The 72,089-nt window shown below is 41.8% G+C and overlaps 2 protein-coding genes and 1 pseudogene across 5 annotated transcripts in view; all 3 read left to right on the top strand.

The window, feature by feature from the left end:
* Window positions 1–12,694, top strand: part of LOC308242637 (histidine-rich glycoprotein-like) — a 20,902-nt pseudogene extending 8,208 nt beyond the window's left edge. Inside the window, exons 3-9 of the transcript in view lie at window positions 590–670; window positions 772–845; window positions 1,439–1,566; window positions 6,110–6,276; window positions 9,418–9,498; window positions 11,460–11,561; window positions 12,677–12,694. The product of the transcript in view is annotated as a histidine-rich glycoprotein-like (transcript). The remainder of the gene's footprint in view (window positions 1–589; window positions 671–771; window positions 846–1,438; window positions 1,567–6,109; window positions 6,277–9,417; window positions 9,499–11,459; window positions 11,562–12,676) is intronic.
* Window positions 12,695–16,473: 3,779 nt separating this feature from the next.
* On the top strand, window positions 16,474–42,839 carry LOC308241720 (kininogen-1-like). 3 transcript variants are annotated; one of them, XM_080655256.1, is made up of 11 exons: window positions 16,518–16,936; window positions 22,240–22,350; window positions 23,859–23,943; window positions 27,514–27,686; window positions 28,777–28,884; window positions 30,751–30,835; window positions 31,701–31,861; window positions 38,082–38,189; window positions 38,307–38,393; window positions 38,802–38,873; window positions 39,546–41,672. In XM_080655256.1, the coding sequence occupies exons 1-10, from the start codon at window positions 16,742–16,744 to the stop codon at window positions 38,835–38,837; spliced, it is 1,149 nt and encodes a 382-aa protein (XP_080511382.1). In that variant the 5' UTR covers window positions 16,518–16,741; the 3' UTR covers window positions 38,838–38,873; window positions 39,546–41,672. The 3 variants fall into 3 exon arrangements, with proteins under 3 accessions (XP_080511381.1, XP_080511382.1, XP_080511380.1); XM_080655254.1 differs by lacking the exons at window positions 38,802–38,873; window positions 39,546–41,672 and adding exons at window positions 25,826–25,906; window positions 41,759–42,834 and having other exon boundaries at window positions 16,554–16,936; XM_080655255.1 differs by lacking the exons at window positions 38,802–38,873; window positions 39,546–41,672 and adding an exon at window positions 41,759–42,839 and having other exon boundaries at window positions 16,474–16,936.
* On the top strand, window positions 39,171–41,666 carry LOC308242636 (kininogen-2-like; the record flags this gene model as incomplete). Its single annotated transcript, XM_080657069.1, has 2 exons — window positions 39,171–39,228; window positions 39,843–41,666. 2 exons carry the CDS (start codon window positions 39,171–39,173, stop codon window positions 40,349–40,351), a joined length of 567 nt encoding a protein of 188 aa, XP_080513195.1. The 3' UTR covers window positions 40,352–41,666.
* Window positions 42,840–72,089: the final 29,250 nt, after the last annotated feature.

The following is a 72,089-nucleotide window of genomic DNA, read 5'->3' as shown; positions in this document are numbered from 1 at the left end:
GACATTTCAAAGAAAGACCATTCAAGGCCAGGTGATTACATAGCAAAAGCAAAGAAAAAAATCAAAGTTGATGTCAGATTTTTTAAAGCCAAAGACTAAGGCAAGAAACAATTAATGGTGTCATTGAAAAAACTCAAGATAAATTGAGAGAGGTAGCTGGTTTGTAAGAGAAGAGCTGATTTTAGGTTTGGGCAAGTTGAAATTAAGGCAAGAAGTCTAAGTTCAGGAAAGAGCTGGGTAAGAGGAAACAATTGTGCATACAGATTGGAGCTTGTGATGTGGCTGTCATCACTTATAATTTCTAGGTTTATACCTTCAACATCTCTGCCCAAAAAAATGGTGCTATTAAATGATTGTTTTTTAAAGCTCATGAACAGAAGCAACATCATGACCAGTTAAGAAGAACATTTAGAAGTAACTTTTTCAAGCAATTTATTCAAATAATTAGATCAAATGACACAAAAGTAAACATCTGCAATGATTTGGAAAGAAACAGAAATTCTGTTCAAGAAATCAAGAGATTGTTTCTAATGAAAACATACTGGGCTCCCACATGTTACTCACCTGTTGTTTTCTTGGAATTTTTCAGGAATCCACAGAGGTATATTATTTAGTCTTAGATGTGAAAGAATCTAACTGTCCAGTCCAATCCAGGAAACTGGGGATGACTGTGAGCCAAATATTTTTAGATATCTATCTGATATAGTAAGTAAACACAGTACCATTCCCTCTTTTTATTATTCTTGACTTCTGTCCACTCTGTTTTCTCAGGGTAGCTGTATGCCACAGCAAAAGAGGAAGTTCAGTTTCTGTCTTTTGACTCATCAAGATTATGTCAACCTTGAGTAATATTCTCTTGAGAGCCATACCTAGGAACCCAGTTCAAGTGCAAATCGCCTAATGTCGCTAGATTTCCATCCCCTCAGCTATAAAATAAGAGGAGGAGGTTGGAGTAGATAAACTCTAAGATCCTATCTGGCCCTGACAGTCTATGGGTCTAGAACCTATGAATTTGTAATTGTGTCCTATGAAGACTGGTCCCAGGAGCAGGAGTGGCCAAAGGGGATTAATTGCAGTTATCATGAGGAATGGGATCTTGTGCTGCTTTGCACATGGGTAATCAGATCCCAGGCTGTCTGCCACAGGAGAACACAAAGATGAAAAAGCACAGATCTAAGCTTTTAATTCCAGAAAATAAGACACTTACAAACCTAGAAATGTTAGCATTTTTTTCTTCTTGAAAATGTTTGAGATATGGCCATGATCTGTTTAAACAGTTTATCTGTGGTTCTCATGAGGGTTTTGGGTGCCTACGGCATCTAACTCACAGAAACTGATTAATAAAAAATACAGGATTTGTTGAGAAACCATAAATAAAGTTTAAAGGATAATAAGGTATGTTGCATCACTTTTTTGTGTCTTCATATTCAACCCAAAGAAAGCAGTACACAATGATAAACTCCTCTTTCTTAGAGGTGATTGGACAGTGTAAGGTTATAGCTACAACACGTTTGAGTGAATTTCAGGATCTTAGAGTGAATGACTTTAACTGCACCACAAGCTCTGGCATAATAATCTGTTAAAATATTACTTAATCCTAGATTGATATAGAATTCAATCATAGAGTGGTATTTAACATATAACACTATGATGTACATATCAAAAATTGTCTCACCCTATGCTCATGAACTTGATTATTACTCTCTGTCCTGAAAAGAGTTGCAAGAGGGTTTCCCCTGCTATTGATACACTTCTCAAAAAATTAAACATATAAAAATAGAAAGCTACATAAGGCAGTAGAGCAGCCGTGGGCAAACTACGGCCCACGGGCCGGATCCGGCCCGTTCGGTTGTTCTATCCGGCCTGCGGAGCCGAAAGAGCGGAGGGTCCTCTTGCTCTCCCCTCCGCTCCTTTACTTTGAATTTATATTAGTTCACACAAACACTCCATCCATGCTTTTGTTCCGGCCCTCCGGTCCAGTTTAAGAACCCATTGTGGCCCTCGAGTCAAAAAGTTTGCCCACCCCTGCAGTAGAGCATCATTATAGAGAACATGGGCTCTGTCTGGGGTCAGATTTGCTTGATTTTGAATTCCAGTCTCATAATTTACTAGTTACATGGTCTTGAGGGTAAGTTACTTAACCTCTTTAAGGATTCCTCATGTGTAAAATAAAACTAATAATAGTATTAGCTCTTTGGGTCTTCATTAGAATTAAATAAGATGCTCTGTGTAGTACACTTCCAAACTACTTAGCAATATATTGACTTCAACATCTAAAACGTATGTATTCACTTCTAGGAATATATCCCAGGAAGCTAGAAACATCAGTCAGAAAGGATATATGCACCCCTATGTTCAGACCCTGTTTCCCCGAAAATAAAACAGTGTCTTATATTAATTTTTGCTCCCAAAGACTTGCTAGGTCTTATTTTCAGGGATGTCTTATTTTTCCATGAAGAAGAATACGGTACACATTTATTGTTAAATGAAAATAAAGGAAATTTATTACCAGTATACGGTACGGCAGTACGGTAGTTGTCAACACAAACCAGACAAACTGTAAATCCTACAGTATCAAGAATTTACTCATTTATTCAATGACAATCATGTCATCATCTTCTGGAACATCATCATAACAATCCAATTCCTGAATTTCCTGGTGAATTTCTTGTGACTCCATTTCTTTCAGAATCAGTGGACCAAATCTCTCATGTTTAGCAATAGCACTGTCTTTAAATGAGTACTTCTTGTCAAGGTAGCCTGCTCACAGTGCATTTGCAATGCAACTGTCAGTGATTTTCTCCCATGAATTCTTCACCCAAGTCACAACTTCTTGCAGTTTAGGTTTCACAAAGTTTCCACGCTGATTTCTCTCCATTCTATTTTCAATGTAGTCATTAATTTCCATGCGCAAATTGTCTTTGAATGGCTTGTTTATTGCAATATCAAGAGTCTGGAGATAGGTCGTCATTCCTGTGGGAATCATTATCTGATCTATTTTTCTTTCATGAAGAAATGTCTTCATGTCTTTAGCGTGGTAAGTGCTGGCTGCATCCCAGAATAGCAGACCTCTTTGGCTCCCTCGCATAACAAGCGGCAGCATTAAATAGACCCACTTCCTTATAACTGCTTGTGTGGCCCAGGCTTTTTCAGTTTCAAGAATAAAAACGCCCAAAACACATTCAATCTTTTCCTTCTTGCCCTTAGAAATGATTAAAGGTGGGATTTTAGTGCCATCCAGACGAATTGCCAAAATACAGGAAACACGTGCACTTTCGTAAGCAGTGGAGGGAATGTATGCTAAGGAGGCACCCCACTGTTCAATTGTTGTTTGAGATGATTGGCCCATAAACACTTCAGTTTCATCCATAGCAATCATGTTGGAAAGATTGTATTTAGAGAAGTCAGCATCATCAATAAAGGACTTGAATGCAAGTGCTCGCTTAATAACTTGAGTATCTTCCAACCTAAACAATGTTGTAGATCTTCTTAAAGACAGTTCACTTTGCTGAAGGAAATTATCCAGCCAGTGTTGTGATGCTTTGAAGTCTTTGGGGGCTATGTCAAACTGTGGTGCCATTGCAAGGGCAATTTCTTGAATCTGAGCCCTATTCACAACCAAAGCCTTTGCTCTCCAACCCATTCATAGATCAGGTCTTCCAGCTCGGAAAATAATGGTTGCCGACCTGATCCACACTTGCGCTTTTTAGCATTTTCCTTGTCCACTTGTTCAATGAGGTTACCATACTCTGCTCGCCATTTTTGGACCAATCGGATACTCAGCACCTTCTTTTTGCAGAAAGCAGTAAGATTTTGGCCCCAAGAGTCTTCCACGATTCCTTTCTTCTACTCCATGGAGTAGCTTTTTCTTTTTGCGCTCATTTCTAGGGGTAAAAAAAAAGGAATTGGGGTATCAAGGTGAGGAGAGGGGGATCACTCAAAATGACACAGGGGGGATCAGAGGGGGGAATCAAAATGGCACAGGAGAATCAGAGGGGGGATTACCATTTTAGTAACCCCTTTTGATCCTCCTGTGTCATTTTGATTGTCCCCTCTGACCCTCCTGTGTCATTTTGATTGTCCCCTCTGATCCTCCTGTGTCATTTTGATTGCCCCCTCTGATCCTCCTGTGTCATTTTAAGTGATCCCCCTCCCCCCACCCCTGTGCCACTGAACACCTTCACCAGACATCCCCCTTACCCCTTTATCAGACATTTACCCCCTGGGGCCTGCCTGGGGACTGTCACTGGGCTTGCTGGGGCCTGGATCTGGGCTGGAGCAGGGTCTGCCACTGACTGAGAACCTTCAGTCATCATGAAGGCGGCCACAAACATCAGGTAGTGTCACCAGAGACAGACCAGCACTCACCATCTTCGCAGTGTCCTGTCCGCTCTAATCCTCCTGTTCTTCTACACGCATCTGCGAAAGTCTCCTCCTCTCTCCCGCCCTGCGCTCACTGCTCACTCCGACCTCCGCTCTGCCTCCACACAGCAGTGACGTCAGGACTCCGCATAACGTCACTGGTTGCTAGACGCCAGACGGGGCGGCCCTAGCGACCAGTTTACGGTAAATTAATTTTCATTCTGAGACAGAGCCTGGGGGCTTTATTTTCGGGGGGAATGCTTTATATTTCACTCAGAAAGAAACCTGTAAGTAGGTCTTATTTTCGGAGGATGTTTTATTTTCGGGAAAACACGGTAGCAGCACAATTCACCATAGCTAAGATTTGGAAATAGCCTAAGTGCCCATCAGCAGATGAGTGGATTAAAAAACTGTGGTACATCTACACAATGGAATACTACACTGCACTAAAAAAGAAGGAATTCCTACCATTTGCAACAACATGGATGGAACTGGGAAGCATTATGTTAAGTGAAATAAGCCAGTCAGAGAAAGATAAGTATCACATGATCTCACTCATTTGTGGAATATAATGAACAACATAAACTGATGAACAAAAACAGTTCTAGAGACAGAAACATCAATCAGACCATCAAAACTGGGAGGGAAGGTAGGGGAGGGTGGGGGTAAGGGGGAGAGATCAACCAAAGGACTTGTATGCATGCATATGGGCCTAACCAATGGACACAGACAACAGGGGGGTGAAGGCATGAGTGGGGGGGGAGATGGGAGGGTAATGGGGGAATAAGGATACATATGTAACACCTTAATCAATAAAGAAATAAAAAAAATAAAACATATGTATTGCCCTAACCGGTTTGGCTCAGTGGATAGAGCGTCGGCCTGCGGACTTAAGGGTCCCAGGTTCGATTCCGGTCAAGGGCATGTACCTTGGTTGCAGGCACATCCCCAGTAGGGGGTGTGCAGGAGGCAGCTGATCGATGTCTCTCTCTCATCGATGTTTCTAACTCTCTATCCCTCTCCCTTCCTCTCTGTAAAAAATCAATAAAAATATATTTAAAAAAAAAAAAAGAAAAAAAAAAAACATATGTATTAATACTACAGTTTACACAGCAGTCTCATTTAATCTCATAACAAGACTATGAAGATTATGAAACTTTCTATTTTAGAGTTAAAAGAGGTTCAAAGAGATTAATTTACTTGGCCTCATAAAATAGCCAAAATGTGGTGAACCTAAACCTACCCCACCAGTCTTGACTCTAAAGTCCATGTTCTTTTTATTTACTTTTTCTAAGAGAATTATCACAGAATTCCTTTAAAAAATCACAAATTTCAACATAATTCAATATACAAAAATTCAGCAGCCAAGCAACTCCTTCAGGAGTTTGCCTTAAAGAAGATTAAGCTGTATCTTCTCTCTCTGGACAAAACTTCATTTTAATGATGCTCTCCCTCCTTGGCAGAGATAGCAAGAGTTCATTAAAATATTCACACTTTATGAATGATGGGTTTGGGGCATCTGAATAGGGTAACAACCGAGACTTGAGCATCAGAAGGATCTGGATTTAAGTTTAGCTCTGCTGCTGATTAGCTGATTTGCTCAAACAAGTTTCTTAGCCTCTCCAACCCTCAATTCACATGTCTGTAATGCAGGAGCTATTGTTTTTGTTTCCACCATGCATAAATGTATTAAGTCACAGCATTGACAGTGCTGTTTAGCCACAAAACTACCATATTCTTTCTCCAGTCTTTTCTGCATTGGCCAATACTAAAGATAGCCCTGTACTCTTGGATTTCTTTGAGGAGACTTAGGTCTACAGAAAACAAGCAGAGAAAGTCCTTGAGATGTACAAAGAGGAAAATGGTGACTTTGCCTCTTTCAGAGTGGACCAAGTGGAGAGAGTAGGCAGAGGCGTGAGTTTCCACTAATGTCCAGCTGGAGTCTGAGGGCCCAGGCTCCAACCTCTCAGGAGCAAATTAAGTTGCAGAGACCCTCTCCCCACTGGTCTTCTGGGACCAGGTGATTTTTATTATTATAATTTTTAACTTATAGGTAACATTCAATATAATATTAGTTTCAAGTGTACACAAATTAAAAAGATACATGCATCCTTAAATTCATTGCACATTATTTACAATAGACAAGATATGGAAGCAACTTAAATGCCTATAGATAGGTGATTAGATAAAGAATGTGTATTATATCTATATATATATAAAAGCCTAAGCGACTGTCGCAACCGAAACAACCGAATGGATGAACGAACAGGCTGCATGGGTGACCAGGCTGGCAGAGGGGTTAGTGAGGGCTGACCAAATGACTGAGCTGCAGGCTGTGTGGGGCGACAAGGCCGGTAGGCGGGACAGTAAGGAGCGACAAGGTCAGCAGAGGGGGACAGTGAGGGGCGACCAGGCTGGCGGGGGGAGGGGGGGACAGTTGGAGGTGACCAGGCCAGCAGGGGGGGCAGTTAAGGGTGATCAGGCAGGCAGGCAGGTGAGCAGTTAGGAGCCAGTGGTCCCAGATTGTGAGAGGGATCCCAGATTGGAAAGGGTGCAGGCTGGACTGAGGGGATCCCTGCACCCTCCATGCATGAATTTCGTGCACCGGGCCTCTAGTATTTATAATAAAACTAGAGGCCTGGTACACGAAATTCATGCATGGGGGGGGGGGTGTCCATCAGCGCAGCCTACACCCTCTCCAATCTGGGACCCCTCAAGGGATGTCTGACTGCCCTACCAGGATCAGGCCTAAACAGGCAGTCAGACATCCCTCTCACAATCCAGGACTGCTGGCTCCCAACTGCTCGCCTGTCTGCCTTCTTGATTGCCCTTAACCACCTCTGCCTGCCAGCCTGATCACCCCCTACCCACTCCCCTGCCAGCCTGATTGCCCCTAACTGACCTCCCCTGCAAGCCTGGTCCCCCCTAACTGCCCTCCCCTGCAGCCTGGGTCCCCCCCCAACTGCCCTTCCCTGCAGGCCTGGTCGCCCCCAACTTCCCTCCTCTGCCAACCTGATCACCCCTAACTGCCCTCCCCTGCTGGCCTGATCACCCACAACTGCCCTGCCTTGCAAGCCTGGTCCCTCCCAACTGCCATCCCCTGCTGGCCATCTTGTGGTGGCCATCTTGTGTCCACATGGGGGCAGGATCTTTGACCACATGGGGCAGCCATCTTGTGTTGGAGTGATGGTCAATTTGCATATTACTCTTTTATTAGATAGGATGGAGGCCTGTTGCATGGGTGGGTTCCAGCTGGTTTGCCCTGAAGGGTGTCCCGGATCAAGGTGGGGGTTCCCTTGGGGCATGGGGCGGCCTGGACAAGGGGCCTGTGGTGGTTTGCAGGTCGGCCACGCCCCCTGGTGACCCAAGCAGAGGCCCTGGTATCTGGGATTTATTTATTTTCTATAATTGAAACTTTGTACTCTTGAGCGGAGGCCAGGGCAGGCGAGAAGCTTGCCTTTCTCCATCGCCAGGGCAACCCAAGCCTCCTGCTCTCTCCAGCTTCATGGCTGCTGCCATTTTGTTGGGATTTATTTATCTTCTATCATTGAAACTTTGTAGTCTTGAGCGGAGGCCAGGGCCAGAAGCTTGGCTTCCTCCATTGCCAGGGAAACCCAAGCCTCCTGCTCGCTCTGTGGCTGCAGCCATCTTGGTTGGGTTAATTTGCATACGTGCTCCTGATTGGCTGGTGGGTGTGGCTGTGGGCGTAGTGGATGTACAGTCAATTTGCATGTTTCCCTTTTATTAGTTTAGATATTACTCAGCATAAAAAAAATTAAATCTTACCATTTGTGACAATGTAGAGGGTACGGTGCTAAGTGAAATAAGCCAGACAGAGAAAGGCAAAAACAAGCTGCTTTGTTTGTTTGTTTGTTTTTTGTTTGTTTGTTTAAATACAATAGCATCTTTACTGAGGTGTAATTGACATTCAATAAACAGCATATATTTAGAGTATACCATTTGATAATACTAACATATGTATATACCAATGAATACAATACCACACTTAAGATAGTGAACATATCCAACACCCTCAATAATTTCTTGGACCCCTTTGTTATCCATCCCTCTTGAACAACCCCTCTTGACCAACCCCTCTTGCCTCCTTCCCTGGGCTGCTGGTGCCAGCAACCAGCTACTTTTTAAGTTGAGATCCCTGTTACAGTTTCAAAAGCCAGGCAGCAGATACCATGGAACTGCCCACCTGCAATTTTTTTTTTAATTTTTGGAGTTGCGGGGAGTGTGATATCAACAGAGCAGGGGAAAACCCAAACCAAAAAGAGCAAAATTCTGAAGAGCGTACTAGGGTTATGAGTCATTAAAATCATTTAGTCCTAACCTCCTTGTATTATGATGGAAAACTGAGGCTCAGAGCAACTACCTTACCACAATCAGTGGTATGGCTAGAGTCAGACAGTCCTTCCCCATCCAGGGACTCAAGTGCCTCCCACTAGCAGTCTTTTAGAACAGCTAGTTTATGTTGTCTTGTATTTTGAAAACACAAAGTGAAATAGGTTATGGTGCATACAAGCAATGGGATCAATATAAAGACGGAATATGCAAATTGACCATAACTCCATGACAAAGATGGCAGCACCCACAGCCAATAAGGAGGGAATATGCAAATTGACAGGACAAGGTGAGAGGCGGAAGGCGGCTTCTGCCAGGGGAAGGAAGGCCTATTCTTGCACAAATCTTCATGCATCAGACCTCTAGTTAGATATAAGTGTATATATGTTGTGTATATACACAACATATTTAGGAAAAGGCTAGAAGAAAAAACACATCAAATGGATGATGGTGGTACCTCTGAGAGGAAGAGGCTAGGGTGCAGGAAGAATGGCTTTTCACACTATGCTTGATTATGTCTGTATTATCTGAGCCTTTTCAATCAAAGAGTATTCATCTTATCACTTGATAAATTTTAAAAAGACACAGAAAATAAGAAGAATGGCACATATTGGTGAATCCTGATAGTGCCTTTACAGTATATTGGATAGTAGGTATCTACTAGCTTCTTTTAAGTGCTCTTGAAACTGCTTTGATCCTATTTAGAGAGGAGGGAGAAGAACCAATTACTATATTGACTTTGCTGTGAGGAACTACTCCAGTCACCATTTTTGCAGGCACCATAATGAGAATATAAGAGATGAGTGTGAAATACTAGTAACATTTGGAGACTACTAACTATGTGCCAGATACCCTTGTAAGGGCTTTACACATATGTTAGCCTACTATCCTCACCACCACCCTATGAACTAGAGAACATTTTTATCTCAGATTTACCCATGAGGAAACTGAGTCATGGTGATAAAACTGAGAGTATTATTTTATAAATATACATGATATATGCCTAAAATTAACACCGAGGGTTTTTTTTAACTCATTAGGATTAAAAATTAGCTAAACCTAAGAACTAGAATGTATTAAGAACCTATACTCATGGGTCCTTTCATTCACTTCATCTCATTCACTCCTCACAGTGACCACATTTGAAAAATGGGAAGGTAATGGGCTCAGTAAAGTAAGAGTCTTGCCTAATGTTCGCAACCAAGATGCTCAGTCCCATGGGATTTCTCCACTACTCATGTATAAACTGATACTCATGTGCCTGCAGGAAGTGTTATGAATGATATGCAGCATTTGTACAGCAACCTATAGTTTGTGTTTACAAAGCACTTTCATATATTATTGCTTTGTTGGATCCCCGTGACCATCCTATTGACCCCAACAAACCCTTAAGCATCTTGGTGTGGAAAATGCAAACTCAGTTCAGGATCATGGAAGCTGGAGAAGAGGAGCTCAATGCTAAATGTTCTATAGCATTAACTCATTTAATTAAGCCCTCCCACAACCTGTGGGTAGATAGTACTGTACTCATTTTAGAAATAAAGACTGAGTTTCAGAAATTTTATGCAACTTAACTTAAATCTCATAGAACTAGTACATGATGGAGCCAGGATTAATATAGGTCTGTCTGACTCCAAAACTGTACTCAAAATATTTTTTGTTGTTGTTTTTTGTTAATCCTTGCCCAAGAATATTTTTCCTTTGATTTTTAGGGAGAGTGGACAGAGAGATATATCGATGTGAGACAAACACATGGATTGGTTGCCTCCTTCACAAGCCCTGACCAGGGAGGAGTCTGTAACCATGATAGCACTCTTGACCAAAATTGAACCCGGGACTCTTTGGTCCCCAGGCTGATACTCTATCCACTGAACCAAACTGGATAGAGCTGTACTCAAAATCTTACTGCTTAACAGTCTCCTCAAAAAATGAGTTTTCTTCTTGCAACTTTGACAGCTGGGGTTAGGGATCTCTGGGCAGAGGGGTGCCAGCCAGGTGTAGCCTCTGAATTTAGTGTAGGGCCAGAAGACAGTCCCTTTGACACGGTCTGTGCAAACCTATTTTTTTATAATGGCTCCCTTCTTTCCAAGACTTTCCTCCAAGGTACTTTGTTAAAGTTGTACAAATCTCTCATCTACACCACTCTTCTTTTTCTCTAGATGAAGGCAACTCAGGTCTTCAGTGCAGAAGAATTTGTCTAGCATCAAGGCATCAGTGACATAATATTCCCAACTACCACCCAACTACTGGGGAAGGCCAGTGCTAGTGATCAGTCATGGAAGAGAACCACAGCAGTATGAAAATCTTTGGAACTGGCCAAAACCGGTTTGGCTCAGTGGATAGAGCGTCGGCCTGCGGACTGAAGGGTCCCGGGTTCGATTCCGGTCAAGGGCATGTACATTGGTTGCGGGCACATCCCCGGTGGGAGGTGTGCAGGAGGCAGCTGGTCGATGTTTCTCTCTCATCGATGTTTCTAGCTCTCTATCCCTCTCCCTTCCTCTCTGTAAAATATCAATAAAATATATTTTAAAAAAAAATCTTTGGAACTGTACTTTTCTCAAAGTGTTCACTAGGAAATATTGTTAAATAACTGGTGGAGATATTTGATGATATTAACTTGATTTGTCTAGAGCTCTCCTTCCTTTCCAGACTATCTGGAAGTTCATAACTCTAGCTGGGCATCTTCACACCACCTGCACACTACACACAAATACATATACACTAACAGGTTTATCTCTTATTCATAGGTCTTTGGATTCTGCAGATCAGTTTTGTCCTATGATGTAGGGGCCTCTGACATGGAAACGCCAATAGAGGTTGACATAAACTGTGAAGTCTTCGACCTTAAGGTGGGTTGCCTAGGTAACCTTTGTCATGAGCAGTGCCAGACTACGTAACGTTTTCACACACATAGTGTATTTTGTTCTTATGGCGCTCTCTCTCTCTCTCTCTCTCTCTCTCTCTCTCTCTCTCTCTCTCTCTCTGTGTGTGTGTGTGTGTGTGAGAGAGAGAGAGAGAGACAGAGAGAGAGAGAGAGAGAGACAGAGAGAGAGAGAGAGAGAGAGACAGAGAGAAGATCAGATGGAAGGGAGGGAGAGAAACAGAGAGAATTTTCACAAGTTTTAAAGTTTCTTGAAGAGACATTTCCAAAAAGAAATCTAAATTCCTTGAAAAATGAGTAATGTTCTGAATTAGAACCATAAATAAAATGTAACCAATAATAAATGCAACATTACAAGTTATTGTAATCTTAACTTTTATATTCAGAATAGGACAAAATGTGGGTAGGGGAGGAGATGATGTAAGAAGAATATGAAAAATGGAGAGGAGAAGAAAAAAGTCTCAGTGTTCCAAGTCAAAAGTTCATTCTCTCACTGGCTACTACACCACTCAAGACGAATCTCTGATCCTCAGAATTTCTTCACTTCCTGGGCTCAACTCCTTTAATTCTAGCATCATCCATCTTTTAGTTCTTATGCGGTATCTGGGCATGCCAAGAAAGAATGTATTATCATATAAAGGATTGTTCTTATAAAAGTGATCCAAATTCTCTCCTACTTCATATTTCTAATTCTCTAAATTCCCTTTATTTTTGAGAAATAAGTTCTAAATTTAATTATAAAGCAGACAAAGGTCAGGATATAATTTTCAAAGAACTTCATAGGCATGAATCATGACCACAAATTCAAGTGCCCCAGAAATATCACTTTATTTTCAAAACATTAATTTATATTTCAAGTTGCCATCCTGCTGGGATAATAGAAAACTTAACCTCAGTCCTTCTTAGAGTTTCCCCTCCCTGCTGCTCCCCACACAAAGTTATGCCACAGTTTAAGAGTCTCACATAGTCCCAGGTGTTTGGGTGGTGGGCATGGGAAGAAGGTCTGATTCTTCCTCACTGGTTCATCAAGTCCCCCTGCTAAGGGATGCTTACTACCCTGTTCACATCACTCTTTGTGTCTAGTGTACCTGCTTCTTCTGAATCAAACTGGGGGTGCAGGAGTCTCTCTAAAACTACTGATGAACATGACTGCCAAGAATACCATATTTATCTCCCTCTGGGATCTTGCTATCTTTCAGGCCACAAGTCCAGAAAGCACTGCAGTGTGTCCTTGCTTCCAGACCCCCAGATTCCTCTGTTCTTCTCATACCTTCTCCTATGTTAGGGGCTTTTCTAGTCTCAGAAAGTTTTCTTTATTCATTTTTGAGGCCAGGGGACACTTTTCACATTTGAATTTTCTTCTTCCCAAACTAGAGTCAAGCATTTAGACTCAAGCTAATAAGACTTTAGGTTCTCTCCATCTGACTTATTGAAGCAGTTCAGGTGTGTGGTGGTGGCAGCAGGTAAATTCTAATGGGGAAGGGAGAGAAAGAAAAAAAACTAAGAGTGAAAGAGACTTGGGTATGGTATTGGGCTGGAAAGAAAGAGGGACCCACAAGATGCAGAAGCTGAGGGTGGTAGATGACTCACGTGCATGGTCCAAGAGGAGTGGAAAGGAGCCTAAGGCTGATCACAGTGGGTGCTTCAAGTGAAGAGTCAGAAACAGGACTTGGAGGAAGGTGATCAAAAGATGCAAACTTCAGCCGAAACCGGTTTGGCTCAGTGGATAGAGCGTCTGCCTGCGGACTGGGGGGTCCCAGGTTCGATTCCGGTCAAGGGCATGTACCTTGGTTGGGGGCACATCCCCAGTGGGAGGTGTGCGGGAGGCAGCTGATCGATGTTTCTCTCTCATCGATGTTTCTAGCTCTCTATTCCCTCTCCCTTCCTCTCTGTAAAATATCAATAAAATATATTTAAAAAAAAAAAAAGATGCAAACTTCCAGTTTCAAGAGAAGTGAGGACTAAGGTGAAATTTACAGAATGGTGATTATAGTTAACACTGCTGCGTGATATATAGGAAAGATGCTCAGAGAGAGTAGATCCTAAGAGTTCTCATCACAAGAAGAAATATTTTCTTTTTATTATATCTACATGAGATGATTAATGTTAACTAAACCTATTGTAATCATTTCAAAAGATATGTAAATCAAAGCATCATGCGGAACACCTTAAACTTACACAGGGATGTATGTCAATTATCCTATATATAAAAAGCTTGTGGTCGTGATGCCCTCACGCCATAAGACCAATCACCAGGAGGGTGCTTGCACGACAGACGCACGCGGGTGGGTGGGGCTGTGTGCGCAGCGATGGGTGGGCGGGGAGGTGACCCTGCATCCCCGCGAGCATCGGCCCGACTCTGACAGGATGGAGGAGGGAGGCAGATACCCGCATCCAGGACTTGACTCTGGGTATCTCAGCGCAAGCAAGACTTGATGCTGCGTTCCTGTGGGCACAGGCGGTGTCTTGGCATTGTGTTCCTGCTGGCCCAGACTCTGACAGGATGAAGGAGGGAGCCAGATACCTGCACCCAGGACTCAGACAGCAGGGCAGAGGGAGCCCCGTCCCTCACAGAATCACCAAATCAATGTTGTTTTTATATCATGTTTGTTATTGTTGTATCATGTTGTTATTGTTTATTAATAAATTTATATATTACTTTCATATACTTTTTCTAATTTTCTTTAATCTCCAACACTTCTATTATAGAGAAAGTGCAAATAGTGATATTTAAAATATTTCTTCTAATTAAATCCCTTTCAATGTGCACAAATTCATGCACCAGGCCACTAGTTTATTAATAAAATTGGAACATGGCAATGGATTCAGGTAGTATAATAAATAGAAAAGCATGTGACTTTGAAGAAGGCCCATCTGGGTTCTAATCTCGGTCTTACAATTTATTGATTATAAGATCCTAAGAAGTCATTAAACCTCTTTGGGCCCCATTTTCCTTTTGTAAAAAATGGTGATGGTGGCAGCCCATTTCCCTTTTCTCCCTAGAGTACAGCTAGATGTCATTTCATGAAACCACACGATGATACCCGAAATATTTAATAGAATTGAATAACCAAAATGACACCAGCGCTGACCAAGAGCAGATACAACAGCCAGTCAGAATGGTCACCAGCTGTAAACAATCAGGGAGGCTCCAGCCAAATGTCTGCTCTGCAGAATCACATTTCTCCAGAGGCGAGAACACAGGGTTGGCTGCTTAGATAGAGAGTAAAGAAAGGTGAAATCCAAGAAGACCAAAAAATAATGCATACCTCAATAACTCACAGGAGCATTTCTAATTTATAAAGTACTTTCACAAATATTGTTTGAGTTATTGAAAATAGTACCTGGAAAACATGGGATTGAATGTTCTCAATTCATGTCCATTAAATGCATTTATAATATGCAAACACAGTTGCAGCAGCTGAATAATGGGATAAGAAACCATCCCTGCTCTAGTTAACTTACATTGTACTAGAGATTTAGACAAGATACCATTGATTGCTCCTTTTCTAGATTTGTGTTATAACACAATAGCTAAAAAGTGTTTGTTATAGTCAATAAATTGGGCCTGGGATTAGAACCCAGATCAGCCTCCTCCAAAGTCACATGCTTTCCTGTTTATTATGCCTCCTGTATACACTGGCAAGTCCTGCTTCTAAATCTTCACTTGAAACACCCACCCTGATCAGCCCTGTGCTCCTTTCCAACTCCTCCTGGACCCTGCACATCAGTCTACTCCTCCCTCTCCCACCCTCAGCTTCTCCATCTTTGTGGGTCCCTCTTTCTTCCCAGACTAAGAACTTACCCAAGTGTTTTTCATCCTTAGTTTCATTTCCTACATCTCCCACCACCCCCTGGCCGTGCCACACACACACATAGAATCTACCTTCTGCCATCATCCCACATCTGAAACTGCTGCAGTAAGTCAGGGATTCTTAACCAACCAGTCCTAATATTAGATATAATTTATATGAACTAATTACTAGGCTCTGCACATATATTATCTCATTACTCCTCAGAAAACCTCATAAGATATTATGATATTTCACTTTTCCAGATGAGGAAATGGAGGCTCAGAAAGGCTATATGACCCTGATTTGCTCAGGATCACATAGCAATTAAGTAGCAGAGCTAAATTGGAATCAAGGTTGGGCTTACTGCCAAGCTCATGTTCCTGCCACTCTTCTACAAGGCCATCATTCAGTTCCCATGGATCCCTCTTTTCCAGGGGCTCTCGGGGAAATTGGCTTGCCAAGCTAGATACCGGATCACCAACAAAGAAGCCAAACATCTTTTGGGGGGGAAGAAGATAAGACCTGAAGCCAAACATCTACTAGCCCATATCTTTATTTAATTCACCTTTAGACCTCCTCTTCCTGAATAGTCCAACTTTATCTGAAAGGTCACTTAGGCTTGGTGAATGAAAGACCCCTATAAAGTCCACCAAACCAGAAACAAGAAGGAAGGACAGGGTAAGCAGGCTTCACTCAAATCATCTCTCCTTAAGTTTCTCCCCTGTCTCCTCCACCCCGGGGAACATTTTCCTTTCTACAACAAATCCAGTTGAGAGGAGAGAGCCTGGCTTGGCCAGATATCAGATAGGATGCCCATTTTTTCTTTTCAGTCATGCCAATGTCCTGATGTGAGACTCCCTGCACTCACTATGTCCCTGTGCATGGGCTCTCCAGGAGGGCAAAGAAATTTTATTGAAAGGTGTCTGCTCATGGTTGCATTGTTGTCACATGTAGTGACCTTGATAAATAGCTTTGAGAAGGTCATTTGAGAAATGGAATAACAAGTGGTTGTTGTTTTTTTTTCTCCTCCTTTATTGGATTGTACTCTGATTTGCTATACAAAGTTGTGTGATTGCCTGGAAATGTGCTCATACATGCCTCCCAAATGCAAACAAGCAGGTCAACGACCCAGTGTTGAAATGTACCAGCCTGAGATCTGCTTGGATAATCCAGCAGAGCCATATGTCCTTTATAAGAGGGCAAATAGTGGAGGGCAGCAGGAAGCCAAGCAGAACCCTAAAATGCTAAGGCAGAGAGGAGAGACAGAAGAGATAAGAGGCTGAAGAGAGTTAACATCAGCCTCCAAGTTAGCTTCCAATTCTTGGTGAAACTCCCAGAGGGAGACTGATAAATCATGAAGTTAATTGCCATCCTTTTCCTTTGTTCCAGGCTGCTAACAAGTTTAGCTCAAGAGGACCAACCTCAAGAAATTGACTGCAATGATGAGGATGTATTTAAGGCCGTGGATGCAGCTCTGAAGAAATACAATGATGGAAGCAAAAGTGGCAACCAGTTTGTATTGTACCGCATAACCGAAGGCAACAAGACGGTGAGTGAGTTGTGTTTAACCTTCATGTCATTTGGGAATTTTGCTATCACTTGAACCCAGGACACACACAAACACACACACACAAACACACACAAACACAGCACAAAAAGAAACCTGATTATTAAAGGTGAGGCTTACAGCTGTTAGAAAAGACCAACCCCACTCTCTGGGCTAGGACTTGGGCAGGATATGACTAGTCCTCAAGCCTCCAAGGTTGGCATCCTGGGTGATCAGAGGACAGGTATCCTAGGCTGAAATTAAAGAAAGATAGATGGAGTCATTTGAAAGGGACTATGTAGAGTGGGAAATCCAGAAACTCAGGCCACAGCAAGATGATTTACTAGGTGACTGGCCTTAAAGTAAAATATAAAGACCTCCAGATCTCAAAGGGGAGGAAGTGTTTAAGGTGGTATGTCTAACACATACTGTATAATCTCACACATAAATGGAATCTTAAAAAGTCAAACTTAAAAGAAGCAAAAAGTAGAAGGGTAGTTGCCAGGAACAGTGAATGGGAGAAATCCGGAGGTGTTTGTCAAGAGTACAAGCATTCAGTTATAAGATGAGCCTGGTCGCTTAGCTCAATGGTTGAGTGTCAACCTATGAACCAGGAGGTGGTGGTTCAATTCCCGGTCAGGGCACATGTCTGGGTTACAGGCTTGATCCCCAGTGTGGGGTGTGCAGGAGACAGCCAATCTGTGATTCTCTTTCATCATTGATGTTTCTATCTCTCTCTCCTTTTCCCTTCCTCTTTGAAATCAATAAAAATATATTTAAAAAAAATAAGATGAGTAGGTCCTAGGGGTCTAATGTACAGCATGGTGAATAGAATTAATAATACTGTATTTTATACTTGAAATCTGCTAAAGGGCTAGATTTTAAGAGTTCTTACCACACACACTGAACAGGTAATTATGTGAGGTGATAATGTGTTAATTAGCTTATTTGTAGTAATCATTTCACAGTGTATACATATAACAAATCATCTTTTTGTATATCTTAAATATATCTAATTTTTATACCTCAATAAATATACCTCAATAAATTATACCACAATAAAACAAGGGTAAATGAGGGACAGTGAGGGTATGTCAAGAGGAGTCAGAAAAGAAGTCAATATAGTTCTACTATCCTATATAATCCTATCTACTAAAAGAGTAATATGCAAATTGACCATACCTCTGCTACACCCACAAGCCACGCCCAGCAGCCAATCAGGACCAAGTATGCAAATTAACCCAACCAAGATGGCTGCAGCCACGGAGCGAGCAGGAGGCTTGGGTTTCCCCAGTAATGGAGGAAGCCAAGCTTTCCGCACACCCTGGCCGGCCTAGGCCTCCACTCAAGGCAACAAAGTTTCAATTATAGAAGATAAATAAATCCCAGATACCAGGGCCTCTGCTTGGGTTGCCGGGGGGCATGGCCAGCCTACAAACCACCACAGGCCCCTTGCCCAGGCCGCCCCACACCCCAAGAGAACCCCCACCCTGATCCGGGATACCCTTCAGGGCAAACCAGCTGGCCCCCACCCGTGCACCAGGCCTCTAGCCTATCTAATAAAAGAGTAATATGCAAATTGACCATCACTCCAACACACAAGATTGCTGCCCCCATGTGGTCAAATATGACTGCCCCCATGTGGACACAAGATGGCCGTCACAAGATGGCCAGCAGGGGAGGGCAGTTGAGAGGGAACAGGCCTGCAAAGGAGGGCAGTTGTGAGTGATCAGGCCGGCAGAGGAGGGAAGTTGGGGGCAACTGGGCCTGTAGGGAAGGACAGTTGGGAGGGACCCAGGCCTGCAGGGGAGGGCAGTTAGGGGTGACCAGGCCTGCAGGAGAGAGCAGTTAGGGGCACACAGGCTAGCAGGGGAGTGGTTAGGGAGTGATCAGGCTGGCAGGCAGAAGTGGTTAGGGGCAATCAGGAAGGCAGGCAGGCGAGCAGTTGGGAACCAGCAGTCCTGGATTGTGAGAGGGATGTCCGACTGCCCATTTAGGCCTGATTCCAGTGGAGAGGGTGCAGGCTGGGCTGAAGGAATCCCCCTTCTGTGCACGAATTTCATGCACCGGGCCACTAGTATTAGATAAAATATCTACCATGAAATCCTGATGGCTGAATGCATCAAGGGTAACAGCAATGTTCAAGTTGGTTTTGAATATTCTTTATCACTGATGGATACACTCATGTTGAAGATAAATCCTGAAAGGATGTGTGATTCCATGAAATACAACCGTTGCTTCAAAATTATTAGGTTGAGGCAGCGGGACGGAGGGGTTAGTTGTGATTTTTTTGCTGTTGTTTTTTATATGCAAACACTCAGACTGATGCAACTGAAAGGGAAAAATATCAAAATCAAACAACCTTTAGCTTTATTTCTCTTTAAAGTCAATCATTATCTCTTGATAATTGAAAAATTAAGCAAACCAGGCTCAGCAGACCACTCTTCTCTCCAAGGACACCCCTGGGAAGAGTTTGCCTGCTTGGCTTTGAAAACAAGCAAGTCAGGCAGAACACAAGAACACTTAAAGAATGTGTCTGGTATAATGTATCTCTGTGGTGGTTCATTCTACAGGATGAATGCATATTTGACACACTGCCTTATTGCATATCTGACCTATTTATTATGACATACAGATATCCTAAAGTCGTTGAGGGAGTGACACCACAGGACATTATAAGTACTTGGTCCCATGGATGCTCTTTTTTTGCACTGTCCTTGACATCCTAAGACAAATGACCTTACTCATATACCATGCATCTCTCCACCAACTTTTTCCAACTCCTTTAATTCGTTGCAGTCTGTATCATCCACCTTTTGTTGTCCAGTTCAAACAATTAACTAGGGGAACTAAATAACTACCCTGATTTTCTTCTTCATGGTTTTTTTCCTGAAAGTTGGGACCCGGTCCTTGGCTGTATCCATATAATGATCTTGGACACTGTAGAAAAAGGATCAAATAGGATCATATGATTTTCTGTCTAGCCTTAGTCAATAAACATGTGGGACTTTTAAACAAAAGTGCACATGTAAATGTCCTGCATCCAGCATTGTTGAGCTGTCATCAACGTTCTTGTGTCTGTTTTACTGTTATAATATTAGGTAAATATGGAAGCAAAGCCATTCCACAGGGTTATTTTTTTTTTTTTTTTTTTTTTTTTTTTTTTTTTTTTTTTTTTTAATATATTTTATTGATATTTCACAGAGAGGAAGGGAGAGGGATAGAGAGCTAGAAACATCGATGAGAGAGAAACATCGATCAGCTGCCTCCTGCACACCTCCCACTGGAGATGTGCCCGCAACCAAGGTACATGCCCTTGACCGGAATCGAACCCGGGACCTTTTAGTCTGCAGGCCGACGCTCTATCCACTGAGCCAAACCGGTTTTGGCAACAGGGTTATTTTTAAAAAAGGAATTCTGGTTCTGTTTTCTAAAGAAATGTAGAAATTCTTAATTTGCATCTATTTATAGTTTCAGCTTTCTTCAGCTGCCAGTGTGCTACCAACTTTAGCCTAAAAAACCTGGCAAAGGAGATTTTTGTTTGTTCGCATATGATCCTCTTAGACCCTTTCATATTTAGAAAATTAACATCTTCCTTTGGGGGAAATACTTAGTTATTATGCCATAACAGAGTATGTATTAACTTGTAGATTCAGTGGTTCGATACCTGTTTAGTCATGTGCTGATATTCCAGAAGGATTTCTGGCATTGGTGAAAACAAAGATGGGACACAGGGGGATATTTTCGTTTTATATGTACCCTGCTTAGAAACTAGAAGTCTTGTGTCATGCAAGAGAAAACAAATTATTTTTAAAGAAAAAAAAAAGCAAAGTTAAAAAAATATAAGCTTTCAATAGTTTGTTCAAATGAATTTTACTATGTCTCTGTGATAGTTTACTTTGGTGGAAGAAAAAAAGTCCATCCATTTGACATGAGGAGATTAAAGAAAAAAGCCCAGTGTGCTTTTTATTTTATTTTATTTTTCTGAAAGTAACATCGAGCCATTCTGTTTAATAAACTAGTGTAGTCATGCGAGTCCTGGTGCCCTCGGCAATGTTTTATTGGTGTTGTCGTCATTGGCTGACATCTGTGGCAAATGGGTTGTTGTTGGTTTGTTTTTGTTTTGTTTTGTTTTGTTTTCTAAAATGTCCACAGAATCACTATCACCTACCGCTTTATCAAAATCTGAGACCTGAAATGAACCTTGGAACTGTCGTGTTTGAATCCATCATCTCCCAGATGCAAATACTCTGACAAGTGCAGGCTCTGAGAGAGCACTGCCCCTGGACTCAGGAGACCTGGGGTCTGGGTTGGCTTTGCCTTTCCAAGGTGGGAGGCTGCCTAAGCTCTGCCCTCTCTACTTGGGCCTCCTTTGTCTCACCTGCAAAGTGAGGGACTGGGCAACATCACCTCTCAGGTCTCTTCATGCTCCAACCTGCCAGGATTTTGCATTTAAAAGCTCATCTAACTCAGAACCTTTGGGCTTTAAAAGTTTTATTTATTATTTTATGACATGTTAGAAAAAAATAAAAAACAAACAAAAAAAAACAAATAAAACTACTAAAATTACCCATAACTAATCTCATCATCCAGAGATACCTGTTAACATTTTTTTCAAAACATGAAAAAAGGAACTACTCTCGTTTGTTGGTTTGCTTTCTAATTGTAAAAGTAATACATATTTGCTTTCAGAAAAAATACTCAGACAATTTAGGAATGTTTGTTTAAAGAAAAGAGTAGCCCTAACCGGTTTGGCTCAGTAGATAGAGCGTCGGCCTGCGGACTGAGGGGTCCCGGGTTAGATTCCGGTCAAGGGCATGTACCTTGGTTGCGGGCACATCCCCTGTGGGAGGTGTGCAGGAGGCAGCTGATTGGACGTTTCTCTCCCATCGATGTTTCTAACTCTCTATCCTTCTCCCTTCCTCTCTGTAAAAAATCAATAAAATATATATTTTAAAAAAAAAGAAAAGAGTAAAAGATAACCATACACCCACCACTGAGAGCAACATGTTAACAGCTTTGCTGCATAACTTTTCAGGCTTTTAAAATCATATATGTGCATGTAAATTGGTTTCTACAAAAATAGGCTAATACTTTGTATACTACTTTGTTACTTGAAAACACGTTTATAAATATATTATGAAGATTCTTCCAAGTATTTATAACTTTCAGTATTTTTAGTAAATGTTTTGCTCTTGTTAAATTAAATCAATATCAAATATTCATAACTACACTAGATCCCTCTCCAATGGTCTGCTGTTGTCAGTTGAATGAGCCCTATGTATCTTTGATTGCTTTTTTTCCAGGAAGACCAGGACATATTTTATTCTGTCAAGTATGAAATCAAGGAGGGCAACTGTCTTGTTCAAAGTGACAAAACCTGGCAGGACTGTGACTACAAAGAACCTGGGCAAGCTGTAAGTGTGATGGTCCGGAGCCTCCAGTTTCATCAATTGAGACTGCCAAATTATTCTATTAGAGCTGGGGGTGATGAGTACTGTTTACTTGTTTGTGCCCATAAACCCTCAAATGTGTAGAAAAGTCAAATGGTTGATGTCGATGTTCTTGCATAGAGAGAAAGGGCATGAGAGGCCAGCCATGAGATGTGGAGAAAGCCCTCCCATGAAGAGGGGACTCCTATGACCACTTGGGTGCTTTATTTGTGCAGACTGAGTTGGAATTCTACTCTGCCTCTAATTAGCTGATCACTGTTACCCATTGGCTCCCTTGTAAAGGGAGGTAAAATTGACCTAAATTGAAAGATGAAAGGAGATACATATGAAAAGACCTTGTTTTAATAACAAGGTATCTTAACCAAATGCCTAACATCTGTTTGCCACACCACAGCTGTTGTTTGGCCTTACCTGAGGGAGCTAACAGCCAGTATCTTCCAGGAAGCAAACCACTCTTTCCACAGTCCATGGACTCACCTCTTTAATGTGTCAAAATGTTATTGGTGGAAATGGGGTGTCCACTGTTGGGAAGTGGGGGATCCCTTTCCCCACTGGATGTTGGGGTCCGGTCCTCACTATATCTTGAGAAAAAGAATTTTCTAAGACTCACACAGGAAGATGAGAGATCTTTATTTGTGTGGAATTACATATCTGCATTTCTAAAGTTCCATATCCCTTAAACCAGTCCTAAAAGAGGTGCAGCTGGGGATTCAGAGAGCCAAAAGCCAAACTAATGTCCCAAGTTTCCATTCCATGGTGGAGCTGGGTCTGGCACAGCATCAGGCTAGTTCCCGTCCATTAGTCTATTGTGTTTGTGTGTGTTGAGTGACATATGGCTGTGGACCATGTGGGTGCATGCAGGGGAGTGTGTCCCCTGCAAAAAGAGAGCCAGGAGCCCCAGTGTGCAAGAGAGGCAAGAGAGAACTCTTTGTTTAGGAGTTTAATATCTGAAATATTCCCGTGCTTACAGTGGCCACACCGACTATGTTCCCAGGTGTGACTGACAGACATGTACCTTCCCCATGTCCCCCAGACTTTACTGGGCATGTGTGTATTTGGCCTTCCCTTTGCTCCTTTTCGGTTAATAACTGGTTATTACAATGGTATCAAAAACACTGCATCCTCTGTGCAGTTGAACCCTGAAGTTGAACTGTAAGAGGAGAGTTTGGCAGGCTAGTTTTAGGGCACTGTGTTCACCTTGGTGTAAAAGAAATATCTGCAGTGCTCCAAACATAACATTATTTTAAACCTCACTATGTTCACTGCCACTCCTCCCAACATCTCATGAATATCAATGGCTTGTAAATAATAATGATTAGGCTACAAAAACATTCATTCTTGTGTCTCAAAACTCTGTTAGAAAAGAATCTTAAGTTTTAAATAAGAGAAAAGCCATACTTAGCAACAGCACTAGGTGCACTTTTCCATCTGAAAGATTAAGATAAATGGACTCCCTTTTTCTTTCTTTCTAGGCCACAGGAGAATGCATGGCAACCATAGGGAAGAGACGGAATAGGGAATTCTCTGTGGCAACCCAGACCTGCCACATTACTCCAGGTAGCTGATATATAGGGTGTCGCTGCCCTGGGGGGGAATTGAACCATTTCCGTGTGGGGCCAGGGGCATAACCTGGACAAAGCCCCTTCCCAGAGGGCAGTGGGTGGCTGCACAATGCCATTTGCAGCCTTGGGGCTGATGGAGGGGGGATTGTAGTGGCAGAGTCCTGAGGTGGGGCCAGGCTCCTGCCAATCATCCACTGGACAGCAGCACTGAATTAGGTGTGTGCAAAGGCCCTGGAAAAGGACTAGAAAACATGCCACATGCTTCAATTGTGGGGGTGTCCTAGAGCCAGAATAGCACAGGCTTTGAGGTCAGATCTGGCCTGCAATCCTTCAAAAGCTCTTCACTTTTTTGGTTTCCCTTTTCTTTAAAATGGGATCACAATAACTCTCACTGCAGAGGGTTATTGTAGACTGAAACTAGATGGCAGGCTTCAAGTTACACACATAAGAATGTATTGATTATAATCAGAATAAAAGTAATCATAGCTGACATTTATTGAGCACTTATTGCTAGCCACAGTGCTAATCATTTTACACATGTTGATTTATTTAATCCTCACAACAATTCTATGGGGGCAAGTGTTAATATTCTCATTTTACAAATGAGGAAACCCAGGCCCACCACAGTTAAGTATCTTGCCCCGTATACCATAGATTGCAATTAGCAGAGTTGGTATAGTAGACCTTGTAAGAATGGAGCAACTTATGCAGAGATATAACCACTATCAGCTCCTTCCCTCTGGTGGCACAGTGGCTGGGTGCAGAAGAATGGGCACATCTAGGGAATGTCAATCACAAAAGCCAACCCAGAACTGGCCTTTTGCAAGATAGGGTTTTAGAATATGAGGCTCCAGAACAGCATCTTCAGCCACTCAGGAACATCAGTGGAGGAGCAATTGTTCTATCTTGGCCTTAGTCATCCATAAGGAACCCACAAAAACTGTATTTCTTGAGTTTCAGCTCTTGCAAGACATGGCATTCAAAGAAAAACAGTCCAAAACAGAAAAGAAATCACAATTGTTTTTTTAAAAAAATTGTGGAGTAGCTTTTTATTATTTAGTTTAAGAACTTTGGCTCATAAGCAAATTTTCACATGATCCAGAACACAGCACTTATACAGTATACTAGGAGAGAAATAGCTCTTTGCCACAATTACTACTAGGTCCACAATCCCTTATCTGAAACCTTTTTGGCCAAATATGTTTCAGAATTTAAAATCTTTTTAAAATTCTTTTTAAAATCTCCCTAGAAATGTTGGAGCAGGGTGAAAAATCATTCCATCACCTGGAAACACTGAATATGTATCTTTCACCCTGAAAGACTGCTCCATCTCTCCTCTTTCCCCAGTCAGAGCTGCCCTTGAGGTCAGCAAACCAGCCTCTGGTCTCTACTCCCTTCCCACTCTCCCTTCTGTGTTCATCAATCTTTTGTTCTCCCGTCAGTAATTCTCTCTCCTTTCCCATGTAAGTCCTCTCCAGCTTGTTAACTTTGTCCACTGCCCTGATGCCACATACCTTCTGCAAGGGGACAGCAGTGAGGAAAGCTATGAAGTCACCCACCCAATCTTTTTTCTGACACACATGCTTATGGAGTGAGTGCCAAGAAACAGCTGCAAGGGGAGTTGTGTTGACCTACTGGCAACTGAGGGACACTGATGTAGAACTCTGGTGGGCTCCTGCTTCTGTTGGGGTCCTACACACTGGGACAGTGAGAGCCCAAGGCAAAGGGGCCCAGGAGGCCTTCATGACTTCCCCTCTACAGCGTGTGCCTCTACTGACCCGCGGGTTAAGGCTACCTGTTATAAACATTACGTGGTAACTTAATACAAGCTGGCTCCGGTTTTAATATTTTACATTATTTTATTAAAACCCCATCAGTGGCACCCCATCGTTACTGCCGACCACTCTTCATTCACTTCAGTGGGTCTATGCACACCCTGAAATTATATGGAGAACGTTGTGAGTACCAGCATTTTCCTGGAGAGGGTGCCATGGTTCTCATCAGGTTCACCAAGGAGCCCATGACCCTTGGAATATAGTTCATAACCCCTGGCCTCTGGAGGGTGGCCCAGGATCCACAGCAGAGGACTCTCTCTACCAATTGTCCAGACCTCAATTGCCAGTCCCTGCCTGCCGCTTTAAGCCCCGGTAAAAAGTATTCACCGCATACCACACGCTGCCCCTGACTCATCCTGCTTTCTTGAGAGCCATTCCTCCCTTTGCTCCTTCTTCTCAGGCTCACACTTTATGTTGCCCAGTTGACCTTGACTGCTTTACACCCTTCTTAGCTCAGGCCTCTTCTCCTCATGAAAGTCTTTCTAGAGCTCACTCTGGGCTCCTGCCTTTCCAAGTTCTTGCCGAATTATTTTGAAACTAGAGGCCCAATGCACGAAATTCGTGCAAGAGCAGGCCTTCCTTCCTCTGGCTGACAGCATGGGCTTCCCTCTGGCACCCTGGACCAGGGCTTCTCTCGCAACCCCTGCTTCATCCAGAAGTCATCTGGAAGGATGTCCAGAAGGATGTCTGGTCTAATTAGCATATTATGCTTTTATTATTATAAATTATTATAGATATACATCTGCAGTTCTGTCTCTCCCATTCAACTTTGCCCAACACCTTCACCACTGCCAGGGCTGACCAGCAGCCCCTGAACTATGGATGAACGGATAAATCAGACACAGTTTGACTGTGAAAGAGAGGGCTAAGGGGCTCCTGGCTCTAGCAGCCAGAGCAGCCTCCATTGCCTGCCTTGTTAGCCTTTTATTGCAGTTTTTATCTTTAGATACAATCAGTAGGGTGAGTAATCTTGGGAGGACACATGTGTTTACATTGTCCTCTAGGCAAGGGCATCCAGGGATTAAGCATAAGGATTCCAGTAAACAACTGAGGGTCTGTATGTAATCAGACTTATTTGGAAAAGTCAAGGAATAATTAGGGGCAACGCCTTTGACACTACCCTATGTCTCCCCTAAGTCTGAATTCTCATTAACAGGGCAGGTGGCCTTCCACACACTTCCCTTTTATCAGAATGTCCTCCTTACAACTTTCCAACCAAGTCACCTGTCTTCCCCAACACACCACAGTGACCATTAGTAACAAGTTAGCGTAACCACACAGTCTAGCTCAGCACCTCACATATTACAGCAGAAGCAAAATATGTAAATGGTTGTTGAAATGAATTGATACAAAACATATTCTGTCCTGAATAAGGCGTCAAGGAGCTTTAATTAACACTAAAAAATAAATAATACTATTTCTGTAGCCTTTTACTTTTTTATAAGAGGATAGATTAATGTATTATGTCTATAATTTACAATGATTATTAAATAAATTTAAAATAATTATGCACAATGGTATGCACATAAGATGTTCCTAAGTCAATGGTAAGTTTTTTTCCCTCTGACAAAAAAGCAGTCCTGTGTTCTCTTTTTCTAATACATACTAGAATTTATTAGAAAGTTTGTTTACCAGGGTCTTCAAAATTATCTTACTTATTTAGGACAATGTATCTGAATCTGGGTTTTGCTCATTAACGCTGCCCTTTTGCCTACTCTTTCTTTGTCAAGCCGAGGGCCCTGTGGTGACCTCCCAGTATGAATGCCATGGCTGCGTACACCCCATAACGACTGTCCCCCCTGACTTGGACCCTGTTCTGAGACATGCCATTCAACATTTTAACAGCCACACTAATCATTCCCACCTCTTTGCTCTGAAAGAAGTAAAAAGGGCACAGAGACAGGTTTGTGCTTTAGTTTTCATTTCTCACAGTATTGTTAAAATTTGGTGGATCTTTATGTTTAGGGTTTCATTGCCTAAAATAAATCATTGGTCAATAAAAAACCTATGATTTCATGACTGGTGGTGAGGGAGCTCTTTTATGTCCTCATCTGACTGGCATAGGACATAAGGAGCTTTCTCTTGAGTCAAAGTGATTTGGATACTATAATATATAAAGGACAAAAGTGTGGGTAATCAGACTCCTGGCTCTGAGGTTGGTTTTAATGAATGGGTCGTCAGAAATACATGTTTTTCTTAGAGATGGTGAGATGAAAAGATCATTCTAGCCTTAAGGTTTTAAGAAAATTACATCATCACTTAGCTATCATGAGTCAAACATGGCTCCAAAATAGTAAATGGTACCCAAACAGTTGGCACGGCTTTCTGAGCACTCTCTAAATTATAGTTTTCGTATCACTAAAAGAAAGTAAATACTTGGAAATCTGGCCTTTTCATTGACCCAGTTCACTAAGTCTTTACTGACAGTTGACTGGGTCCCTTATATTTCAGTGTCTAATTATGAGGGACTTACTTTAGTCAGTAACATTCCCTGCTTTTTATAGACCATCCAACTTCCCTTCATGCAATAGCTTGTTCTACTCAGTTATGTTCATAGCAGCTATCGGGGTGGGACTAGCACAAGATAAAGCACCACAAAACGTACTGCCTGACTGTCTGGGAGCCTGAGAACTTATCAGTAAAGGCCATTCTAGATGAGTATTGTTAATATTTCACAAAATTCAAAGGGACATTATTTTTGTGTTGCCTGGCAGAGGAAATGTTGCTAGGTTTTTCTTAAGAAAATACAGTAACTCCACATATATATTGCTTTTTATTTTCAGATGTGTACGAGTGTGTGTGTTTGTGTGTGTGTGTTGAGGAGTGTGACAGTCATAAATTTCTCAGTATTTACTCAGTCATGACTTTTGCCTAGTAATTAGAGTTTATATTTTTGAGTACTTGCAATATGCCAGGCAGTATTCTAAGTTCCTCATAACACAGTGAATAATGTTTAAACTGCCCTTTAACTATTCAATTCAACATTGTTTCAGGTGGTGTCTGGATGGGACTATGAAGTTACTTACTTAATTCAGCAAACTAATTGTTCCAAGGAGAATTTTAAATTCTTAACGCTAGACTGCAAAGTCCTTCCCAATGGTGTAAGTAGGCAAAAATCGAATTATAAAGTTATTAGCATTTGGTGTCCAGTATTTACAGGTGTGGGAATACTCAGCTACATAGGAAGACTCGGCCACTGAGATTTTAGATGACATGCATGAATTCACAGACACATTCTCCATGTCACTAGTCAAGCTGCCTTACCTACCTGGTCAAAAGATTTGTACATCTGGCAATAAGCATTTACAGATATAACCAGGGCTTGAGATGAAATGATGCCATGTCAAGTTTGTCTGTTCATTGCCAGAGTTCTTGTCCCAGCATTAAGAAGGGGTTCAGCAATCTGGAAAAAGGCTGTGTGTAGATCAATAAGGATTCCAAAGACAAAAGATAGTTTTGAAAGGCATTGGGGGTCAGAGGAACTTCAGCTAAAGGAGCTAAAGACTCTCCCCTTGACTCAGGACCCCTGCTTTTATTAATACAATTTGTCCTAAGGCAAGGTGGAGACATACACTTCAAAGGGTAAGGTTTCAAAGGGTAGGGTTTACAGAAGCATTGTCAGATTGGGGAATAGCCTACAGCTGTTCAGGTGTTAGGCCAACAGGAGGCAATAACATAGATTAAGATGCCCTAAACTGTCTGGCAGCAAATGATTATCCTATTCAGGTTTGGGGGAGATGCTTTTTAGCAGTTCCAACAGGTAATCACAGTATGTGACTCAGCCCTTGTGAGTCTAAGTTTCATCAACCTTTTGATGCAACTCTTATAATTATGACATGCTAGAATTGGCTCCTAGCAGTTCATGTCTTCACACTTCCCTGTCTCCCTTTCTTTTTTTTTTTTTAAATATATTTTATTGATATTTTACAGAGAGGAAGGGAGAGGGATAGAGAGCTAGAAACATCGATCAGCTGCCTCCTGCACACCTCCCACTGGGGATGTGCCCACAACCAAGGTACATGCTCTTGACCGGAATCGAACCCGGGACCCTTCAGTCCACAGGCCGGCGCTCTATCCACTGAGCCAAACCGGTTTCGGCCTGTCTCCCTTTATTCCCCACCTGCTTAAGGTCCTTCCCGGGGCTCCTGAGCTCTGTGCAGAACACTCCTTAACTTCAAACTTGCCTTTGCTTATTTTCTCTCCTGCCCTCCTCTCCCCTTCCTTTATTTTTAATAACATACCCTGAGCCACCACCAAAATTGTGTTACAAGAGAGTATCACAAGGTGGCAGTAGTTAGTGCATGTGCAGATGCCTAAGGCACAATGACCATCCCATTTGCCTTTTAGCAGAAAACTGCTATAAACAAGAGACTGCTTCAAGCCCTTTAGTCTGTTATTCTACTTCTACAATTCTATTATGTGGGGAGAAAATGAGAAACCCAGACAGTAAGATGTTAATTTCAGCATTATTATTAATAGAAAAACATTAGAAATGTTTTCAACATTAGGGAATGTTTAAATAACTTACAGTATATCCATATAGTAGCCTATATGCAGCCATTAAAAGTATGTTTACAAATTTTTTACTCACTTAGTAAAATGATGATAATATGGTAAGGTAAAAAAATATATAAAATTATAGATACATATTCATTTAAATATATGAAGTAAATGTAAATATCAAAAGTGATGTAGGGGCCCTGACTCCTTTGGTACAGTGGATAGAGTGTTGGAATGCGGACCAATACTACGTATTCTTGTCATCTTATTTCATGTGTTCGTGTAAATACATTTGTTGTTGTTCATGCTGATACCTAATTGTTTCTTATTCTCTCTTTTGCAGTGGGATTAGGTTTTGTTTTGTTTTGTTTTCTATGTAAAGTCAACATCCTATATTTAATGTTACTAGTTGTTTACTTTAAAAGTTCTTAAAAATGTTTTTAATTTATTTACTTTTGAAAAACTAGGATACCGGTAAATGTACAGATCTTGCATACATGGATCCTCAGCTAAGAATTGCTTCCTTCTCACAGAAGTGTGAGATTTTAGCAGGTAAGCGATAATACATGTTTGTGCTCTAGTTGTACACGTTGATCCCAGACAACTGGCGAGGTCTTTTTATAGGAATTGTGCTTTAGGTCCCATCATATAATCAACAACCCATACAGCTGTACCCCATTTCTGCACAGCTGTGCTGTAGCTGATGCACTTGGGACAGGGAATATGGTGACAGAAGGAAAGATTGATGTTCTTTGGGCAAAGCTGACTTCCAGATGCAATGTCAGCTGGTCTTCCTTGTGTATCAGATGTCACTACATCAGGTGTTATAAATTGGGGAAGCTGTATCACCTATTTAATCACGCAGAATAGAATCCTTTCAATTAAAAACCTTTTTTCTACTGCATGTTATAATGGGGGGAAAGTGAGATAGTGCAAGTTGATGGTCAAGCCAGTGTTTCTTATACCAAGAGTGGGCTTTTCTCATCCTTGGAAGATATTTGCATACATTCCACAGTGAGAAGCATCATTGAAGCTCCCTGCTCAGCAGAATCAGAGGACTTAAAATTTTCCCACTAGAGAATCATTCCTTTAAACTAAGCATGCTTTTTTATTGCTTTTTTTGCATTTCTTTCAAAAAATGCAAAAACTTAGGAACAGTACAGCACATTGATATTGAAGATGTGCTAGCTAACACCTTCTGATGGACAGTTTCCCTAAATATCCTTGACTCTGAGGAGAGGAAAAGAGGACAGGCAGTAAGGTGAAGGTCATGCAGACAACCTCTACCCACTCACTACTGGCCTTTAGGCTGCACATGGCCTTCTATAAATTAGTGCTGGGCAATGTGCAGGAGAGGTACTAGGCTAGACTGCTCCTTCAGTGCACGCACTGACTTAAAACCCGCTTCTTCTTTCAGGGGATGATTTTACCATACGTTGCGTTGGCTGCCCCAAAGAGATACCTGTCGACAGCCCAGATCTGAAGGAGGCTCTGACTCATTCCATTACAAAACTTAATGCAGAGAATAATGCAACTTTCTATTTCAAGATTGACATTGTACACAGAGCAACATCACAGGTCTGTAAATTAAGCTACAAAAATCATGATATTATAGTCTATGTGCAAACTGCTTCCTAATATTGTATCTGATCTTGGGTTGGGAAATATTATACCTGGTAAAAGGAAATAAATGTCAAGTCTCAACCTCACTACATGTTTGCTATGTGATCTTGGACAAGTCATTTAGAACATTCCATTTTCTGTCTGTAAAGGACTGGGGTGAGACTCAAGTAAGATAATATATCTCAAGCCTTGGCCGGGTAGCTCAGTTGGTTAGAACATTGTCCCAATATGTCAAGGTTGCAGGTTTGATCCCCAGTCAGGGCCCATACAAGAATCACCCAGTGAATGCATAAATAAATGAAACACAAAAAGAGAGATAATATATGTCAATACATTATCTTCTCGAACTTGGAAGTGTTATATAAATTCTAGCAACTATTATACAATTAATAAAATGTAGGGCAAGGAAAAGCTATTCTTATTCTCTGCCTTTCTAGAGTCATTTCTTGTTGTAGTGTAAGACCCCCAAAGGGACCCTTACTCTATCTCACGGATCGGCGGCAACCCCAATCATCCGCAGGAGGCGTCACTTGATGCAAACAGCAAGAGGCTTTATTCCAGCGCGCTGGGGCTCAACTCCTGACTCACGCGAGCGAGGAGTAGAACCCCGAGCAGACAGTCTTACAAGTATATATAGGCAAAAACTATACATCGGGGGGTTACACATGTGAGGGGGAAGAGAGGACAAAGCCGCCAGGAAATTCCAACAGGGCTCGTTAATAACATGTTTAATGACAGGGCCTAAGTTTTCAGTCAACAGTCCCATCCTGTAATCTCCTGTCCTGCTTTTCTTATCTGTCAGAGCACTATTTGCTTTATCTGCTCTTAACTCAGTGCTATTTTCCTGGGACAGGTCCAAGGGTCTTGTTCCCACCACTGGCGAAGGGGGAAGACCTTGGAGTTTTAAGATAAAACGGACAGCTGTAAGAAAACTTTACTCTTTCAGTTAGGGTTTGCTTTTTTCCTGAAGCTCCATTTTCCATTGTTGCTTTTTAATCTCTGGAGTTAAGAAGTTCAGGATTTGCCTCGATAAGATAAAGTAAACAAAATTCTTTACCTTTCAGTAGCATCACTTAGTGCCTTGGGATCAGCCACATGTCAGTCTATCCTCACTCAGAGTCTCTTCACACTCTCACCTCCATGTAACTTTCCCCCTGCCTAGGTGTCCTTCCAGCCCACAAATGTAGGGCTTCATCTTTCCTTCCGTGCCCTGTCAGTAGATAAGGAGTGACCTAGTCTGGGGGTCAGGAGACCCAGTTCTACCAGAACCCCAGCCCTCATGTCCTGGGTAACCTGGGGCTGTCATTCAGACTCACTCAGTCTTTGTGGCCCCATCTGTAAAATGAGTGGCTGGGTGAGAAGAGCCCAAATTTCTTCCAACTCTAACAGCATATGAGTGATCTATTCGTGGACAGATTCCTATTATAAACCTCAAAACTGGCCTCCCTCAGTGTAAACAAAATAGAACCAACAAAAGTAATCAAAATAGAACCAAACTGTTTCAGCAAACCAACGTAATCTGATTGGGGCGGGGGGGGGGGGACTTCACTTATAACAATTCATACTTTTGGCTCAGTAATTAAATTTCTAGAAATTTAAAATAGAGTCTTTATAGACAATGATACTCATGGCAGCATTAACTATAAAAAACAACATGGTAAACTGTCTAAATGATCAATAATATAGAAATGATCAAATAATGTCCGGCATATCCTTAAAATAGATTATCAAGGAGCAATTTTAAAGCATTCTTGTGAGGAGTTCTTGATGTGGGAAATGCCTTGTGTTAAAATATGCTGTGGGGAAAAAGGCCATAAAATTGACTATACATTCTGTTGTCAGGTGTGTTATCAAAAAGTACAGAAAACAATACTGAAAGGAAACAAAAGCCTCCAACTATTCACAGTGGTGGCTTTAAGTGACGGTACAATGGGCTGTTTATTTTCATCTTCTAAATCCTGTATTAGTTTCACTACTGCAGGAGAAACCTAACCAAATGGTATTAAAATAAGTCAAAACTGACACTTTGCTCTCTCTCTCCTACTCAAGCACTTATTCCTGCCCCTGACACCACAACCTTTCTCCCCCATTTCACGGGCACATGACCCATGTTAGTGGTGTACTCACATGGTACACCAATCCATGCTATTCTTTTTTTAATTTAAATTCTTTATTTTCTAAAGTATTACATTTGTCTCCTTTTTCCCCCATTAACCTCTCCCCAGCCGTTCCCACCCCTAGCACATGCCCTCACCCCCCTACTGTCTGTGTCCATTGGTTATGCTTATATGCAAGCATACAGGTCCTTTGATTGATCTCCTACCGCCGCCCCCCCCCCCCCATCCCCTGCCGTCCCTCTGAGGTTAGACGGTCTGTTCAATGCTTCTGTGTCTCTGGATCTATTTTTGTTCATCAGTTTATGTTGTTCATTATATTCCACATATGAGTGAGATCATGTGATACTTATCTTTCTCTGACTGGCTTATTTGGCTTAGTATAAGGTTCTCCAGGTCCATCCCTGCTGTTGCAAATGGTAAGAGTTCCTTCCTTTTTACAGCAGCATAGTATTCCATTGTGTAGATGTACCAAAATTTTTTAATCCACTCATCTTCTCATGGGCACTTAGGCCGTTTCTAAATCTTCGTTTTTATAAATTGTGCTGCTATGAACATAGGGGTGCATGTATCCTTTTTTAAATTTTTTTTATTTTTTAAAGCATTACATATGTCTCTTTTCCCCCCATTAACATCTCCCTGGCCATTCCCACCCCCAGCACATGCCCTCACCCCCCCTAGTGTCTGTGTCCATGGGTTATGCTTATAGGCATGCATACAAGTCCTCTGGCTGCTCTCTTACCCACCCACACCCCCAATGCTATTCTTGTGTTTGTCAGCTTTTCTTCTCACTTCATATTTCTGCTTTCTTGTGAAACTCCCTTATTCCTGATGCAGGAATACCTTCTACTCCATCATGTATTGCATATCAGAGGTTTGCTGTCAGGAGAGAACCACTCATTTTATACATGACTATCTAGTCTTCATAGTACTTACAGTTCTCAGTAAAGTAATGAATCAACATCCTAGCACGGTGTGTATTTGTTTATGCCAAGGATGGCAGGGGAACAACAGGTAATGCTGTTAATTGGAGGGAACTGACATTCCTTCACTTGCCAAGTCAATTTGAAATATGGTGAGAATCTCAGACTTACTTACAAAGGATGAATCTTTACTGGCTTTTACATTTAAAGAGAACAATTTGCCTATTCTGACATAATTATTCAAGGAGGCCCTGCTGGAAGCAACCGAGTTACTGGAAATCCGTTTACCATTTGATGAATTTGCCAAGTGACCAATTTTTGCCAAAGATTTATTTTACAGATTAGGTCTTGCCTTGGCTTTGCATATTTAGTCCTATTTGGATACATGTCCATATCCAGCTGGTTTCAGATGCCAAATATTTCTTAAATTCTTCGTTTGCACATGCAAATGATGTGATTTCTGTCATAGGCCGTTTCTCTTGCCCTGCCTGTGCCGCCCCTGTCCCCACTGTTGTCCATATTCCTCCCTGTCTTTGCTCAGATGAATATACTTCAAGGATCTGTGTGTGCACATTCAGGAATTTTTCCTTTAACAAAGTACTAGAAATGTCAAGGTGTAGGTATATGTCTAAGACTTCTGATGCCAATTGCCAAATTGCCAAACTATTTGCAATTATGCCAATTTACATTCATACCACCTGGCTATAGGACCTTGATCATCTTGCTTTGAGTTCTAGTCTTACCAACAGTGACTGAGGCTGCGGGCTTCCCACACATGGCCAATACCAGCTATCACCACTGTTTTTTATCTTTGCCAACATATGGAAGATTAAAGATGCTGTTGTGTTTTTTTGTGTGTTTTTTGTTTTGTTTTGTTTTGTTTTTAATCTTTGGTTATTAATGAAGGTAGTAGTTTGTTTCTGGCTTAATGACCATTTTAACTTCTTTTCTGAAATACTTGTTCATGTCTTTTGTCCACTTTTTCATGTTGAGCTTTACACATATAAGAATATTAATCTTATACCATATTTTTCCCAGCTTTTATGTTTTTATGTTGCTTGCTGAGATTTTTGAGAATCAGTTGTCCTTTCTGTCTGAACAAATTTAGACATTGTTTCTCCATTTAGGTTTTCTTCCTCTGCTTTTCACCTAAGAAAGGCCTTCTTCGTCCTGAGACCTGATGGATACATATTTATATCTTTTGAGTTTATTTCTTTAATTTAAATTGTTAATACATTTGGAATTTATTTTGCTATGTGGTTATCTCTACTTTAAAAACAAAGGTTGAGCAGGATGGGTTTGAGCAGGGAAGACTTTTGATAAGAATGACACCTGATAATAATGGCAATATAGATGTGATATTGAAGCCATCAAATGGGAGATTTACATCTATTTAATTCCTTCTGCTTGACCCTGAATAGAGTAGAGCCATCAGTCATGGTTTGTGTCACATATTGTCAAGTTTCTTAGGCAACATTACTGTGATCAACATTATTGTTACAGAAAATTGGGTTAAGATATATTCTGAAATGAGCAAGAAAACTTATGATCACCAAAATATAGACCCTAAAACCCTTTTAGAACCTTCTCCCCCATTTACACCTATCCATGGAGTCTTAAAAGTTAAGTATCAAATTTTTCTTAAAAATTTAACCATGTTTACCCAGCAGAACAATGCCAGAAAACGTAGAGAGGCAGCTTAGTTCTTCCTATGACTCTGTTCTGCTCTCTTCCTCCCGCCACACATTTTCCATGCTTTTAAAAAACACAGAGATAGGGAAGACTGTTGTGGTTTGCTTTTTTAAACAAGATTCTACTATAACCCTGTAACTTCATTTATTTTATTTTTTAATACGCTTTTATTGATTTTAGAGAGAGAAGAAGGGAGAAGGAAAGAGAACCATCAATCCCCAGTCTCCTGCATGCCCCTTATTTGGGGGTTAAATCCGCAACTCTGGCATGTGCCCTGACTGAGAATCAAACTCAGAACGCTTTGGTGTATGGTATGACACTCAATGAACTGAGCCACACCAAACAGGGCTATAACTTCATTTTTAAAAATAATAGTCATCTCTCCAGGTCAACTGATATATTCATGTATTCTTTTACAAACACACACACACACACACACACACACACACAAACATTTAGATCCTAGAATTAAATACTGAATAACTTGGACTAGAAATTTGGCCATATCAACTAACTCTTTAACATAAAATTTAAAATCATTTTTACCAAGTTTATTTTTTAAGTGTAAGAGATGTAAGATATGGCATTTTAAAATGACTTTTAAAAAGCCATATGTGCAATTTTATTGAAGTTGGTGCATTTTAAAATGCATGAGTTTAATTTTTTAAATAAATAAAGTGTGCTTCTTTTATATAAAAATAAATAAATAAATTGTGCCACAAAATATTCATTGTGGACACAGCATTGTATAAAGATTAAAACTGGTGCCAGAGTACTGGCTGCTGTGGCTAGGTTGGTTGAACATTGTCCTGAGCACCAAGCAGTTGTGGATTCAATTCCCAGTAAGAGCACATGCCCAGGTTGTAGGCTTGATCCAGAGTAAGGGGCGTGCAGGAGGCAGCTGATCGATGATTCTCTCTCTCCCTCTTCCTTCCTCTCCCTCATTAAAATGGTTTCTTAATATAATACAATTAAGAGAGGCAAACTAAAAAAATCCAAAGAATTTTCCTAATCACAGAATTTAACCCACAATTTCTATAGTGACATTAACTCAGTATTTCTCTGATTCAAGACTTGGCATGACAATAAGGCATACTTAAAGAAAATGTTTAAGTTTTTCTTCCTACTCTTCTTAGATTCTATTACAACTTGAGCGCTTGAATGTTGTTGAATAATAAAACTCAGAAAAGTTTAAAAATCAAAATTGTAGCCTTATTTTCTTTTATAGTAAAGGAAACAAGACCAACCAACAGCCAAATATTTTACACATGCATACAAACTAAAAATTTAGCTGTCAAACATTTGTACTTTTATTTTAATACCTCTCATTTGAGCAGTATATAATTAAAATTTTAATATTCACCACTAAGATACCTTCGGGTAAAAACATATCATTTATTATATAATATTAATTAAGGTTCTACTTTGTGCTAATTAATTTTCCAGGTGGTGGCTGGAACAAGATATTTTATTGAGTTCACGGCCAGGGAAACCACATGTTCCAAGGAAAGTAATAAAGAGTTGACCGAAAGTTGTGAGACCAATAAACTTGGAGTGAGTAGTCATGCAACTCTCTACTTATTCCCTGGAAATCTATGTGATATTTTATACTTGTTTAAGTATTTCATGAATAACACTGTTCTCTCTTTTGGCTTTTGTTTTCACGGATAGGAAATTCTAAGATGCACTGCTGATGTTTATGAGAGACTTTGGGAGAATATAATTGAACCTACTGTCAAATGTCAATCACCAGGAAAGGTATGATTCTAATTAGTGAGCTTGGGTAAATTTTGCTCATTCTGCAAAGTCCTATTTGGGGTTTGAAAATGAACCACTATTTAAATGAATTGGGGGACTATCTTTTTAGAATGGAGAGAACTCTCACATTTCTGTGCTGACCTCTCTTTTTTATGTCTAGAAAGGAAAACAACAGTCAGTCCCCTTAATCACTTCTCACCCATTGTCAGTGTCCCATCCCTAAGGAGGCTCTCTCTTAATGAAGGGCAGCCCCTGCTGTGTAGAGCCAATGCCAGCTCTGCAGCTTTAAGATGTGCCTGAGATGCTTCACTGGCATCTGCCTCCATCCAAGGGACTTGGGAGAAATACAGACCTCAGACCCCACTCCATATCGACTGAATCCTAATCTGCAATTTAACTGGTCCCCAGGGTATCATACACACAGTCAAGTGTGAGAAGCATTAGTATCATCTTTTGCAATTTTTAAGAGAACCTTGGAAGGTAAGTAAGACTTTTCCCATTGTCAAGGATGAGACACTAAAAATTAAAAAGATGCTGAGATCCTGGAGTGGATACTAACATGATCAAGTGCTTCCTCTGGCCCAGGCACTGTACTGAGGACGTCACACATATTTTTTCTCTTGACAACTCCATGAGGCAGGTGCTGCTGTTATTCCTATTTTAGAGATGAGAAAAGTGAAGCCAGTGGTACGTGGATACAAGCGTAGGTCAAATCAGAGTTATCCGTGTTCACATGATGCTAACAACTAGGCTCTGGCTTATTTGACTCCAAAGACCATGCTCTTTGCACCATTGAACACTGCCTCCAGCATCCTGTTTTCACCAGTAGTGGAATGTAGGTAGAAATCATCCAGACCTTCAATGCAAGTTGCCTCTTGACTTTTTGTTTCTGATTTAGATTATTGCCCTGTATACGCATATATGTAGTTTAACACAGACATTAAACAAAGGCTGCGTTTCGAGCTTGTGAACATGTCCTAATGTGTTTCAGCCCAACAAAGTAATTGTGAGCATATGCTGCATATATATTCAGTCCATAAAGCCATTCAGGGTCTTTTGGTATAAAAACTGTAATTGTGCTAATAGAAATAGTTATCAATTAATAAATAATGTGCCATGGTATTATGTAGTTCAACCTCCCAATTTTTCCAGATGAAGAAAAACCTCTCCAGTTTAGAAGAGTATTATTAAGAAATACCCACACATTATAAAATCAATCAAAAGAAGAAAAGATATTAATTCTCATCCTTTCTGCAATATTAACATAACATTTAAAACCTAGCTAAAGACTTGCTCCATTGTAAACCAAAATAGCATTACCAGATCTCAGTCCCTTCTTTCTTCATTGATAGTGTGGTTTCCACAGTAATGCATTCCTCTTAATATTTCCTGGTTAGACCACATTGTTGTAAAGACCTCCAGGTTTTTTACCGTTCTGATCAGTATAAGTGGCGGTAACAAAAGAAGGAACAACTGTAAGTCCACCCCACATTTCCGTGGCACCTGTACAAGATGAAGAACAGGATTCAGAAAAAGAACAAGTACCCACTCATGATCAAGGCTGGAGCCATGAAAAGCAAATAAAACACGGCCTTGGCCATGGCCATAAACATGAGCATGACCAAGGAAATGGACACCAAAAGGGACATGGCCTTGGTCATGGACATCAATGGGAACATGGCCAAACCCATAGACATAAACATGAGCATGGTCATGGCCATGAAAAATATAAAAATAAAGGAAAACAGAATGGAAAGCACAATGATTGGAAAACAAGTTCTTCTGAAGATAGTACTACATCTGCACAGACACTAGAGAAGACAGAACAACCAACATCCTTCCCCTCCCTAGCTCAGTCAGGCATAGCAGTTGCCTTTCCTGAATTATGGGACTTAGATCTCATTGAAGCTATGATGACTAATACACCGCCAACTCCCACAGAGAATGATGATTCTTAGATCCCTGAAATCCAGAGAGAGCCAAATAGCCTTTCATTTAACCTGATCTGATTTTCCAGAAACAACTTCCCCCAAGTGTCCTGGACACCCCTAGAAGCCAGTTAATGGAATGAATCCAACTGTGGAAACAAAAGAATTTCATGATTTCGATCTCTATGATGCTTTTTATTAATGTATGCAGCTGTGGCTATTTCTTTAATACTTCATCATCCCCTTTCACCATTATCCACACACCTGATACAATGCACCAAAAACCATGAAGCTTCAAAACAGCCTAGAGAGAAGTGGTGGGATTCCCAATGGGGACACCATCAATTTCTATGGACAACACAAAACTGAGTGCAGGATTCTAAATCCTTTCTGAATCTTCCTCACGAGTTTTCTTAACTAGCACAGAAAATGGACAAACAAATGTGCCTGGTGGCCTACTGCAATTTGCTTTTCTAATAACAAATATGTACCTTAGAATGGATGTCATTGACTTTCATACAAAGATTCTTGCCATTCTGAATAAACTGTGGCATCTGGTCCCTGAACACATGTGAAAATAAGGAAAGTCAAGAGACTGAATGCTGAACTTCTTAATAGGGCAAAAATAATAATAAAAGCCACCAGAGGTCAAAGAGAGACAACAAGAAAGACAACTGGCCAAAGGGAGGACGGGGGAAGTAAACTAATTGACTTTCTGTTTCCAAAATGGGCTAGTTATATCAAATAGTTACTCCCACTTCACAAAGGTATTCTGATAATTCTCTTTCTGAGTCAGAGTGTTTCTCATAAGTCAGTAAATTCTATTTACTCATTAACTACTCTTTGCAGCAAGGTTTTGAAACAGGAGTTTTCTGTTTGTTTATTTGTTGCTGAGGCTAGAATGAACAATCCTTAGTTTTCAGCAGCTCTGAGTTTAATGATAACAATGGGAATAGGAGTAGTAACATACAAGGAAATCTTCTTTTATACTTGACAAGGGAATATCATAAGATGTGATGCAAAATTTATTCAGAAATATTATGAGGAAATGCCTCTCTAGCCACACTTTATCATCGAATCATCTTTTTGCTACTGCATTGAAGAGTGCTGATTTTTACAAATAAAGGACAATATGATTGTCTTTAATTGCTTCTAATGTGAGGGAAGCACGCATTTCATAATCCTTGCTGTGTTCTGCCTAGGGAAACAGGACAGGGCTTAAACAGCTACAGTCACTTGTGGATGCATGTGCCACTGCTACTTCAAGTTATAGAATGCATTTGAGCCTCTGAGTTTTTAGTCCATTTCAAATATTAACTGTACTTTTCAATAAAGAACCAATGATTACAGGAAAAATCTCATCGTGTCAACTGGTTGCGTCACTCTTCTCTTGTTGAATGATAACATGATATTAACAGAATTTTACTATACTTACAGAAGCAAGTAAGGCCCTGCGTGTACAAGGGCCGACCTCGGGAGGCAGGGACAGAGCCAACATCGGAGAGTGAGGTCTCTTGACCAGTGTGCAGAATCTCCATGCCTGGCACAATAGCCCCAGCAACCTGTCAGCAGCCCTGAATGGAAGGACAAGAAGATGGGATAGAATGTCAATAGAGAAGAATGCCATTTTATCATTCTGGTTCTGGGTGAAATAAAGTTTGATCTCAATGTTCTCACTCCTGGTTAATTCACAGTAGTCTACTTTCAGCCACACCCATCCTGCAGCAAAGTCCAGTTGATCAGAGAGCATGCTCTACCATGGAGACTCATAGTGCAACTCTGGACAGGCGGGGATCCCTTAAATGGGCCTTCCCTAACACCAGGACCTCATCATAGGCTCTGAATCAAGGGTTTGTGGGTGATGTTTCCATCAGCAATCTAAGGAATCTCTCTACCTTCACTTCTTACTCTCTTCCTTTTTTTTTCTCCTCTGTCTCTCCTGATTTCCAGCTCAAAGTTAAGAGTGATTTGTCTGACTTTGTTATTTTTTTTTTAAGATCTAGTTAATTACCAGAAAAGAAAACAAAAAATATTCTTTGTTAATAGGATGCCTACCAACTTTTCACTAGCAAAGAATATCAAACCTCAAAAAAGTTTAAAGAAAATTTAAAATGATCTTTCTGGTTCAAATAATGGTAAAAATGTATAAATCTAATAGAATAAAAAGTGATGAGATTTTTAATTTTCTGTAATAGGTATTTACTGAATGCCTATTGAAGCCATTTACCATACTAGACAATTTCTGTTTGGTGTGTGACTTAGTCCTCACAACAACTCTGAGGTCCTCATGACCCCCTTTCATTTACAATAAGGAAACTAGCTCCCAGTGCCCTGCTCAGGGTCACACAATTACTGCATCACAGAGCTGGTGTTAATACTCAGACCTTTGGAACTTCATTACACCAAGTTACCATAAGGTATTATTATCAATGTCAGCATTACAAAAAACACATTTCTCAATCTGAGATGATCATTATCCCAATACAAAAACCCTTATTAAATATCTTACTGTGTCTGATGCTGTTCTGAGTACTGCTCAGGGTAAACTATGACTCAATCAAGCACTGGCAATGGCTATTTACTCTTTGTTTAGCACTAGGTACTGAAAAGAAGAGAAACAGGTATTAAACAACACAACTACTGAAAGAATTTACAATCAGATTGAGAATTTAGGACTAAAGCATGTGGAACAGACATTTAATCCATGCCATGTTCATTTGTGGAGCAGCAAGCAGACCTAATGGATGGGATAGGAAGATATGGAAGAGGTGGAAAGATAAAATTAAGCCTTACTGGTAGTTTGGATTTGAAGAAGGCAGTAGAGAGCCTCTGACAGTTTTTGAGCTGATACCTGCTGAAAGAGTGTATAAAACACATTATTCTGAAGACTCTGGAAGGCATTGATTAGAATGAGATGAGAGTGAACTCAAGGCATAGATCAGGTACTTTCACAGAAGGATGACCACTGGGGCTGTTATACAAAACCTACGGGTCTCACTCACCAACATGAGGTGTTTCTACTTTAGACCTTTGTTAGATATAATAATCACGAGTTTCCTGTGACCCAGGACCTATCTTTCACTCTTTAAATATTTGCACCCTCCTCCCACTCCCAAGCCAAAGGCACACCCATGTTTCTGACCTTGGCTCTGAAACCACACAGCTTCATCCATTTATACTCCTCTTCAGGACAGGAATTTCCTCTTGTTCAGCCCAACCTACTTTCCTCACATTGCCCAGGCCGAGCACCTCAAGCAGGATGCCCTTACCAGTTTTCTACCCCTTTTTCCATTTCCTGCTAAGCCTCATCCCAATCTGTCCTGCACTCCTGCTTTACCTCCCCTCCCCCCAGGTCCCTGCTGGTGCTCAGTGGGGGAAGCCAGACCATCCCAAGGCTCCTATGAGAACACTTAAAAGAATCCAGTAGATACGATAACAACCCACTCTTCCAGAATTCCCAGTGTCTCTACCTGTAAGTTAGATGATCAGCAGCAAAATATTATCTAAACTAGAGGCCTGGTGCACAAAATTCATGCATGGTGGGGGGGCTCCCTAAGCCTGGCCTGCACTCTCTCCAATCCAGGACCCCTCGGGGGAAGTCCGACTGCTGGTTTAACAGATTATGCAGAGGAACTTGGCCTTGGCAGCATGGCAGTACCTAACAGCATTCAATGTCTTCAGTATTGTCTGATAGTTTTTCTGAGAATTCAATGTCAAACCAAATAGATCAATCAATACTGCTTCTGACATCCTTCAGTAACTGTACTCCAAGTCACCTGTAAAGAAATATTAGCATAAATAAGAATGCAAAATTAGATAAATCTTATAGTTACAACAGAAATATATGGCTGGGGGCGGGGGGAGGGGAAGAATCACATTGATCTAAAAATGTGACCAAAATTGTAACTCTAGACCCCGCCCAGAAAAGTCAGAAAATTGTCATAACAGAATCATGACAATTTAAGCAAAGCTATTTCTTAATTCATTTTCCAAAAGGATATGTACATCTTTCCAGAAAGGCAACAGTTCCTCTGTTTTTATTTTCATATAGGGAATTTAAATAGGAATTTACCTGTTGACTTAGACAAAGTCCTGTTTTTTAAATACATGGTATCAAATTAAGTGATATATCATTAATCATGACATGACTACCATGTTAGGTCACATCCTTCATAAGAAATACGGGGCCTTAGATTCAGTATTTTAAATGGAGCTACAGTTTAAAAATCCCGTTTTTAAGAGATAAAAGTTGAAATGACCTATACACTTCTCTCCAGGGTTTACACAATACTCCAGGCATGGCAATTACCACAAAGCTACTGGGATTTGTGTGAGACATGTTTGCTGCCTGTTCCCTGCTCCTTCCCGTCCGCGGATCTTCTCACCTCAGCCTGTCCTCCCACCCAGGTCAGTGGTCAGTCTTTGGGGACCCGCTTCTGTGACCCCTGGGCCCCAGGCTTCCTCTCGCCGCCACTCGTAACGTCCACTCCCTACCGTACAGGACTCCCACTCAGGTACATCGCGCCAGTTTTGAAAATATTAAGAGAAGTTCGGGGTAACCATGAAATTCCACAAAATGCGTCTGTCACTGGCGGGTCCAGGCGGTCCTGTGCTAGGCTCCCAGGTGCCGTCTCCACCTGCCCAGACCTGCCCCGCACCTCCCGGCACCACCCAGCCCCTAGGGGTCTTCCAGACAGACGACGCCCTCCACAGGCCGTGCCCCTCCCCATCTCCCACACTAAACCTTGGCTCGCACCCCCGCCTATGGCCTGTGGTGAGGCTTTGCTCCCACCCACCACACCAAACCCCACCCCAACTCACCTCAGTTCTCCCCACCTCGAGCCCAGCCCAGGGACACACGGTAGCCACAGGCGAGTCAGCAGTTCCGGGTGAAGGCAGCCTGTCGAGCCCCACTCCCCACTGCCCTGCCCCCACTGTGGGCACCGCTATCTTGTGAGGGTGTGATGGTCAATTTGCATATTACCTCTTTATTATATAGGATACCTTACAAAAATTGCTCTTGTTAAATTATTTACTTTCAGCTTTTATTTTACAAGAATCTCCATTTGGCCCTAACCGCTTTGGCTCAGTGGATAGAGCATCAGCCTGTGGACTGAAGGGTCCCAGGTTTGATTCCAGTCAAGGGCATATACCTTGGTTGCGGGCACATCCCCAGTAGGGGGTGTGCAGGAGGCAGCCGATTGATGTTTCTCTCATCGATGTTTCTAACCCTCCCTCTCCCTTCCTCTCTGTAAAAAAATCAATAAAATATATTTTCAAAAAAAAAGAATCTCCATTTGGCCACCACATTTTGTGTCTTGCAAAAGTTTAACTAGAGGTATTGCTCATATTCACATTAGGGGCAGTGTGGTAAATTGGTTAAGAACCAGCGTTCTGCAATTAGATAGCCTGAATCCAAAAGCTGGAAATTTATTTAAGTTATCAACATCCCAGTTTCCTCATCCTATATAATAAAGAGGTAATATGCAAATTAATGCACACACCCTCACAAGTTAGCTGCCTATGACCAGGCTGGCAGGGGGGTTAGAGAGGGATGACCAAACAACTGAACAAGCAGCTGCATGGGGCGACCAGGCTGGCAGGGGGGTTAGTGAGGAACAACTAGGCTGATGGGGGTGGCAGTTAGGGGCAACCAGGCCAGCAGAGGGGGCAGTTGGGGGGAGACCTAGCCAGCAGCAGGGGCCAATTAGGGGCAACCAGGCCTGCAGGGGGGGTAGTTAGGGGCAAGCAGGATTATGAGAGGGATCAGGCCTAAACTGGCAGTTGGACATCCCCCAAGAGGTCCCAGATTGGAGAGGGTGCAGGCTGGGCTGAGGGGACTCCCTTCCGTGCACGAATTTCATGCACCAGGCCTCTAGTCTGAAATATTAGGTTAATAATATGCTCACATCATAGGTGTCTGGTGAGACTTAAAAGAGGTAATTCCATTAACTGATATAGTGCTTATCACATGGCAACCATTTAGTAAAGGGTAGCTATTGTTGCATTACTGGAACATAACTGTTACTTTTAGAATTTAACTCTGGGGGAAAATATTTTGTCAGACAATGAGATGTGTTTAACTGAGCATATATCCCCTTTTGCCTTTGCAGCCATACACATGTTTCAAAGGTGGTAATCAGCTCATATCAAGTGGCTGGTAACATCTATTCCCTCATTTTCAATTCCACAGCTTCCAAACTGGCTGCACATTAGAATAAATGAGGGAGCTCTACACCATATGAATCCAAATCTCTGTGAGTTGTTCTGAACATCAGTATTTCTCAAAAGTTCTCCATTGATTCTAATGCCTCTCAAGGTGAGAACAATTGATTTAGGCCTACTCTGTTTCCTTTTAACCCAGGTCTACAGTGTTCCACTTTATTGTCCTTCAAATCTATTTTTAAATAAGAAGGTTATGAGATTCACAAGGCATGGATGGATAAATGGATGGATGGATGGATGGATGGATGGATGGATGGATAAGAAAGCATTATATTTACTAGGTTTGTTGCAATAAAAATGAAGAGTACAAGATGGGTATGAATGGCCTTTCAAAGACTTTAAACAAATAATTTATCAGGTATGAGAAGTGAAGGACAGGAATAAGTCAAAGATGACAAAAAGTTTTCCAACGTAGGTGCCTAAGGTAATAGTAATGCCATTAACACAAACAAGGAAACTCGGAGCTGATCTGTGCTTCCTAGTAACTCTAAAAACCAGACTGGCCCAAATGCACATAATTTAAGATATTTCAACAACTGAATAAGAATATGAAATCATTATGCATGTAAACACTACTACCATATTAACAGGGAAGTACCATTAGATACTCATGGATTAAGCTTGTGAAAAAACATGTGAGAAAACTACAATTACAGGACTCCTCCTATCAAAAAGAACAGAAAGGAGAGAAATTATTTTCTGAAAATAATCTTAACTTCTACTTGACTGATGAATTAGAAACCTGAAACTAGCAAAAGATCTTTATTATGTCAGCTTTTCTGTCTCCTATCTTCTCTATATGACATTTCTGAGTGTGTGGAAATACCACTATTATTAAAAACTGATATAATAGTAGCTCTTGGAAAAAATAAAAGTACCATCTTTTTTACATAAGTAATATTTACCACCTGGGTGCTTTGGTCAACTTAGCTAAACAGGAATTGTCTCCAAGAAGCCCCTTTTCTGTATGGTTCTGGGAAAGATTTGTTCAAAGGAGATATTTGTGTGTGAACAAGAAAATGGAACGTATGACTCTCTGAAAGTCACAGAGTGAGATGCAATGAGTGAGGACACAGAGGCAAGAACTCAGGCCTGGCCTCATCCTTCCTTATTTGGCAAGTAGCTCTCTCCCCCACCACTGGCCATGTTGACCTACAGCCACAGGAGGCGCTCTAGGGCAGCAGCCTTCTTTGGGTTTCTTCACTAACTCCTCTCACAGTTCCTCAGGCAGCTGGGCATGCTTGCCCAGATTTCCTTTTTTTTTTTTTTTTTATTGTTTAATGTATTACATATAATAGTAAATATATCTCCTTTTTTTTTCCCCATTGACCTTCCCTCAGCTTCCCCGACCCCCTTGTCACATGCCCTCATCCCACCCCACCCACCAGTGTCTTGTGTCTACTGGTTGTGCTTATATGCATGCATACAAGTCCTTTTGGTTGATCTCTTTCCCCCACTTCCCCAACACTCCCCAGCCTTCCCGCTGTAATTTGCCAGTATGTTCGATGCTTTACTGCCTCTGTATCTATCTTTTTGTTCATCAGGATATGATGTTCTTTATTTTCCATAAATGAGTGAGATCATGTGGTATTTTTCTTTCATTGCCTGGCTTATTTCACTTAATATCATGCTCTCCAGATCAATCCATGCTGCTTCAAATTGTAAGAATTCCTTCTTTTTTATAGCAGTGTAGTATTCCATTGTGTAGATGTACCATAGTTTTCTAATCCACTCATCTGCTGAAGGGCATTTAGGCTGTTTCCAAATCTTAGCTATGGTGAATTGTGCTGCTATGAACATAGGGGTGCATATATCCTTTCTGATCGGTGTTTCTAGTTTCTTGGGATATATTCCTAGAAGTGGGATCACTGGGTCAAATGGGAGTTCCATTTTTAGTTTTTTGAGGAAACTCCATACTGTGCTCCACAATGGTTGCACAAGTCTTCATTCCCACCAGCAGTGCACGAGGGTTCCTTTTTCTCTGCATCCTCGCCAGCACTTGTTGTTTGTTGATTTGTTTATGATAGCTATTCTGACCGGTGTGAGATGGTACGGCATTGGCGTTTTGATTTGCATCTATTGGATGATCAGTGACTTTGAGCATGTTTTCACATGCCTCTTGCGCTTCCTCCTGTCTTCTTTCGAAAAGATTCGATTTAGGTCCGTTGCCCACTTTTTTTATTGGATCATTTATATTCCTTTTATTAAGTTGTATAAGTTCCCTGTAGATGTTGGAGATTAAACCTTTATCAGTGATAACATTTGCAAATATGTTCTCCCATGCAGTGGGCTTTCTTGTTGTTTTGTTGATGGTTTCTTTTGCTGTACAAAAGCTTTTTATTTTGATGTAGTCCCATTTGTTTATTTTCTCTTTAGTTTCCATCGCCCTAGGAGCAGTATCAGTGAAGAAATTGCATCAGCATATGTCTGAGATTTCTCTGCCTGTGGATTCCTCTAGTACTTTTATGGTTTCCCGTCTTATGCTTAAGTCCTTTATCCATTTTGAATTTATTTTTGTGTATGGTGTAAGTTGGTGGTCTAGTTTCATTTTTTTTGCATGTATCTGTCCAATTTTCCCAACACCATTTATTGAAGAGACTGTATTGACTCCATTGCATGTTCATGCCTCCTTTGTCAAATATTAATTGAGCATAGTGGTTTGGGTCGATATCTGGGTTCTCTATTCTATTCCATTGATCCATATGTCTGTTCTTGTGCCAGTACCAGGTTGTTTTGAGAACAGTGGCTTTGTAATACAGCTTGAAATCTGGTATTGAGATCCCACCTACTTTGTTCTTCTTTCTCAGGATTGCTGCAGCTATTTTGGGTCTTCTTTCATTCCAGATGAATTATTGGAGAGTTCTTTCTAGGTCTGTGAAATATGCAGTTGGTATTTTAATATAGAGTGCATTGAATCTATAAATTGCTTTGGGTAGTATGGACATTTTAATGAGGTTGATTCTCCCAATCCACGAACATGGTATGTTCTTCCATCTGTTTAAGTTTTCTTCTATCTCTTTTTTTAGTGTACTGTAGTTTTCCGTGTATAGGTCTTTTACCTCCTTAGTTAAGTTTATTCCTAGGTATCTTAATTTTTTTGGTGCGATGGTAAATGGGATTGCTTTTTTAGTCTCTTTTTCTGTAAGTTCACTATTGGTGTATAGGAATGCCATAGATTTCTTGGCATTAATTTTGTATCCGGCTACACTGCCAAATTCATTTATTAAGTCTATTAGTTTTTGATGGAGTCTTTCAGGTTTTTTATGTACAATATCATGTCATCTTCAAATAAGGACAGCTTTACTTCTTCTTTTCCAATTTGGATGCCTTTTATTTCTTCTTCTTCTCTAATTGCAATGGCTAATACTTCCAGTACTATGTCAAACAGGAGTGGTGAGAGCGGGCATCCCTGTCTTGTTCCTGTTCTTAAGGGAAATGGTTTTACTTTTAGCCCATTGAGTATGATGTTAGCTGTGTATTTATCATATATGGCTTTTATTATGTTGAGGTTTGATCCTTCTATTCCTAACTTGCTGAGAGTTTTTATCAAGAAAGGGTGTTGGATTTTGTCAAATGCTTTTTCAGAATCAATTGATATAACTGTGATTTTTATCTCTCAATTTGTTTATGTGATGTATCACGTTTAATGATTTGCAGATATTGTACCATCCTTGCATCCCTGGGACAAATCCTACTTGGTCATGGTGTATGATCTTTGTGATGTACTGCTGGATCTGATTTGCTAGAATTTTGTTGAGGATTTTGGCATTTATGTTGATGAGGGATATTGGCCTGTAATTCTCTTTCATTGTGTTATCTTTTCTTGTTTTGGTATTAGGGTGATGCTGGCTTCATAGAATGAGCTTGGAAGTGTTCCTTCCTCTTGAATTTTTTGGAATAGCCTGAGGAGAATAGGTTTTAGTTCTTCCTTGAATGGTAAAACTCCCCTGTGAAGCCATCTGGCCCTGGGCTTTTGTTTGCTGGAAGCTTTATGATGACTGCTTCAATTTCTTCCATAGTTATTGGCCTATTGAGATGTTTAGATTCTTCCTGATTGAATTTTGGAAGGTTTTATTTTTCTAGGAATATGTCTATTTCCTCTGTGTTGTCCAATTTGTTGGAATAGAGTTGTTCATAGTATTTTTTCACAATCCTTTGTATTTCGGTGGGGTCTGTTGTTATTTCTCCTCTTTCATTTCTGATTTTGTTTATTTGGGTCCTCTCTCTTTGCTTCTTGGTGAGCCTGGCTAGAGTTTCATCAATCTTGTTTATCCTTTCAAAGAACCAGCTCTTGGTTTTGGTGATCTTTTGTATTGTGTTTTGTTGTTGTTGTTTTTTTGTGTGTGTTTGTGTTTTTTTTGTCTCTATGTCGTTTATCTCTGCTCTGATCTTTATTATTTCCTTCCTTCTGCTCACTGTGGGCTTTTCTTGTTGATCTCTTTCTAACTCTTTGAGTTGTAGGGTAAGGTAACTTATTACCATTGTTTCTTGTTTTTTGCAGTAGGCTTGTAGAGCTATGAACCTCGCTCTCAAGACTGCTTTTGCTCTGTGCCATAGATTTTGGATTGTTCTATTTTCATTGTCATTTGTTACCATGATGTTTTTTATTTCTTCTTTGATCTCTCTGGTAACCCAGTCATTGTTTAATAGCATGCTACGTATTTAGCTCCATGTTTTTTATTATTTTGGATTGTTCTTATTGTAGTTGATTTCCAGTTTTATGCCACTGTGATCTGAGAAGATGCTTGATATGATTTCTATCTTCTTGAATTTGAAGAGTTTCTGCCTATGACCCAACATATGGTCTATCTTTGAAAAGGACCCATGTGCACTTGAGAAGAATGTATATTCTGTGGCTTTGGGGTGAAATGTTCTGAAGATGTCAATTAATTCCATCTGGTCTAGTGAGTCATTTAAGATTGATGTTTCTTTGCTGATTTTTTGTTTAGAGGATTTGTCCAATGGTGATAGTGGCCCCCACTATGATTGTATTGCTGTCAGTCTCTCACTTGATATCCTCCAGGAGTTTTTTAATGTATTTGGGTGGTCCTGTTTTGGGTGTGTATATGTTTACCAGAGTTATTTCTTCTTGTTGGATTGCTCCCTTTAGTATTATGAGGTGGCCTTCCTTATCTCTTCTTATGTCCTTCACTGTGAGATCTAATTTGTCAGATATAAGTATTGCTACCCCAGCTTTTTTCTCATTTCCATTCGCCTGAAAAACCTTTTTCCATCCCTTCACCCTCAGTCTGTGTGTGTCTTTTTTTCTGAGGTGGGTTTCTTGTAGACAGTAGATATATGGGTCATGTTTTCTTATCCATTCCATTACCCTATGTCTTTTGATTGGGGCATTTAATCCATTTACATTTAAAGTTATTATTGATAGGTGGTTATTTGTCACCATTTTTATTCTTTACACATGTGTTCCTTCTTCACTTCCTATTTCTTTTCTTTTTTACAGCAGACCCTTTAGCATTTCTTGCATTGCTGGTTTGGTGGTAATAAATTCCCTTAGTCCTTTTTTGTCTGTGAAGCTCCTGATTTCACCTTCAATTTTGATTGATAGCTTTGCTGGGTACAGTATTCTTGGATTCAGACCCTTCCTTTGCATGACTTTGCATATTTCATTCCATTCCCTTCTGTCCTGATGAGTTTCTGTTGAGAAATCATTCGCTAGTCTGATGGGGGTTACTTTGTAGGTAACTTTCTGTCTCTCTCTGGCTGCTTTTAAGATTCTTACTTTGTCGTTGGTGTTTGCCAATTTAATTATAATGTGCCTTGGCATCGGTCTTTTGGGGTTCATTTTGCTTGGGACTCCGTGAGCTTCTTGGATTTGTGTGGGTTTTTTCTTCCCTATATCAGGGAAGTTTTCTGTCATTATTTCTTCAAACAGGTTTTCTATTCCTTGCTCAGTTTCCCTCCTTCTGGAACCCCTATTATGCAGATGTTGTTTTGTTTCATGTTGTCCCACAGTTCCCTTAGGCTCTCCTCCTGCTTTTTAATTTTTTTTTTCTAGAAGCTGATCTACTTGGGTATATTTTCCTGCCTTGTCTTCTAGCTCACTGATGTGGTCCTCTGCTTCTTCTAGTCTACTCTTGATGCTTTCTATTGAGTTCTTTACAGCTGCAATGTCATTTTTCATTTCTTCTTGATTCTTCTTCATTTCCTCTTGGTACTTACACATATTGTTGAATTTGTCTTCCATTCTTTTCATCCACCTTATGACCATTTCTCTGAATTCTTTCTCTGACAGGTTGCTTGCTTCCATTTCCTTTACTTCCTTTTCTGGTGATGCCTGCTTTTCTTTCATATGCGGGCTGTCTCTTTGTCTCCCCATAATCTCTCTTGTCCAGGTGTCTGGTTATGTAGTTCTCTCTCTCCTGTGTTGATTTAAGGGCACAAAATACAACACAACAAGGTACAACACACAAGGCACTGAACACAAATGTATTCACGATATTAATAACCCCAAATAAAAATGACCAACAGAGAAAAGTGAATTAGAGGATAGGAGAGAAAGAAGAAGGAAAAATGGAGTGCAAAAATGAAATTGGGAAAAGAAAAAAAAATTAAGAGAGAAAAGAAAGAGAATAAGAAAGAAGAGGGGAACAAACTATATATATATATATGGGGAGAAAACTCCAATAGAACAGCCACTAATCCCAAAAAGTGCCAGCAACAAGTACCTGGAGATGAATGCAAACTACAAACAACAATTAATATCAAGTGAGGTGAGGGAAAACAGAAGCAAAAAACAAACCAAACCAAAACAAAAAGAAAAAGCAAAACAATCTCACAAACAAGCATAAAAAATCAATATAATCAACAATCAAGCAAACAACAACAAAAGGACAGAGAGAAAAAATATTTTTGGATAGTGAAGAAAGAGAAGAGAGAGGTTTAATGGACTTGGAGCAGGGGATTGGAAATGAGATATATAAGTAGGGTGACATTTTAAAAGTGGGTAAAAAGAAGGAATAGGGAAAATCTAAAGCAGGGACAGAGAAACAGGACAAGAGGGGAAAAGTTAGGAGGAGACTGAAGGCATAAAGGTAAAGTTGAGATAGAGTAAAATGATGCTAAAGGAAAGATGAAAATAGAATGTAGAACACTAATCCCCAGGTAAAATAAAGAGAAATAAAATGACACTTAAAAAAAACAGGTAAAATAGTAGCAGTAATAATACTGATTGAACATAAAAATGTAATAATTAAAAAGGTAAAATCAAGTGAGGAAAAAAAAAATTAATTTCTTAAGTAAAAGATGAAAAAAAATAAAAATAAAAATGTGCAGTAGTGATGGTCATTCACTTCCTCTACAGTTCTGTTTGGCACGCCTATTTCCTAGTCAGGACAGTATTGAAGTTCCCTGCATTCCACTGCTCCTTACTGTTGTAAGCCAGTCCTGATTTTAAGCAGGCAGTACATTTTTCTTATATTCCGTTATTTGTGTTTACACAAGAGTAAATCTGTGATCCTCTGGTGGGAGAGAAACCAAGATGGCGGCATAGGTAAGCACCTAAACTGCTGCCTTGCACAACAATTTCAAAACTACAACTAAAAGACAGAACGGACACCATCCAGAACCACAGGAAAGCTGCCTGAGTGAAAATTCTACAACTAGAAGGAAAGAGAAAAGCTCACAGAGAATTGGAGGTACGGCAAAGAGTCTTTGTGCGCGCAGAGAGGAAGGATGGCTGAGAGCCTGGCTGACTTTCTCTGGCGGAAGGGGGAAGGAAGCCCCTGACCGCACTGAACCCCAGTCCCGGGCGAAACCCCATGGACCCAGGCTCATACAGGGGGAGTGTGGACTGTCAGGTAGAGAGAAAGGCACCCGGAGACTTGGAGACCCGGGGGAGACCTGGGGGAGCCCCGGCAGGCAGGGTTCTGGAGGCGTGCGCGCCAGTGTGCACAAAGGCTGCGGAGGTTGCCACAGGCTTTCCCTAGCAGAAGGGAGTCCAAAGCTCCTGACTGCACTGAACCCCAATTCTGACTGCACTGAACCCCAGTTCCAGGTGAGCCCCTGGGTACCCGTGCTCTTACGGGGGGGAATCTGGACTCTCAGCAGAGACTCGGGAGCCGGGGAAGGCAGAGGTCTGCAGGCACACACGTGCGCAAGGGTAAGGCTGACTGGAAGCCAAGACTGTCTGCACTGCCCTGAGACTCCACCCCATCCAAGCTGAGCACAGAGGCTATTGCAATTTGGCAAGTCTAATCCTATAAGGCTGTCTCCAGCACCGAATTTCTCCCAGCGTAGACACAGCTGATCCTTACAGCCAACTGGCCTGGAGGTCAATTCCTCCCAGTGATACCAACAACAATCAAGACTTAACTACAACAAGGCTTTACACACAGTCCACAAAGGGGTGCACCAAGAGTGTCCACCTCAGGTTAACTGGGGATGCCGACCCACTGGGCCATATAGGAAACCTAGCACACAAATCTACCATACCAACTCAGGGAAGCAATTAAAATGCGGCGTCAAAGAAACAGATCACAAACGAAAGAAATGGAGGAAAACAAATGACTGGATATAGAATTCAAAACCACGGTTATAAGACTTTTCAAGAATATCCTAGAAAAGGCCGATAAATATAACAAGACCTTCGAAGATATGAAAAAGGACCAACTAGAAATTAAACATACACTGACTGAAATAAAAAATATTATACAGAGACCCAAAAACAGACTAGAGGAACACAAGAATCAAGTCAAAGAATTGAAATACAAAGAAGCAAAAAACACTCAACCGAAAAAGCAAAAAGCAAAAAAAAAAAAATCCAAAAAGTTGAAGATAGTGTAAGAAGACTCTGGGACAACTTCAAGCGTACCAACATCAGAATTATGGGGGTGCCAGTAGAAGAGAGAGAGCAAGATACTGAAAACCTATTTGAAGAAATAATGACCGAAAACTTCCCCTACCTGGTGAAAGAAATAGACTTACAAGTCCAGGAAGCGCACAGAACCCCAAACAAAAGGAATCCAAAGAGGACCACACCAAGACAGATCATAATTAAAATGCCAAGAGCAAAAGACAAAGAGAGAATATTAAAAGCAGCAAGAGAAAAACAGTTAATTACCTACAAGGGAGCACCCACACGACTGTCAGCTGATTTCTCAACAGAAACTATGCAGGCCAGACAGGAGTGGCAAGAAATATTCAAAGTGATGAATAGCAAGAACCTACAACCAATATTACTCTACCCAGCAAAGCTATCATTTAGAATTGAAGGGCAGATAAAGAGCTTCACAGATAAGAAAAAGCTAAAGGAGTTCATCACCACCAAACCAGTATTATATGAAATGCTGAAAGGTATTCTTAAAGAAGAGGAAGAAGAAAAAAGTAAAGATAAAAATTATGAACAACAAATACATATCTATCAACAAGTGAACCTAAAAAATCAAGTGAATTAAAAACCTGAGGAACAGAATAATCTGGTGAATATAATAGAATCAGGGGCATAGAAAGGGAGTGAACTGATAATTCTCAGGGGGAAAGGGGAATGGGGGGGGGGGGTTCAGGAAGAGACTGGACAAAAATCATATACCCATGGATGAGGACAGTTTGGGGGAGGTAAGGGCAGAAGGTGGGGAGGGAACCGGGTGGAGGGGAGCTATGGGGGGAAAAAGGAGAAACAATTGTAATAATCTGAATAAAGATTTATTTAAAAAATAAAATAAATAAAATAAATAAAAAAGAGTAAATTTGTGATTCAACCCCTGGGTAGCAGTGTTTCTGGATTCTGGGACTATAGGTCCTCTCTAGCTAGTGTTTAGATTTTGTTTTCCCTGTGGCACTTAATACCAGTTTTGGTGGTGGGGCGGGGGGTTTGCCCCGGAGCTGGTTCTCTTATGGTTATTCCCCACTCTGATGCCCAGGTTCCAGAAAAACAACTTTCCCCTGCAGTCTCTTAGAGTGTCCCCAATTGGGTGATCCTATGTATTGGGCTTAGTAATCAGAAGCAAGGATTTAAGGAGGGGGGAAAAAAAAAAGAAAGAAAGAGCCAGAGTCAGTGTGCGAACTCTCGGACTGCACGCAAGTCTGTGCAGTCTTTTTTCCCCTTGGTTCTAAGCAGCTGGCACACTTTTAACATTTTTAGGCTGTCCTTTTGTGCCCAAATCAAAATGAGTTGCTTTTTAGAGTTCCCTTCTGTTAGCAGCTTTGTGCCCCCCTTCCACATTCATGAATCACACCAGCCCCAACAGCCACGGATTTTTCTAGGCGCAGACTTCCCCAGATTCTCCAGCTTCCGCCGTGCACATTTCTCTCTCCTGTCAGGACCACAGACCTCACCTTATCCCAGGTGAAATCTGACTTTTCCGTGAGGGAGTGTAGAGCTCCTCTGAATCCACGTGTTTGCACCACTTGGGAACCGGTGTTGGGTTTGCAGCTATTTGGTGGGTGCCATAGTTGTAGATTCCCCTGGCTTTTCAGGCTTTTGATAACATCCACTTTCCCCTTCAAGATGGTGCGGTCTCCATGTCTGAGCCAGTTGCTCCGGGAGGGAACCCAGCAGCAGTGGGGGCTGCCTGGTCAAGGGAGCCCCGTCCAGCAGTCCCCCACAGTCTTCTGGAGTATAGCTGTCCCTCACCTCACCAACAAACACTCCCCGTGCGACCACACACTCTCCCTTTGTTTTCTCACTCACACACTATCTTGCAGTCTGCCTTCCCATCTGCAGCCATCTTCCAGACCCAGATTTCCTTAAAATCACTGACTTGTTTTACAGCACCAATGCCTGGCTGGGGAAGGCTTATTAGTAACTTCGATCCTCCAACTTCTTTACTCTGGATCTTACTTCCCTAGCTCCTCCCACAATGGTGTAAGGTCTAATTCCTAAGATAAATCCCATATACCCTAAGACTCACAGTGCTGTTCTGCTTCCCTGATCAAACCTTGACTGACACACCAGACTCCCCGCCCCCATCATTTTACATCAGGAAACACAGTCCATTGCTTTCGAATGCAGAACCAGGTCCAGCAATGTAACTGCATTAGAGCATCTCCAAAGAAAATGAGTGAAGGCTGTTCAGTTGATTGGGGAAACAGACACATAAAAACGTATATAAAGATTACAACCAGAGGTAGAGGTGTGCTTATGGGGCAGTGAGAGCAGAAAGAAAGAATCAAGTCTGGGAGGCAGTAAGCAAGCTGAAAGGGCAAGGACTTGTCTCTCACAGCACCAATTTCCCAGGTCCCAGGCACAGTGCCTTCACAGAAAATTGAATTGAAGTAAACTGAATTTGAATAGGGCACAGTGGTAAGTCCAAGGAATAGGGCACTGAACAAGACAAACACGGCTAGTTCATGCCTTCACTTAGCTAACAATCTAGTGCAGTGGTTCACAAACTTGAGCATGCATCAAAATCTCCTGCAAGCCTTGCTAAAACCGGGATTGCTGGGGCCACTCCCAGAATTTCTCATTCCTTATGTCTGGGGGAAGGGGCTAGAATTTGAGCTTCTAACAGGTTCCCAGGAGATGCTGGTGCTACTGCTATAAGGCATATTGAAGAACTGCTGGTGTAACAGTTCTCAATCACTGGGGCAACTTTTAAAAAATTCCTTGCTAGGAGCATCACTCCAGACCTACTAAGTCGTGTTTTAAAGGCTCTGCAGGTGATTTTAATGTGCAGGTCAGGGTCAAAACCACTGACGTGATGAATAGTAGCAGTTACCATGTATTGCTTACTTGCTGTGTGCCGGACACCATATGAAGATCCCATACACATTATCACATCAGGATGCCCCATTTTACAGGTAAGAAAACTGAGGCTTGGAAAAGTGAGATCAGCTGGCCAAGATCACATAGCAAGTATCATTAGGAGACGAAGGATGGAACCCAACCCAGGTCTCTCTGACTAGAGTCCACTCATGTAACCACAGATGCTTATGCCACAGTGGCCTCATTTAAAACAGCACACCTGATTTAAATATTGAGGAGAAGTTCCCTAGGTAGACAAAGAGGAGAACCCTTTTCAGGCAAAAGTACAGGCACACTTTGTTTTATTGTACTTGGCTTTAATGCACTTCACAGATGTTGCATTTTATGTAAATTGAAGGCAAAACCCTCCACCAGCAAAAAGATTGCAACACTCGCTCGGTTGCTGTAGTCTGGAACCAAATCTGCAATGTCTCTGTGATTCGCCAAACTGAGCTCCGCATCTCTGGAGGTGCCCAAGTAGAGGCTGGGAGTCAAAGGTATTCTGGGACAGATTGCTGGGTAGCAGGGCAGGACAAAGTGACAGCTGTGGCTCACTGTTGGTGTCCCTCATTAAGGCATCATAATTGTTGGTGACCCTCGTTCGGGCCACCATAATTCCGGGGTTCTTTTCCCAGCCTTACAAAGCATTCAGCATTCTGCAGAATGGGGCTGTGCGTAGATGATTAAAGAGTCCAGAGACGAAAGATATTTTTGAAAGGCATTGTGGGTCAGATGAGCTTCAGCTGAAGGAGCTAGAAGACTCTCCTTGTCTCAGGACCCTGTGCTTTTATTAAACACAATTTGTCCCAAGGTAAGGTAAGGCATCAAAGGGTTTACAGAATCATTGTCTGTTTGGGGAATAGCCTACAAGCTGTTCAGGTGTTTGGCCAACAGGAGGCAAAAAAATGCCCTGAGCTGTCTGGCAGTTAATAATTATCCTATTCAGGTTTGGGGGAAGTGCCGTTTAGTCGTTTCCAACAGGTAAATTACATATGTGGCTCACCCTTGTTGAGCCCCCCAAGTCCCATCAACCTTTTGATGGAACTCTTATAATTATTACATGCTGGAATTGGTTCTCAGCAGCTCACCCTCCTCCAACAGTCTAGAATTCTGTAATGAGAGGATGGAGACCAAGAGGAGAAGGAGATGGACCAAGAGAAGGAGAAAGATACAGGCAGTGACTTGCTCAGAGTTGCCCTGAAGATTAATGAGCAGATACTTCTTTCCGGCTTTTAGTCTCTGTGATTTGAACATCCACTACTGCTTGGTTCTAACATCTTATCCACCCTCAAACAACTTCCTGTTAGTTACATGTGCCAGATAAATATCTATACTAATAAAAAGGTTAATATGCTAATTAGACCAGACATCTTCCAGACCACCTTCCGGACAAAGCTATGGTGGCAGAGGCTAAGGCAGAGGTGGTTACCGGCGATTAGGCCGGCAAAGGAGAGCAGTTAGGTTGATAATCAGGCTGCCAGGGGTGGAAAGTTAGGGGTGATCAGGCCAGAAGGGGAGGGCAGTTGAGGGCAGTTAGTGGCAATCAGGCCAGCAAAGGAGGGCAGTTAGGAGCAATCAGGCCAGCAGGGGAAGGCAGTTAGGGGGTGATCAGGCCAGCAGGGCAGGGTAATTAGGGGCTACCAGACTGCCAGGAGAGCAGTTAGGGGGCAGTCAGGCCGATAGGCAGAGGCTGTTAGGGGTGATCAGGCCGGGAGGGGAAGGCAATTAGGGGGCAATCAGAATGACAGGGGAGGGCAGTCAGGAGGTGATAAGGCCAGCAGAGGAGAGCAGCTGAGGGCATTTAGGGGCGATCAGGCAGGCAGGGGATGGTAATTAGGGGATATCAGGCTGGCAGGGGGGGGGGCGGTAATTAGGGGCTCTCAGGCCACCAGGGGAGCAGTTCAGGTCAATCAGAAGAGAAGTAGTTAGGGGGAGATCACGCTGGCAGGGAAGCAGTTAGGGGGAGATCACGCTGGCAGGGGAGCAGTTAGGGAGTGATCAGGACAGCAGGGGAGCAGTTAGGGGGTGATCAGGCTGGCAGGCAGAGGCAGTTAGGGGCGATCAGGCCTGCAGGGGAGGGCAGTTGGGGGGACCAGGCCTGTAGAGGAGAGCAGTTGGGGGAAACCAGGCCTGTAGGGGAAGGCAGTTGCAGGGGACCAGGCCTGCAGGGGAGGGCAGTTAGGGGCACTTGGACCAGCAGGGGAGGGCAGTTAGGGGCAACCAGGCTGGCAGGGGAGGGAAGTTAGGGGTGACCGGGCCAGCAGGAGAGGGCAGTTTGGGGCGACCAGGCCTGCAGCAGAAGGCAGTTGGGGATGACCAGGCCTGCAGGGGAGGGCAGTTGGGGGGACCAGGCCAGCAGGGGAGAGCAGTTAGGGGCAATCAGGCCAGCAGGGGAGGGCAGTTAGGGGTGACCAGGTTTGCAGGGGAGAGCAGTTGGGGGGAACCTGACCTGCAGGGGAAGGCAGTCGCGGGGGACCAAGCCTGCAGGGGAGGGCAGTTAGGGGTGACCAGGCTGACGAGGGAGGGAAGTTAAGGGTGACGGGGCCAGCAGGGGAGGGCAGTTTGGGGCGACCAGGCCTGTAGGGGAAGGCAGTTGGGGGTGACCAGGCTGGCAGGGGAGGACAATTGGGGACAACCAGGCTGGCAAGGGAGGGCAGTTAGGGGTGACCAGGCCAGCAGGGGACGACAATTGGGGGTGACCAGGCCTGCAAGGGAGGACATTTAGGGGCAACCAGGCCATCAGGGGAGCGCAGTTAGGGGCAATCAGGCCGGCCGGGGAACAGTTAGGTGTCGATCAGGCTGGCAGGGGAGTGGTTTGGGGTGATCAGGCTGGCAGGCAGAAAGGTTAGGGGCAATCAGGCAGGCAGGCAGGCAATTGTGAGAGGGATATTCAACTACCTGTTTAGGCCCTATCCGACTGCCCCACTGGGATCGGGCCTAAACAGGCAGTTGGACATCCCTCAAGGGGTCCCAGATTGGAGAGGGTGCAGGCTGGGCTGAGGGACACACACCCCCATGCACGAATTTCGTACACCAGGCCTCTAGTCTATAATAATAAAAGCACAATATGCAAATTGGCTGAACAGTGGAACAACCGTCCAGATGATCTTCCAGACAACCTTCCGGATGAAGCCAGGGCTACAAAGTCTGAGGCAGGGCTGTAAAGGCCTACTCTTGCACACATTTCATGGGCCTCTAGTTAATCCATAAAGCCAAAACATAGGACAGGCAAATGTAGGACTACGATTGAGGCAATTCATATATAAATATTCATTTAAATGTTGAAATTCACTATTAACTGTTCTATTGTATAGTACATACTTGTGTATAATGTGGAAAATTGAGAAAATACAGAAGGACATAAAGCAGAAAATAAAAACTATTGAAATTTCACCAGCCAAAGAAAACTACTGTTGAAATTTTGGTTATAACTTTCCAGAAATGTTTTTCTTTTTTCAAATGTTTGTAGATATGTGTATTCCAAAAAACAATAATCCTGCTATAAATATAATATATAAACTCTATTTTTTACACAATATATATCAGGAACATTTTTAATATCAGATTTGACTCCCATAAATCTTTCATAATTATAATAAACTAGAGGCCCAGTGCACAAAATTCATGCATGGGAGGGGTGTCCCTCAGCCCTGCCTGTACCCTCTCCAATCTGGGACCCCTCTGGGGATGTCCGACTGCTGGCAGTTGGATATCCCTCTTGCAATCCAGGACCACTGGCTCCTAACCGCTCGCCTGTCTGCCTGATCACCCTTAACCACCTCGGCCTGCTGGCCTGATTGCCCCAAACAGCTTCTGCCTGCCAGCTTGATCGCCCGCTAACTGCTCCCCTGCTGGCCCGATTTCCCCAAATTGCCCTTCCCTGCCAGCCCGATGGCCCCCAACTGCCCTCCCCTGCAGGCCTGGTTGCCCCATCTGCCCTCCCCTGCTGGCCTGGTCGCTCCCAGCTGCCCTCTCCTGCCAGTCTGATCTTGCCCCCAACTGCCCTCCCCAGCCAGCCTGAGGGCCCCCTACTGCCCTCTCCTGCCAGCCTGGTCTCCCCCAACTTCCCTTCCCTGCCACCCTGGTCACCCCCAACTGCCCCCCACCGATGGCACAATTGTCCCAACTGCCATCCCCTGCAGGCCTGTACTCCCCTGCCTGCCTGATCACTCACAACTGCCCTCCCCTGCCGGCCATCTTGTGGCGGCCATCTTATGACGAAGTCATGCAAGGGTGTGATGCCACCTAGGCTTTTATTATATAGGATATGTATATTAACACCTTTTAACAATGATATGCTGCTGAAAAACCACAGTGGGTAAGAAAATTCAGTAAATATGGCATTTGTTGTTGCTATTATTGTGGCTGATATTACAAAAGGTGGATCCACAAGTAGGTGGAGACCCATATTTGAGTGGTTGACTCAGAGGACAGCCAACAGTCCTTACTTTCTGAATGTGTTTCTATAGTTGAGAGGTGATTCAGCTTAAATCTTTAATCTTATTCAGGCATGGGAGGCTACATTGTGAGATTCCAGTGAGAAGCAAGTTTTCCCTTATTGCTAGTAAAATGAGAAATGGAGTGAGTGACTGCAAAGAGGCAAACTCCTTTCCCAAGGTTCTCTCCTCCTCTGCAGGGAGATGCTGCCCCCCAGAGGGAAAGGTCTTCATAGGTAACAAGACCTCTGGGAGAAAATGAGTTCCCTCCTTAATGAATACCTTTCCTTCTTTCTTTTCCCTGTCTGACCTACTGTCTAATTACTAATTCCTTTTGTTAACTAGCTGTGATTCTTTTTCTATGTGAAATTCCATATACCCAGGAGGATGTAGGACTCTAAAAGGGACTCTAGCCTCTCTGAAGCCTTTAGCAGTAAAAGCTTTCTGTTCCTAGGGGCCTGGTGTAGAATGACAGATGACAGGGTCCTCTCTTGGAGAGACCTTCAAATTATATAAATTAACTCACCCATGAAGAAAATTAGAAAATAAAGTCAAACTAAGTATATCAAATTTAATAGGGCTCCTATAATTGGTTTCAAAAGACCACTAAGACCTCATATAAGTCTAAGAGAAAGAATCATGAAGCTTCTCAAGAACTGTGTGACATTAGGGCTGAAGAAAAATCCTCCAGGCTGGGAGGGAAGGTCAGTGCTCTGCTGTCAGCCTGGCGGTAAGGGCTCAGCGACAAAACTACACTCCCTGGGCTCATAGAAATGCATCAAGTAGCTTAAAGTTAGTCTTCGGAAGACTGAAACATAAAAGGGATTTTTTCCTAGAAAAAGGTGACTTCCAGGTAAAAAAAGTTTAAGTAGTTTAGATGACAGTTAAAACTATATCTGTGCAAAACAAAATTGAAAACATATACATTATGATATAAAGGTAATGAAATTATTAATAAAAAATTAAACAGTATGTCTATGGTTTTTAATGACCTGGTATCCCTCTTAATTACAAAATTAAAAATAGGGATAGGCAGCCCAGCTGGCATGGCTCAGTGGTTGAGTGTCGACCTATGAATCAGGAGGTCACAGGTTCAGTTCCCGCTCGGGGCACATGCCTGGGTTGCAGGTTTGATACCCAGTGTGGGGCATGCAGGAGGCAGCCAATCAATGATTCTCTTTCATCATTGATGTTTATATCTCTCTCTCTCTCCCTCTTCCTTCCTCTATCAAATCAATAAAAATGTATATTTTTTAAAAAAAGAAGTAAAATATAAGCAGTTTATTTAATACTACTCAAATACTTGATAAAATAATTTAATATATTCTGGATGTGAAATATAGTTATATATCTCCTGGTTTTGCCACATAAGAAATAAAAATCCAACCATAACATTTTGTTTCATGTGATAAATTTAGCATTTTACAAAATGCTAAATTAAAGTTCTAAAATTTAAAATACTTGCCTTACAAATTATTATTGCTTGCACTAATATTTTAAAGTCTGAAACATAAGCATGGGCATATGGCTTGATTGAGATTTTATTTGAATGACTGATGTCATTAGAAACTGGCCTCAAAAACTTCAGATAGTATTACAATTTATGAGAAACTATAGAGTTCCTCCACTTACCCTTTATATGCAAATTTATAACATGTGATCTCTCTATGGTAAAAGTTTTAAAACAGTATTATATTGAACTTTAATGCTCACTTAGTAGATTTTTCTAAAATCCCAAATTGTCTGAAATTTTGGACTAATTGATTATTGAAGTACTTAGTTAATAACCAATATTTAACTGGGGACTTTTAAAAGTCTTTAAGTTTTTCCAAGAACTGTGAAAAAACAAAGATTTTAGTCTAATTTCTAACAAGTTAGTCTTCCACAGTTTCATGGATGCTGACAGAAGACACAAGACTCCTGGGTCAGAGACAATATTACTCCCAGCAACCCCAGCATTTTATGGTCCACAAGTCCCAATGCCCACAAGGTGACCCAAAAAGGCAGATGATATCTGCTTGGTACACACAGGGGATTGCATTGCAGGAGAGGAACCCCGAGTTTAAAGAACACAAATATATTATAATGAGCAGTAAGACAGCATGACCCTTGTGCTGGAAGGAGACATTATTATAAAGGACAATAAGTAAAATTTCTCTTTGCTCTGGACAGAGTCACAATCTCTATCTCCCAGGGCTGTTCTTTGTACAAACAGCTTTGAAAGATAGTCCAGAGCAAAGTTAGTCATTGCCTCTGCTCTTAAGACATGCAGAACCATGCAGAAACTCATGAAGAATTATCTTCCAATACAGAGAAAAATCATTGCATGTTTTTATGTATAAACATCATCATTGCATGTTTTTATGTATATACTAGAGGCCAGGTGCATGAAATTCGTGCACTGGGGGGGGGGGTGGCCCTCAGCCCAGCCTGCACCCTCTCCAATCTGGGACACCTCAAAGGATGTCTGACTGCCCTAAACGGGCAGTCGGACATCCCTCTCACAATCCAGGACTGCTGGCTCCCAACTGCTCACCTGCCTGCCTTCCTGATTGCCCCTAACCGCTTCTGCCTGCCAGCCTGATCACCCCCTAACCACTCCCCTGCCAGACTGATGGATGCCTAACTGCTCCCCTGCCAGCCTGTTTGCCCCTAACTGCCCTCCCCTGCCGGCCTGGTCACCCCTAACTGCCCTCCCCTGCAGGCCTGGTCACCCCAAACTTCCCTCCTCTGCCAGCTTGGTCACCCCTAACTGCCCTCCCCTGCAGGCTTGATTGCCTCCAACTGCTCTCCCTTGCAGGCCTGGTCCCTCCCAACTGCCCTCCCTTGCAGGCCTGGTCCCTCCCAACTGCCCTCCCCTGCTGGCCTGATCACCCACAACTGCCCTCCCTTGCAGGCCTGGTCCCTCCCAACTGCCCTCCCCTGCTGGCCATCTTGTGGTGGCCATCTTGTGTCCACATGGGGGCAGGATCTTTGACCACATGGAGGCAGCCATCTTATGTGTTGGAGTGATGGTCAATCTGCATATTACTCTTTTATTAGATAGGATAGAGGCCTGGTACACTGGTGGGGGCCAGCTGGTTTGCCCTGAAGGATGTCCCGAATCAGGGTGGGGATTCCCTTGGGGAGTGGGGTGGCCTGGGCGAGGGGCCTGTGGTGGTTTGCAGGCCGGCCACGCCCCCTGGCAACCCAAGTGGAGGCCCTGGGATCTGGGGTTTATTTATCTTCTACAATTGAAACTTTGTAGCCTGGAGCGGAGCCAAGCCTTCTGCTTGCTCTGTGGCAGCAGCCATTTTTGGGGGGATTTATGTATCTTCTATAATTGAAACTTTGTAGCCTTAAGTGGAGGCCTGGGCCAGCCCGGGTGTGCAGAAAGCTTGGCTTCCTCCATTGCCCGGGTCCTAGCCTCCTGCTGTTTCCAGCTCCGAGGCTGCTGCCATTTCTGTTTGGGTTTATGTATCTTCTATCATTGAAACTTTGTAGCCTTGAGTGGAGGCCTAGGCCGGCAAGGGCAGGCGGAAAGCTTGGCTTCCTCCATTGCCGGGGAAACCCAAGCCTCCCTCCTGCTCTCTGTGGCCATAACCATCTTGGTTGAGTTTATTTGCATATTTGCTCCTGATTGGCTAGTGGGCGTGGCTGGTGGGTGTGGCTTGTGGTTGTAGCGGAGTGATGGTTAATTTGCATATTACTCTTTTATTAGATAGAACTAGAGGCCTGGTGCACGAATTTGTGTACAGGTGGGGTCCCTAGGCCTATCTGGCAATCAGGGCATATCAGGGCCATCTCGCCCAGTCCTGACTGGGGCCGCACCGATTGGGGCCTGCTGGCCAGGGGGAGGGATGAAAGAGGGATTACAGGAGGTTAGCCGGCCCGATGGGGTGGATCAGGGCTAGCCAGCCGGGGGTAGGGACCAGCCAGGGGGAGGGACCATGGGAAGTTGGCTGTGGGAGTGCACTGACCACCATGGGGCAGCTCCTGTGTTGAGTATCTGCCCTCTGGTGGTCAGTGAGCATCATAGTGACTGGTCGACTGATCATTCCGGTTCATTCCAGTCACTCGGTCATAACGGTCACTTAGGCTTTTATATAGATAGATCTCTATGCATGAACACTTTTCCTTCAGAAAACTCAAATTGAGATAAAAAATATAAGCATGCAGCCAAAACCGGTTTGGCTCAGTGGATAGAGCGTCAGCCTGCGGACTGAGGGGTCCCAGGTTCGATTCCGGTCAAGGGCATGTGACTTGGTTGCGGGCACATCGCCAGTGGGAGGTGTGCAGGAGGCAGCTGATCGATGTTTCTCTCTCATCGATGTTTCTGACTATCTACCCCTCTTCCTTCCTCTCTGTAAAAAATCAATAAAATATATTTAAAAAATATATATATATAAGCATGCAATTATGATATACAGGGTGAGGCAAAAAGTAGATTTTCACTTGTTTGTATGGAAAGTAAAACAATAATTAATAAATGGTAATACACAAATAAACTCTATTTCATAAACTCACAATTGTAAAACTACTTTTGCCCCACTCTGGACTTGATAAAGTTGTTTTAAAGCTACTGTTTGATTTATTTTTAAAATGTTTCTTTTTATTGATTCAGAGACATAGGGAGACACAGAGAGAGAGATAGAAATATCAATGATGAGAGAAAATCATAGATTGGCTGCTTCCTGCATGCCCTTCAATGGGAATTGAGCCCACAACCCAGGCATCTGCCCCTAACCAGGAATCGAACCTTGACCTCCTGGTTCATAGGTCAATGCTCAACCATTGAGACATGCTGGCCAGACTAAAGCTAGTGTTTTAAAGTTTTAAGTATTGTTATTCAAGCTAATATGACTATCTAAGTACATATGTACATATCAAAGCTATATTAAGGCTAATAACATTTTTTAATTACATATAACAGAGGAGAGATGACTTGTAATTTGAGAAAAGAAACAGGGTATGTCTCAAGGTATGTCATCTGTTGTCAACATGAAGCAGATAACAGTTCTTTGCCTAAATTATCTTCTGACATGGTAGCAAAATTTTTGTCATCCTTCTGGGTGTGTACTCTCACTTCTCACAAGTGTGCCATGTTCATACGAATTCTCGTGATGCTTTTGAATACTTCATGACTGAACATGAGTGTAAAAACAATGCAGTTTCCAAATGCTGAAAGAATGACAATTTCCACTGTTACCTCTGTGTAGCCAGTATAAACATCCATTTGTCATTTTCAGCCACCTTTGCTACTATTGTTTATCAACTGTCCACTCGCATAGGCCTACTTTTTCATATGTTATTCATTTCTACAAATTGACTGCAAATTTGAAACCTTTGGACATTTACAGGGTGTTATTTTCACTCCAACGGCCTTTGCTGCTGCCCAGAATAACAAAGATGGGCTCCCTCACCTTGTCGAGCTCAGCACTCACCAACTAGGATGGGAGGCCAGGAATGAACAGGCATGACTTGGATGCTGTAGTATTTTCCCAGGATTGCTCTCCTGTCCTGTAAAAGCTGCCCTTTCCTGTGAGCCCCTCAATGTTGAAAACAATGTTAAGACTAAGAGGAGCACTCCTCCCCTCCTGGAGAACCTAGTGAAGAGTGGCTCCTATGAGCACACTCAGGATTGTGCTCACCTGTTAGAATGGGTGGGCACAATGGCTATCCACAGAAGACTTCTAAACGACAATGTACCCCCAGGGTTGGAATACCCTTGTCTGTTAACAATGTTGGGATACACTTTACAGGACAGGCAGTAAAAGGATTTTGTTTTAAGGCCCTGAATAAATGAAATGTCAAAGTAGAAATCTTAAAGAAGAAAAGGGAGGAGAAAGAGAAAAGGAGTAGAAGAACAAGGCAGGGGAGGAGGGAGGTAAACAGGAAGGAAGGACCAACCCAGTAGTCAAGGATTTTTAAAAAATTGGATAAAAGTGGCTGGAAATAGTACTCATAGCAAAGAAGCAAATAGCAGTGGTTACCTCTAGGGAGAGAAGCTGGAAGTAAGGGGCTATGAGGAAGACTTCTTTTGCACCATTGACCCCTATGCTCTATTGCATTTTGTACCAGGTGTATTATTGTTTATCAAACAGTGAGTATAAGCCCTAACCGGTTTGGCTCTATGGATAGAGCGTGGGCTTGCAGACACAAGGGTCCCAGGTTCGATTCCTGTCAAGGGCATGTACCTTCGTTGTGGGCACATCCCCAGTAGGGGGTGTGCAGGAGGCAGCTGATTGATGTTTCTCTCTCATCAATGATTTTACCTCTCCCTTCCTCTCTGTAAAAAATCAATAAAATATATTTTTTTAAAAGTGAGTATAATAAAATAACCCTCTTCCAAATTGCAAAGCAGTTCATAGAGTGATGTGTGTAGTAGCAAAAGATGGAAAGTATCTAAATGTCCATTGAAGGGGATCAGTGAAATGAACTGTGTACATCTATGCAGTGGAATACTGTGCAGCCCTAAGAAAGGATCAGGAAGCTTATTATGCAGATATGGAAGTGATGCCTCCAAAATATATTAAGTAAAAAAAAAAAAAAAAAGAATGAGTGATGTTGAAAAGGTAAGTATGCTCTTATTTTCTGTAAAATAGACACCATTTTCTTGCTTGTGCCTTAACAAATACAGAAGGATACAGAAGAATTTGATATCATTGGTGGAATCTGGAGAGAATAATTAGGTGTCAGTTAGACGATAGTAAGAGGATGACTCCCCACTGTAAGTACTTTTATACCTTTTTGGACTTTAATGTTGTAGATATATTACCTGTTTGAAAAATAAAATTTGTCAGAAGAGGAAGATAATACTGAAATGTTACCAATTTCAAAAAACTTCATCTGCATGCCTTTTGAACACCTCTACCAAAGTTCAGTTGCTATCCCAGTAAAACTCAGTTAAAACATCTCTGAAAATAACCTGAGACTGTGAAGTAGAAAGAACATGGCAACTGAACTAACCTGTGGAAATAAACAATGAAACCCAGGTAGTTATTCACAGGTGAAAACTTTCTTTGATGTACAAGTATAGATATACCAGAGTGCTCTTCTTCCTATGAGTTTTTTATACTTCTTAAATTGTGACAAAATTTTAGACTTAAGAAGAGTTGCAAAAATAATACAGATAATTCTTGTATACCACCTTTTACCCAGCTTCCCGCAATGTAAATATCATATACAATCAGAGTACAATTATCAAAATTAAGAAATTAACATTGATACAGTACTATACTACATACTTCATTCTGATTTCCTGTGAGCTTTTAAATTATCTTCAAAACATACTTGATTCAAAAAGCAAGCCATTAGTAGGAACATAAACACATTATTTCTTTCTGCCATACAGCAAAAATTTTGTATTTTTTGTCCTTGGATTTTAACTTTTGTCACAAAGACTGTGCAAATGTTCAAAATAGCTATTTTGAAAAATTTAAAATTTGTGTATACAGGGTGTCCCAAAAATGTATATACATTTGAACAGCTGATAGCTCAATTTTGAAAATGAAATGTATTTTAATAAACACTCACATTATAATTATTCAAAGTGTGTGTGTACATTTTTGGGACACCCTATATGTGTACAGACTGAATTTATACTGCAAACAATGGTATGCTGTAGAATTGTGGAACTGGCTTAAGGTACTACTTGAAGGAGGTGCTATCTGTCTCATCACTTAATCATGAAGTTTTGATAGTCAAAAATGTACAAATTCTCTACTTAAATAAAAATATTTAAATTCCATTCCTGAGCTTATCACCCAAAGCAGTGATTTTCAAGGATGGTCCTCAGTCAAGCAGCATCAACTTTATCTGGGTAATTGTTAGAAATGCAAATTTCCAGCAATCTGTGCATTAGAGAGCCCTGGTTGATCCTGAACACTAAACTTTAAGGATCTCTGATTAAAAGAATTGTTTTGATGACTGGCAGGAGGGGTCTGAGGAGTGAGGGACTAATAGAAAAAGGGAAATTCCCAATGGGACATTCAAATTACCTGTTTGTTCTGGGAAAGGTCTTGTTTTAGACGACTTGTTTGTTTCTTAGAAAATAGATTGTAACTTTGTTTCTTCTAAGTATGGACTTACTTTTGCAGATATCAAGAGTTGGCTTTGGCCACCTTTGACCTGAGTGAATTGGTTCCAAAGACTACAAAATGATTAACGTAGAGCTTCTGTGTTGGTAACCTCTCTGCTAGAAACCAATCAGGAAATGAGTATAGGCGATCCTGGCTTTGCAGTTCTGAGATGCCTAAATTTCAGTCTAGTTAAATTAAGACCAGTCTCTCAGCAACAAGGTGCAAATTTTAGTTATAATAGTATATTACCTGTGAGTGATTACATTGTACCAACTTCACTGTCTTCAAAGCAGTAGAAACATAACAGATGTGCATCATGATCAGTGGCCAATCACATAAATTCTATCAGTCTCTGTGAATCTGTCGTTCAGTTTCCACAGTCTAGCAAAGTTTGTAGTTGCTTCGTTGTCTCCCAGTGATAAACTCATATGACATTTTACAAAAATGGATGATTGAAAGAGAGAATTGTCCAATGAAGCTGACATTGCCAAGAGAGGTAAAGTGACATGCTAGGAGTGAAATTGGGTGTGATGGAATGTGGATAAAGCTGCAATTCTGGAGACTCTAGGTATGCAGCCAGAGGAGCTTTGTGAAGGTGAACTACAACATAAATGAAGAAAGCAGCTGTAACACAAAAGGTGAAAAACGTGTCCCAGGTGAAGTGATGATGCCTAAAAAACCCTTCACATTAAAGGATCCCTCAGAGATATGTCATAACATTAAATCACAAAGGATAAAATCTTGCAAGCAAAAATAAGTTGTCAAATTGTATTCCTGGAAGCTGGGACCTATTATATGAGTGGACTGTTAGACTTTCAGGGAATTAGGGCCTGAAAAATTGTATAAGTTCAAAATGTTAGTTCAAAGATTGTAGTTGTGTCTTGCATAAGTTAGCTTTATCCTCTAAAATTTACTATCTTGCTGGTAGTAATGCTTAGTAAGTTACTGGTCTGGTAATAATATTTAATTTCTTCTTCTTGTTGTTAATCCTCACCTGAGGATATTTTTTCCATTGATATTTTTTGGGGGGTGTGAGAGTGGAAGAGAGAGAGAAAGTCAGAGAGAAACATCAATGTGAGAGAAACACATTGATTGGTTGCCTCTTGCACACGCCCAACCAGAGCCCACGCCAGAAAGGAGCCTGCAACTGAGGTACCTGGGATTGACTGGAATTGAACCCAGGACCCTTTGGTCCACAGGCCTAAGCTCTATCCACTGAGCCAAACTGGCTAGGGCTGCTAATAATATTTAAATTATTGTCTCTTTTTCTGAAAGATATAATACTTGTGTATTTTCTTTATTAGGCTGGAAATGGATTTTTGGCTCTTCTCCCAGGCTTATCAGGG

Source organism: Plecotus auritus, assembly GCF_963455305.1.
Source record: "Plecotus auritus genome assembly, chromosome: 2".
Taxonomy (NCBI): domain Eukaryota; kingdom Metazoa; phylum Chordata; class Mammalia; order Chiroptera; family Vespertilionidae; genus Plecotus; species Plecotus auritus.
The sequence above is the reverse complement of the archived record's forward strand: the minus strand, read 5'-3'. Positions and strand labels throughout refer to the sequence as shown.

Excerpts from the sequence above, each read along its gene's own strand:
- LOC308241720 (XM_080655254.1), top strand. The coding sequence starts at position 16,742 with ATGAAGTTAATTGCCATCCTTTTCCTTTGTTCCAGGCTGCTAACAAGT. Across the intron at positions 16,937-22,239 it reads TAACCGAAGGCAACAAGACG|GAAGACCAGGACATATTTTA; the intron begins GTGAGTGAGTTG and ends CTTTTTTTCCAG. Across the intron at positions 38,190-38,306 it reads GTGAGACCAATAAACTTGGA|GAAATTCTAAGATGCACTGC; the intron begins GTGAGTAGTCAT and ends TTTCACGGATAG.